The sequence below is a fragment of the Oncorhynchus tshawytscha genome, unplaced genomic scaffold (genome assembly GCF_018296145.1).
Source record: "Oncorhynchus tshawytscha isolate Ot180627B unplaced genomic scaffold, Otsh_v2.0 Un_contig_11489_pilon_pilon, whole genome shotgun sequence".
In the NCBI taxonomy this organism is placed as follows: Eukaryota; Metazoa; Chordata; class Actinopteri; order Salmoniformes; family Salmonidae; genus Oncorhynchus; species Oncorhynchus tshawytscha.
The window spans coordinates 1-52,657 of NW_024608190.1; the positions used below are offsets into that span (position 1 = coordinate 1).

A 52,657-nucleotide genomic window follows, 5' to 3' on the forward strand; every position below is an offset into this window, starting at 1 on the left:
CGTCATCTACCATTTCTTTTAGACTAACATTTAGTTTTCAACAACAGAGATTTGTATAAACCTTTGTCTGTCTGTCTCTCTGACATTTGCTAAATGTTTTCAATATTCAAATTTGATCTCCAGCTGTCCCATAGTAATAAACGAGTCAGGACGAGACAAACAGGGAGGCAGGCAGCATTTCTCAGCCAGTTGAAATCATGAATCAGCTGGGATCATTTTTACATACATATATACACTGCTCAAAAAAATAAAGGGAACACTAAAATAACACATCCTAGATCTGAATGAATGAAATATTCTTATTAAATACTTTTTCCCCTTTACATAGTTGAATGTGCTGACAACAAAAATCACACAAAAATTATCAATGGAAATCAAATTTATCTGGTCTGGATTTGGAGTCACACTCAAAATTAAAGTGGAAAACCACACTACAGGCTGATCCAACTTTGATGTAATGTCCTTAAAACAAGTCAAAATGGGGCTCAGTAGTGTGTGTGTGGCCTCCACGTGTCTCTATGACCTCCCTACAACGCCTGGGCATGCTCCTGATGAGGTGGCGGATGGTCTCCTGAGGGATCTCCTCCCAGACCTGGACTAAAGCATCCGCTAACTCCTGAACAGTCTGTGGTGCAATGTGGCATTGGTGGATGGAGCGAGACATGATGTCCCAGATGTGCTCAATTGGATTCAGGTTTTGGGAACGGGCGGGCCAGTCCATAGCATCAATGCCTTCCTCTTGCAGGAACTGCTGACACACTCCAGCCACATGAGGTCTAGCATCGTCTTGCATTAGGAGGAACCCAGGGCCAACCGCACCAGCATATGGTCCCACAAGGGGTCTGAGGATCTCATCTCGGTACCTAATGGAAGTCAGGCTACCTCTGACGAGCACATGGAGGGCTGTGCAGCCCCCCAAAGAAATGCCATTCCACACCATGACTGACCCACCGCCAAACCGGTCATGCTGGAGGATGTTGCAGGCAGCACAATGTTCTCCACGGCGTCTCCAGACTCTGTCACATGTGCTCAGTGTGAACCTGCTTTCATCTGTGAAGAGCACAGGGCGCCAGTGGCGAATTTGCCAATCTTGGTGTTCTCTGGCAAATGAAAAGCGTCCTGCACTGTGTTGGGCTGTAAGCACAACCCCCACCTGTGGACGTCGGGCCCTCATGGAGTCTGTTTCTGACCGTTTGAGCAGACACATGCACATTTGTGGCCTGCTGGAGGTCATTATGCAGGGCTCTGGCAGTGCTCCTCCTCGCACAAAGGCGGAGGTAGCGGTCCTGCTGCTGGGTTGTTGCCCTCCTACGGCCTCCTCCACATCTCCTGATGTACTGGCCTGTCTCCTGGTAGCGCCTCCATGCTCTGGACACTACGCTGACAGGCACATCAAACCTTCTTGCCACAGCTCGCATTGATGTGCCATCCTGGATGAGCTGCACTACCTGAGCCACTTGTGTGGGTTGTAGACTCCGTCTCATGCTACCACTAGAGTGAAAGCACCGCCAGCATTCAAAAGTGACCAAAACATCAGCCAGGAAGCATAGGAACTGAGAAGTGGTCTGTGGTCCCCACCTGCAGAACCACTCCTTTATTGGGGGTTTCTTGCTAATTGCCTATAATTTCCAACTGTTGTCTATTCCATTTGCACAACAGCATGTGAAATGTATTGTCAATCAGTGTTGCTTCCTAAGTGGACAGTTTGATTTCACAGAAGTGTGATTGACTTGGAGTTACATTGTGTTGTTTAAGTGTTCCCTTTATTTGAGCAGTGTATATACACGCATACAAAGAAGTGTCAATTGAAAAAATGTCAAACGAAACAAAGAGCAGCTAGTTTCCAGTCTTTCCAGCTTCAGTTTGATGTGATTGTGTTGTTGCCTAGTTCCTATGAACAACAGTGTCCTGACAAGAGAACACATTTTCTATGCCAGGTGAAATCACGCCTCATTAGCACATTGGTTGTATCCAAATAAATGTCACTAGAAAACAGCTTAAACAAATGCAAATGCAGCTCCTTTGCTGTTTGACCTGATTGTAAGTTATCCGTAGTTGGCTAGCTAGCAAGCAAGGGATAAGAACTTTGCCAGCCAGTATGGCAATAGAACATTTAGAATGAACAAACCATAACAATGGATGCCAGCTGAATCGTGATTTCGACTGGCTGAGAAAAGCTGCCTCCTGTCTCGCCCCGACTCCTTCATTACTATGGGACAGCTGGATATTACATTGTTTCAATATTCAAAATGTTGCAAATGTCGGAGACACAGACAGCAAGGTTTATACAAATACCCACTGTTGTAAACTAAATGTTAGCCTAAAAGAAACGCGAGATAATGTCTACATACTTTTTATAGTGGAGGTCAAGTTTATAAATTGCCTGGCTGGGCTGATGAAACAGTGGATTGTGTAGTCAGAAAGAACAGATTCAATTTAAAAAGTCATAGATTTAGCCGGTGGTAACTTATGGAATACACACCAGGTGGAATGCAGTTTTAACCAACCAGCATTCAGGATTAGACCCACCCTTTGTATAATTCAAGATGGATGTTGATGAAACACCCCTTTAAACTGTCTATTTTAACTTCTATGGTAACGACATTTGATTTGGATATTAATGAGTGCACAGTGACAAATTCCAAAAATCCCAATCAAACACAAATGTAGGGCCTTGATGTAAAATACCTGGCATAACAAGGGTGAAACAACTGGAGCAGTAAGCGACCATCAATGGAGTGATTCAGTACGAAAAGCCTTCATTTCCATAACCCCAACAAGCAACTCGCTAAAACAATGGAGAAGTTCCAAATGGCATCCTATTCCCTTTATAGTGCACTACTTTTGACCAGGGCCCATCATAGTGCACTATATAGGGAATAGGGTGCCATTTGGGACAGACATTGGCGGGTCCCACTGGTAGATGTCTCCAACATTCACTATATAAGAGAACAAAACCGTTTCCCAATTCAAGCCTGTAAGTGGTTACTGATGAAACACTCAAACCAAGGCTTGTCACAGCCTACTTACAGCTTTCTCTGATCTACGTTCTAATCTTCACAAGAAACATCATGACAAAATCACAAGGACTTTGACTTGCACACAGTAACAGAGGTAACAGAATAAAGGAAAGCCCAAAATAGGGCATTGGGCACCACGAGCCAACAGAACAGCTTCAATGCACCAAGGCAAAGATTCTACAAGTGTCTGGAACTCTATTCGAGGGATGTGACACCCTTCTTCCATGAGAAATTCCATCATTTGGTGTATTGATGATGGTGGTGGAAAACACAGTCTCAGGCGCCGCTCCAGAATCTTCCATAAGTGTTGAAATTGGGTTGAGATCTGGTGACTGAGACACACCCTTTAAACCCCTATGATCCTTTGAGACACAATATTAGGTCAGGTGTTCCTAAGGTGTGGTATACTCAGGTGTATTATACAACAATCTGACATGTAAACAAACCCCATGTAGCCACAATGCAAACAACAGCGGCCCATTATAACACCTTGTAAATAATATGTTTTTGAGAGACATTTGAATGGAACAATAACACTACAGGATGAACTTTCCCCTAGGTACAGATCTATGATAGGCTTCTCCGCCTCCAATCCTAACTGTAACCATTAGTGGGGAAAATGCTAAACTGTCCCAAGATCAGTGTCTAAGGGCAACTTCACCTGACCTGGAAGGCTGGAGAGGGTAGGGAACCCACATCAAAACCAGTCTGTCTGCCCTGACCTGGAAGGCTGGAGAGGGTAGGGAACCCACATCAAAACCAGTCTGTCTGCCCTGACCTGGAAGGCTGGAGAGGGTAGGGAACCCACATCAAAACCAGTCTGTCTGCCCTGACCTGGAAGGCAAACCCACATCAAAACCAGTCTGTCTGCCCTGACCTGGAAGGCTGGAGAGGGTAGGGAACCCACATCAAAACCAGTCTGTCTGCCCTGACCTGGAAGGCTGGAGAGGGTAGGGAACCCACATCAAAACCAGTCTGTCTGCCCTGACCTGGAAGGCTGGAGAGGGTAGGGAACCCACATCAAAACCAGTCTGTCTGCCCTGACCTGGAAGGCTGGAGAGGGTAGGGAACCCACATCAAAACCAGTCTGTCTGCCCTGACCTGGAAGGCTGGAGAGGGTAGGGAACCCACATCAAAACCAGTCTGTCTGCCCTGACCTGGAAGGCTGGAGAGGGTAGGGAACCCACATCAAAACCAGTCTGTCTGCCCTGACCTGGAAGGCTGGAGAGGGTAGGGAACCCACATCAAAACCAGTCTGTCTGCCCTGACCTGGAAGGCTGGAGAGGGTAGGGAACCCACATCAAAACCAGTCTGTCTGCCCTGACCTGGAAGGCTGGAGAGGGTAGGGAACCCACATCAAAACCAGTCTGTCTGCCCTGACCTGGAAGGCTGGAGAGGGTAGGGAACCCACATCAAAAGGTTTCCACTTCATCAGCTACTAACCAGGATGTTAACAACAACGTTGATCACTCTTTTTTTTACATAGTTTCAAAGTCTTGGTGGAGAAGATGGGTTTTTCCCCCACTCCTCCTGGATAAAGGTTGTGCCCCAAAAAGCATCCTATGAGCCCTGGTCAGAAGTAGTTCCCTATAAAGGGAAAATAGTACAAACTGGCCTAACCAACCCCACTGTCCAGACAGAGGAGAGTCCAAACTGGCCTAACCAACCCCACTGTCCGGACAGAGGAGAGTCCAAACTGGCCTAACCAACCCCACTGTCCGGACAGAGGAGAGTCCAAACTGGCCTAACCAACCCCACTGTCCGGACAGAGGAGAGTCCAAACTGGCCTAACCAACCCCACTGTCCGGACAGAGGAGAGTCCAAACTGGCCAGAGGAGAGTCCAAACTGGCCTAACCAACCCCACTGTCCGGACAGAGGAGAGTCCAAACTGGCCTAACCAACCCCACTGTCCGGACAGAGGAGAGTCCAAACTGGCCTAACCAACCCCACTGTCCGGACAGAGGAGAGTCCAAACTGGCCTAACCAACCCCACTGTCCGGACAGAGGAGAGTCCAAACTGGCCTAACCAACCCCACTGTCCGGACAGAGGAGAGTCCAAACTGGCCTAACCAACCACACTGTCCGGACAGAGGAGAGTCCAAAACTGGCCTAACCAACCCCACTGTCCAGAGGAGAGTCCAAACTGGCCTAACCAACCCCACTGTCCAGAGGAGAGTCCAAACCGGCCGAACCAACCCCACTGTCCAGAGGAGAGTCCAAACCGGCCGAACCAACCCCACTGTCCAGAGGAGAGTCCAAACTGGCCTAATCAAACACGCTGTGGCTGGGCTGTCCAGATGGACGGACACACACAGCAGAAAAGACATTTCCACAACAGACACATTGTTGTCCCTCTTCACACCTTAGTTACTCAGACATCATCATGAATGGAGCATTGTTTCAAACATAGATTCATGTTTAACCAATCAGTGTAAAAAATTTAAAAAAGGTGGACATACCTGACAGAAGAATGGAAGTATTAAAGTAGGAAGTGAACCTCTGACACTCACCTGTGAATTGTGCTCCAATGCAGCGCAGCGACTGAAAGCCCTACTCCCAGTACACACCAGTCATCTGGTGCCCTGCCTGCCTGTGGCAACACAGAAGAACCTGAAAAGGAACACAGGGAGACAACACCTTGTTATTACCCAATGCCCAATAATACGGGATTGCTAGCTAACCTGAAATGCTTGCTTTCCAACTTAAATACCTTCAGAGTGACTCATCTGAAATAGCTGCGTCGACCTTTAAAGGACAATAGTCCAACCATTTTAGTCTTGCTGTAGACAACATGCTGTAATGTTCAACAGTTTCCATTTGGTCAGATCACTGCCACTCCAGAGGGATTTCATTCCTCACTCTTAGTGTGTGCTTTCTGATTGGACAAAGAACGTCATGTGGTCATACCGGTCTGGGGAGAGACTGAAAAGCATTAATCGCATTATGTTGATTACCCTAGAGGTCAAGAGTGCAAGTAGTCAACTCCAGAGCTGCCAAGTCCCTGGTATCATTGTGTGGCCTATATTTGTCAGGTTGGTTTTCATCACCACAGGGATCAGTAGCATTGAAAGCGTTCAACATTGAAACCGTCCAGATTCTCTACCCAGGCCTTCTCCCTGAGGTGTGTGTACTTAACTCACTCCACCTGGTGGGTTCCCACATGAAAGAAATACTATAGTGTATACTATGGTAGGAATACTGTAGTATTCACTGTAGTGTTGCAAAAATCCTACTAGGCTTGGGCGATATACCGGGGTATTCCGAAATATCGACAGTATGATTTTCAATACTGTTTAAAAAATGACTTATTTTGGGGTTGGGGGCACCCCCGCACGCTGGACATACATTCACCCCGACATACATTCATTCCCCCCCCGCACGCTGGACATAAATTCATCGCTGGACATACTCACCCCCGACTGCACGCTGGACATACATTCACTCCCCCGCACGCTGGACATACATTGCACATACACGTTGGACTGTTATACCACTGCTTATAACTAACTACAAGAAATCTGTGTCAAATAAATCCCTGTTTACTATAGTAAACAGTACAGAATCAATATGATGGTATGAAAATCAGGGTATCGCCCAACATTAATATATACTGTAGTGTTTACAGTTTACTATAGTATAAATACTATAGTATATTTTTATATAGAGAAAAAGTAATTACTGTAGTGTTTTTGCAGCCTGTAGTATTTTTTTAAATTATAGAAACAGTAATTACTGTAGTGTTTTTTCCAGACTGTAGAATACTGTAGTATTTTCTGAAGTGTTTTTGGGGACATTACTGTATGTAGTATTTACTGAAGTGTTTTTGTTTATCTTTGAGACAGAAGTGGGGAGCTTTCTCCTTGAGGAAAAATACTGGAGAAAGACTAAAAGAGCAGATAACCTGTAGATAGTAGGACTGGGTTCTGAACGGGGACTTCAGAGCTTCTGCTCTTTTCTATAACCATAGGGAACACATTGTATGGTTTGTACTTGTCATGTAGGTTTCTGACTTACGGGTGGCACAAATTGTAATATGGGGGAGGGGGAATGGGCAGGGAATATGCAAATTAAATACTGTAGTATTTACTAGTGTTTTTTTGTGTGGATAATACCTTAATATTTATTATAGCATTGTACACTATACTACACAATGCTATACTAAGTACTACACATGATCGAAGGAATTGTACTACTACAGTATGTAGTATACTAAGGTTTACTACAGAATTCTATAGTAAGTATTATAGTATTACATAGTAAACTGTAGTATTTTTTTATGTGGGTTTAAATTAAAGCACTGGATGGGTTTAAGCATGAATTTGAGAGGGGATTTTTTCAACCATATTCCTTAAAGCTAGAATCCTTAGTTGCTACATTAATTTGTTGACTTCTAAATGAATTCTATATACACATTGATTCTTGAAGAATATAGGCTAACTTATGTCTCATGAGCTTAGTTCAACTGTTGTACCCCATCAGAACACAAAATATAAACTCCAATGTTTGTAAACAATGGAAATGGAAACAAACACTGTATAGCCTCAAAACATGGTAATACCTATAATGTTGATATCATGGATGGTCAGTCTTTGCATCCATAGCTCTGTCTATGCATTTGAGAGTGGTTACATTTATCCCTTCCCTCAGCTTCTGAACAAACCCGAGGCGGGTGGGCACTTCATTATTGTTTCAACTGAGGACTCCAGGTTCACACCAGTCCATTCCTTTTCACTGTATGTGAGGGGAAGTGAATGAGTGCAGTACACACTGACTACACACTTCAGAGGGAATCAGAATTCACACCCTGGTTGTCTCCCAAATAACACCCTTTGCCATTTGGGAGACAACCAGGGTGTGATACACACTGCTGCTCTCGCCAGTAGCATTCCCACAGAGGCTGAAATTCTCTGGATTCTCCAACACCTCAATTAAACCCTGAAGCCAGCCAGCGTCCCAGCCAGGGACCAGGGGGAAAGGGCCAGACCAGCGTCCCAGCCAGGGACCAGGGGGAAAGGACCAGACCAGCGTCCCAGCCAGGGACCAGGGGAAAGGACCAGACCAGCATCCCAGCCAGGGACCAGGGGAAAGGACCAGACCAGGGACTCAACTAAGGAAAGGGACCAAGCTAAGTACCCGGGTGAAGGGACCCAGCCAGGGACCATGGGGAAGGCAGTTAAGAACAAACTCTTATTTTCAATGACGGCCTAGGAACAGTGGTTAACTGCCTGTTCAGGGGCAGAACGACAGATTTGTACCTTGTCAGCTCGGGGATATGAACTTCCGGTTACTAGTCCAACGCTCTAACCACTAGGCTACCCTGCCGCCCCATATAGTAAGCAGCAGGCTACAGGGATGAATGGGGTTCACTGTCAGACCAGAGAGCCTTATTCAGGAGAGTGTCAGTGTAATGTTACAGACCATTTCAATAGAAAAGTATGCTTTCCTATCTGAAGGATCGTACTACTGTACTCCATTGAATAAGCCACCCGTCTGTCCCCTGGACCGCCCCCTCAGCTTTACAGACACCATTTCATAAGGCTTTTTAAAGATGAAAGATGTTTATAGCTCAACCTCAGACGCAAACAAGGATTTGAACACTACCACAGGAATGAAGAACAAAAAAACACTAATTACAGGAAGAAGTCCAAATTCGGCATGACCATTTCTGGTCTGTGTTTTACTGTTGATCCAAAACAGATCACGTCTCCCAAATAAAGGCATTAAAAAGAAAAAGACATCTGTCCCACCTGGAACCCTTTCCCTGTACAGTGACGCCACGTTTGACCAGGCCACCTAGTGTACTATGTAGTGAATTGGGTATCATTTGGGACACCACGAGGTATCCAAAGTTGTTAGATGGGACGATCTGTTTTATCATTCATTGCGGCAATGGAAACGTCCAAGTCATGGTGAAATTGATGGGCTCTTTGTGTGAGCAAGCCGGCACTGACAGAATAATGTATAGGGTAACTAACTACACATAGCCAACTAAAAAAGGCCGATCCATGCAAAGCAAGACATTCGACTACTCTCTCCATTGTTGACACTGAAAGTGTTCTTTCTCAATGTGTCTAAAATGTCTGACTCTTACAGCTCAACACGTGGAACCTTACAGAAAGCCAACACATATCTCACAAACACACGAGTTACTACACTCCAAATAACACCATTTGGGACTCACCCCTCGTTAGAGTAAGGCACACACACCTCTCGTTAGAGTAAGGCACACACACCTCGTTAGAGTAAGGCACACACACCTCGTTAGAGTTAAGGCACACACACTATCAGCTAGCTTCCTGTGCGGGGTGCGGAACACGTGCAGACATTTTTGGTTTCCCGTTCCGCGGAGACCGAGCAGATGAGAGGTCGCATGGGACACATTCCTAGTGGTTTGTTAACTTTATTAGTAAACTGTCCCGTTAGGTATCAAGCAAATACAACCACTTTTATGGTCAATTAAACATTTGGCACAATTCCACGTCATAACTTGTGGCAAAACAATCTAACTGGATATCTGGCTTAGCTAGTCAACTAGTTAAAACCTAGTCTAGAAATATGCTCTTTGTTAGGTTAGCAATGGTAGCTAGCGTGTTATTATTAGCTTGCTAGCAATCAACTGAGTCCCAGCCTGACTGGATCCAGCTAGTGTAAGCTAGCTAGCGAGTGTTGCCACACTGGTGAGTGGATTGCTAACCTGACTTGCGTTTCGCTATTTTAACCCTTTTTCGTGGCACTTAAGCCCCTCATGCGGTTTCGAAGAAGATGGTCATAAAAAAAAATGTATGACTTTACCTGACGTTCTCCGTGTCCTTCCGTCAGACTTTCAAGCCTCCATAGATCTCCTGTACCCCAGACGAGGCTACTTTTCCTTGCGCGCAACAGTCGACTCCTGTCCTGGAGACATGCCGCCGAATGACGCTTGATCTCGAAGTCCACTTTAGAGACGAGGAGCTAGTTCATGTAGTTCCCACCCACTCGTTTAACGTACTACAGATATCGGTGTGAGAACTTCAGACTTGCTCTTTTCTGTTCATATAGTTTTAAATTGGAGTAATTACTTCATAAATTATAGATTCTGCATTTGACATCGACTATGATCATCTGGGTCTCCTGCGCTCCACAAACCGTTTTAACCCACACATAACATCTCAAATGGCACCCTATATAGTAAAGCCCACTATGGGTCCTGGTCAAAAGTAGAGCACTATATAGGGAATAGGGTGCCATTTGGAACGTAAAGGCCCTATGTTAGTTACACAACATGACTAGCCACTGTTACACATTCATACTCCTTGTGAAATAAATAAGCATTAAAACACCAGAGACAGCAGTAGCCTATTTATTCAGTACAGCCAAAGACATTACATATGACCTGACATGATTATCTGGCCGTCAACATAAAGAATCCTACTGTATGTCTACATCTCAAATTGGCACCCTATTCCATACATAGTGCACTACTGAGCCCTGGTCAAAAGTAGTCCACAATATAGAGAACAGGGTGCCAATTTGGGACATAACCTTGTGTTACATTTGAGCATTCTAGAACAATGAACCCATTAGTATGCAGGGACTGTTCTATCTTCTAAAACAGGACTTAGTCCCAAGTGGTACCCTACCAGGCGATAAATAGTGCACTACAGAGGGTGCCATTTAGGACAGAGATTAGGTAACTGGGTTCATGCACCAGATCTCATTATCTCATGTCCCTTTGGAGGTAACCAGGCCAGTGTCCCAAATCATACCCTATTCCATAGTGAACTACTTTCGACCAGGGATCCATAGGGATCCCAGGCCACTTAATGATTCTACACCTTAAATCTGTTTTCACGTTAGGCAAGGTGCTGTTATATAGAACGATAGTCCACACAGACCAGTGAAAGATTGTTACACATTGAAATAATGGACAGAATTAATCGATTGTTATTCTCACCTCTCACTCCAGACAGCTGTTTGAAGGCTACAGTCCAAGCTGGAGTATAATGGTGTCAGAGTACTAAGGCCAGTCCAGAAGATGGCAGTATATCTTAGTAAAACCTGTGGGAACAAAGAGAACCCTGTGCAGCAGTGGTTCTAGGTGTAGGTCCTGGTCCTGGTTGTGGCAGGAACAACTAGTATCCAATAAGTGTAAAAAAAAATAAAAAAAACACTAGAAATGTTTTTCTTTAAGAAAGACCACTTTGCTTACTTTCTGATTCTGGAGTCCTAGGATTTTCTTGTTTATATACTTAAAACAGAGTCACATTCTAAAACATTGATCCAAGGTACTTTATATGATGTTTTTGATCCAACCAGTAAATGTTTATTTTGGTTTACAGTACACAGTGTGATGCACAAAAGGAGAAAGTAACATATGTACAGGACACTTCTACTATGACAGACAGACAGGGAGGTGGTTGCATGCAGGCTGCAGATATCCATTAAAGTCCAGGTCGAGTCGGTGACAAACAGTGTGGTGTTGTTGTGGTGCTGTGACAAAACAGGCAGTGTGGTGTTGTTGTGGTGCTGTGACAAACAGGCAGTGTGGTGTTGTTGTGGTGCTGTGACAAACAGTGTGGTAGTGTGGTGTTGTTGTGGTGCTGTGACAAAACAGGCAGTGTGGTGTTGTGTGGTGCTGTGACAAACAGGCAGTGTGGTGTTGTTGTGGTGCTGTGTGACCAAACAGGCAGTGTGGTGTTGTTGTGGTGCTGTGACAAACAGGCAGTGTGGTGTTGTTGAAAGGGACTGGTATGGAAGTCCGTAATACACTGGCTTCACCACCACAACGGTAGATCCTCATATCTGTCAGGAGAAACAAGCAAAGTGTTCATTTACGTTGGTCCATTATTATATTGGTCCATTGACTAATAAGTAATTGACTATTGCTGTGTCTGTTACTCTCAAATGCACAATATACTATAGCCTATAGGTTATAGTGGACCAATAAACAATGAGGAACAGCATCTCTGACAGTATGAAACAAGAATGGATTAGATCTAGGCTACTAATCCCCACCCCCAAAAAGATGATGTCTAAAGCTGATCATTCTGAGGACAGGTATATCGGTATCCTCTGTATGTTTTTACACCCACCTTCCATAGCTTGCTAGTGGGACGCTCTCTGTGCTCTCCCTCTGTAGCAGGTCAGAGAACACCATATCAGGGCTGGATCTTTTCCCATACCTGAGAGAGAGGCAAAGAGTACAAATAAACAGGAAAACATTTAGAAAGTTAAACCTTATATGAAATACAGATATTTTGTGAAAGGCAACAAAACAGAAGCATCAGAACCACTTTGGAAATGTGTTTTTCAAGTGTTATCTTCTGGGATCAAATGCACATCTTGTTTCATGTATTCATTTCATTGTTTACTCCAAATAATAATCTTCATCATGTGCTGTACCTCCTCCTCACCAGATGAAGAACTCACCGCTGTCGAGTGATTTGGTTGATGTAGTGTCTGAGTGCAGAGAAGTACTTGGCGAAGTCCTCCACAGGCGCATCTTCTGCGGGAATGACGGGTTTGGATGGATACGCGGCCATCAGATTGGACATGCATATCAGCAAGTACACGGCCAGCATACCCAGAGACATCGCTGCGTTAGGGCGCATCTAAACCACACAAAAGCGCAGAGAAACAAACTAGAAAACAAATGCACTGTGACTACGCTCCTGTCCTTTGTTCATATTGTAGCCAATAAAATGCAATTATTTTTGATTTGCTACCGTGCGTAATAACTTATAAATGAACCATAAAGCCAACGACACCTTGTTATCCAAAATAATATTCCATCATCTTTAATAACCAACTGAAAAAATATTTAACCAACTGATATTTTGAATGTGCAGAAAACAAGGTTTTCCATGAGGACAAATATTTTCTTTAGTAATTCAATCAAGAGCAACTTTACAAACATCCTGGAAGTCTATAAAAAGGCAAATAGTCAGCGACAGAAAAATGCTTTTTACTCACTTTATTTTGTGAAGACTGGAGATGGTTTCGTTGAATGACTGTTCTGTGCTCGCAACTGTGTTTGACAGCAAGCATCCTGTGAGTTTTATATCTGTGGCAGGGAGCGCATTTTGGAGGTGAGGGGAGGGGAGGGTGCCCAAAAGAACACATAAGTAATGTTCACCTCAGACTGCAAGGGAAAGAGTTCAGGGATGGGTAATATAGCACTTTGACAAACGTTAAACCAGGATATAGATATATATATATATGCCTACTTAACTAGTCATCAGTGTTTGACATGAACAATACTGATTACATGTTGAGATTTAAAGTAAGGAAATGCGTCATTGTCATCTACACCTTTTATTTGGGTGTGTAATCAAATGTATGGACGGACATTGAATGTCGCACACGGAATAAATCATTTATCAACTGTAGGTCGAGTATGATCCTCTTTGAATAGACAAACTTGTTAAGAGCATTACATCGATAGGAAACTAAATATTTGTAATGAGTCACTAAACTTTGCTCAACCATGCTATCGACCTCTGACAACTGCAGTTTATGTTATGATAAGCAATGCCAGTGCAAGTCCATGTCTGAATAATGAGCTTCCATTGAAAGGCTCTCTGGAATATGGATGGACCCAGATTCAAGTCTGAATTCAGATAGCATGTACTGAATACTTCAGAAAGGTCTGAATTCAGATAGCATGTACTGAATACTTCAGAAAGGTCTGAATTCAGATAGCATGTACTGAATACTTCAGAAAGGTCTGAATTCAGATAGCATGTACTGAATACTTCAGAAAGGTCTGAATTCAGATAGCATGTACTGAATACTTCAGAAAGGTCTGAATTCAGATAGCATGTACTGAATACTTCAGAAAGGTCTGAATTCAGATAGCATGTACTGAATATTTCAGAAAGGTCTGAATTCAGATAGCATGTACTGAATACTTCAGAAGGTCTGAATTCAGATAGCATGTACTGAATACTTCAGAAAGGTCTGAATTCAGATAGCATGTACTGAATACTTCAGAAAGGTCTGAATTCAGATAGGTCTGAATTCAGATAGCATGTACTGAATACTTCAGAAAGTCTGCACTTTCTACATTTTGTGTATAGCCCGAAATTAAAATGGATTACATTTAGATTGTGTCGCTGATCCACACACACAATAGCCCATGATGTTAAAGTGGAATTATGTTTTTAGAAAAGTTAATTAAAAATGGAAAGCTGAAATGTATGTACATGCCTTTTATAATAATCTAAGTAATAATTGTTGGCTCCAGTCTATTCAGTGAATCAATCCTTTAGAGACTTATCTTATGGTCATCAATATACGGCAAAAACCTCAGAAGAAACCAATTACATTTCCTGAGCTAGAACATTCTCCCATCTTTTCACTCACATGATTGACTTCCCTGCATCTAGTCAGACAGGAGAGGAGTTTAGCTGCTTTGCCCTTGTGGCCTTCAGCAATTAAGAAGAGTTTAGCTGCTTTGCTCTTGTAGTCTTCAGTAATTATAATTCACCGTAAATATTGATGGACGTGTCGGAGGGAGGATCAACTCCAAGGTAGCGTCCCAAATAGCACACTATTCCCATTGTAGTGTACTATGTAGGGAATAGGGTGCCATTGTAGATCTTTGTGAGCTATACTCGGCCTTGTCTCAGGATGGTAAGTTGGTGGTTGAAGATATCCCTCTAGTGGTGTGGGGGATGTGCTTTGGGAAAGTGGGTGGGGTTATATCCTTCCTGTTTGGCCTTGTCCGGGGTATCATCGGATGGGGCCACAGTGTCTCCTGACCCCTCCTGTCTCAGCCTCCAGTATTTATACTGCAGTAGTTTATGTGTCGGGGGGTAGGGTCAGTTTGTTATATCTGGAGTACTTCTCCTGTCCTATTCGGTGTCCTGTGTGAATTTAAGTATGCTCTCTCTAATTCTCTCTTTCTTTCTCTCTCTCGGAGGACCTGAGCCCTAGGACCATGCCTCAGGACTACCTGGCATGATGACTCCTTGCTGTTCCCAGTCCACCTGGCCGTGCTGCTGCTCCAGTTTCAACTGTTCTGCCTGCGGCTATGGAATCCTCACCTGTTCACCGGACGTGCTACCGGTCCCAGAACTGCTGTTTTCAACTCTCTAGAGACAGCAGGAGTGGTAGAGATACTCTTAATGATCGGCTATGAAAAGCCAACTGACATTTACTCCTGAGGTGCTGACTTGCTGCACCCTCGACAACTACTGTGATTATTATTATTTGACCATGCTGGTCATTTATGAACATTTGAACACCGTGGCCATGTTCTGTTATAATCTCCACCCGGCACAGCCAGAAGAGGACTGGCCACCCCTCATAGCCTGGTTCCTCTCTAGGTTTCTTCCTAGGTTTTGGCCTTTCTAGGGAGTTTTTCCTAGCCACCGTGCTTCTACACCTGCATTGCTTGCTGTTTGGTGTTTTAGGCTGGGTTTCTGTACAGCACTTTGAGATATCAGCTGATGTACAAAGGGCTATATAAATACATTTGATTTGATTGTAGTGCACTATGTAAGGAATACGGTGCCATTTTGGATGCATGCCAAGCAGCTAGAGAAAGCAGCAAAGCAGGTTCATTACTTCCAGTGATCCCATCAGTTCATACCATAACATTATTTAGAGAATTTGCATAGTAAAAAAAATCACTTAAGTTTGATGAGGCAAGTCAGTCTACAGCTATACCCCAGACTGTATGATATTTTACTATCACTGACACCAATCTGGATAGCAGAGTATTACTAACCGGAGTGGTAACCTAAAGCATCAGGAGGACATGAGTGAGTGAGGTCACAGTGATCACAGATACGATCACAGCATGCTTTTCATCCAGTCCCTTGGTCACCTAAATTGATCTGTCCATAAGAGAGATTGCTGTACAACTGCCAGAGTCCAGGCAGGGACAATGGCTTGAAGAGGATTTATAGTTTTAACGTTTCATTTAAAAAGAGTGCCCACTTTGAGATAACTGCTTGCCTGACAAGCTCTTCAATGGGTTTTCCACAAGAAAACTGCTGATGCTCATCTTCAAATCTGATGGTTGATTTGTTCATTTTGCATTCAAATGTGTTTATGAAAAATATGTCCCAGTGGTTCTGGTGTATGAGAATTTATTTCTGTTAGTTTAAAACACTAAAGGGGACGAGAAGTGTATTTTAAAACAGACAAGTCCTAACAGTAAAAAGTGGTGTTTACCTGAACTGTCTGTTCATCTTCCTCCATCAGCCCTTCCTATTACAAAGTGAAGTTTATTAGAACGGGGCATCTTTCAGGGGGATAGTGCCTCTTCCAAACACTGAATCACAACAACGTCCTGAGACTCCTACATACACCAACAGGGCAGCAGGTAGCCTAGCGGTTAAGAGCATTGGGCCAGTAACCCGAAAGATCACTGGATTTCGAATCTCTCAGCAGACTAGGTGAAGAATCTGTCGATGTACCCTTGAGCAAGGAACTTAATCCTAATTGCTCTGGATAAGAGCATCTGCTAAACTAACAGCCATTACTTGGGACAAGTTCAAAGTTGACCATATGTAAAATAGCGAATTCTACCACATAAGATTCAAACAGCCACCCATTAGGCAAAAGGGAATCAAATTATAGTTAGGTAAGGTTTTGTAAAGAACCACTCCCAATGGACAGCCATTATTTCTCAGGAATAATTTATCAATTTCAAGGCAAGTCTCCTCAAAAGGATAGACCACCACCAGTCCTGAAGGAAAAGAAGACCTCTGGATAAATCTCTCACAAGCCCTAATGCAGACAGGTCATTCTCCAACCAGTGACACCACTCTTACAGATCCTCCCCAAATTGATGAGCCATTAACTGTCATGGAAAACCCTCCCAGACAGGCAGAAGATGGGCAGCAGTAGTCCTCTCTCATGGAAGCCTGATGTTCCACATCAGAACAACAAGGAAGTAACCATTCCCAGACAGGCAGAAGATGGGCAGCAGTAGTTCTCTCTCATGGAAGCCTGATGTTCCACATCAGAACAACAAAGATTAAGGAAGTCATCCCCAGATAAGGACAAGCCCATATACACATCTGGCTCCATATGGAATGAGGCATTGAAGCAAAACATCTTTAGTATTTTTACTCCAGCAGTTTGGATATGAAATTAAATGATGAGGATATGAAATTAAATGAGGATATGAAATTAAATTATGAGGATATGAAATTAAATGAGGATATGAAATTAAATGATGAGAATATGAAATTAAATGAGGATATGAAATTAAATGATGAGGATATGAAATTAAATGAGGATATGAAATTAAATGATGAGGATATGAAATTAAATGATGAGGATATGAAATTAAATGAGGATATGAAATTAAATGATGAGGATATGAAATTAAATTATGAGGATATGAAATTAAATGAGGATATGAAATTAAATGATGAGAATATGAAATTAAATGAGGATATGAAATTAAATGATGAGGATATGAAATTAAATGAGGATATGAAATTAAATGATGAGGATATGAAATTAAATGATGAGGATATGAAATTAAATGATGAGAATGAGGCAAAAATACAATATGAACATTGTGTTTTGACAGATGGAAAATAGACAACAAAAAAAGCTCCACTTCTAATGAATCTCTCCAAATCAAAGGACATTTAGAGAGTGCAAAACCATCAACCCGCAGTTCTGGAAAATAGGGGCACGTAGGGGGGCACAAAAATCTGACCATAGTTTTCAACCAGTGAAGGGTGAGAAAACATGTAATGATAACAATTTTCTCGGGGGAGCGTTTTCCAAGGGATTTTCAGAGATTTTACAGTAGATTGATGCTGACAACATCCCGATCAGGCAAGTCAGGAGACAGTCAGCAACAGAGCACAGAACTAGTGTTAAAGAGTACACAGCAGCAAAAACTCTAACTAACGTCTTAGAACCGAAAGCATTGTGCTGGTGGTGGTTCCCTTTGAGTTCTAAATGAGACCAGGTCCATACAGACCAGGTCCATACAGATCAGGTCCATACAGATCAGGTCCATCTCAGAATGTGTATTTTATTTACTCTAGAAAGTGACAACTGCAAGACAGGGTACTCCAACATCACCTAGTTACTGAACAGAACATTTAAAAAGGAAAATAATATACAGTTAAACAACATGATACTGTGCTTTTAAATCAGCAGACTGACAAATATATTGTGCTTTTATATTGGGAGATCAACAAAACATTGTAGTATTGAAGTAGTCTGGATACTGGTCTGTTTAGCCATTATTCCACTTCTTGACATAGTAAACTATATTTGGCATGTCACGGAGTGGAATGTTAGCTAAACAGACTAATATTAAAGTAAAACTGTCGACCAAACTATCCCAGTATGTACCAGTTGCCTGGTTACTGGTCAGACAGGAAGTAGTCATCAACCAGGGTCTCAGCAGCAGTCAGTCTTCCAACACACACCAGCAGCTTAGACAGCAGGGCTTGGAGTTTGTCCTCCTGGACAAGAGGACACACAACATCCTTTAAGCACTTTGTGACTGTCTTTCAATGGAAAACGAGTTAAAAATGACATGTATTATTCTCCTAATTAAAACTGACCTGCACTTTGGGAGCAAAACTAAAATGCATTCTAAATGAATTGAAACATGAAAAGGCCATCAGGGTTACTGACCAGTTTCACTCCGCTGATATCCAGGGCCAGTCTGCTTCCACTATCCAGATCCCCGTTGAACCCTGGGGCATGCAGCTGCAAACAGAGTTGTTGAAGCCCAAAAATACATGGTATGGACCCAACTGCTTACTGAGAGCTTCTTTTCAACAAGTCTATTGTTCACATCTCCTCGAGTCTCTCCAGATGAATATTCAATGCTATCATTAACTTCTGCTAATGATTTCTCCTGCATGACATGTCAGAGATTCCCTAAAACCCCTTAGAATACATATCAATTCCTGCTGTATTCCACTCTGTCCCAAAGCTGCTTGACCACGAGCTATAGAGCCATCCATCTTGTGTTATACAGAGACCTGGGCTGATCTACAGAGAGGGCAACATGAAGGTGTTTTACCCAGAACAGCAGGCAGCCGTAGGAGTACATGTCACAGGCTGGAGTAGGTGGTGTGCCTTGTGTCTGACGGAGCTCCGGGGCCACCAGGCTGATAGAGCCGGCCACCATCCCACTGTCCACTGCCCTCTGTACCTGGAACCAACATGGTACGTACAACCATGAAACAACCATACGTGGCGCTCATTCAGACAGGTGTAAAAGAAACCAAGGTACATGAGATAATGTATTTAAAATGGAAGGGGAAAACAGTTGTTTTTGTTTGATGAGAGAGATGTGGTAAATTAGGGTTGTGCTGTCCATTCATGTTTTCTGTATGTTATTTTTTAGACCAATGATCAGGCCACACCCGGCCATGATTACAGACACCTGTGTGTGTCCTTTGACACTATAGAAACTAGTCACCCCACAGTGTTTGTCATTATACCCTGATGAAGACAGCTTGTCTGTTGAAACGTTGGTTATTAGGTTATTACATCTGAGTTCCTAGTGTGCAGTTCTCCTTTACTTTGAAGTAATAGCCAGCACCTCTCCTAAACAGGTGTTCTACTCCGCTAGCCAGCACCTCTCCTAAACAGGTGTTCTACTCCGCTAGCCAGCACCTCTCCTAAACAGGTGTTCTACTCCGCTAGCCAGCACCTCTCCTAAACAGGGGTTCTACTCCGCTAGCCAGCACCTCTCCTAAACAGGTGTTCTACTCCGCTAGCCAGCACCTCTCCTAAACAGGTGTTCTACTCCGCTAGCCAGCACCTCTCCTAAACAGGTGTTCTACTCCTCTAGCCAGCACCTCTCCTAAACAGGTGTTCTACTCCGCTAGCCAGCACCTCACCTAAACAGGTGTTCTACTCCTCTAGCCAGCACCTCTCCTAAACAGGTGTTCTACTCCGCTAGCCAGCACCTCACCTAAACAGGTGTTCTACTCCTCTAGCCAGCACCTCTCCTAAACAGGTGTTCTACTCCTCTAGTCAGCACCTCTCCTAAACAGGTGTTCTACTCCTCTAGCCAGCACCTCTCCTAAACAGGTGTTCTACTCCTCTAGCCAGCACCTCTCCTAAACAGGTGTTCTACTCCGCTAGCCAGCACCTCTCCTAAACAGGTGTTCTACTCCGCTAGCCAGCACCTCTCCTAAACAGGTGTTCTACTCCGCTAGCCAGCACCTCTCCTAAACAGGTGTTCTACTCCTCTAGCCAGCACCTCTCCTAAACAGGTGTTCTACTCCTCTAGCCAGCACCTCTCCTAAACAGGTGTTCTACTCCGCTAGCCAGCACCTCACCTAAACAGGTGTTCTACTCCTCTAGCCAGCACCTCTCCTAAACAGGTGTTCTACTCCTCTAGTCAGCACCTCTCCTAAACAGGTGTTCTACTCCGCTAGCCAGCACCTCTCCTAAACAGGTGTTCTACTCCGCTAGCCAGCACCTCTCCTAAACAGGTGTTCTACTCCGCTAGCCAGCACCTCTCCTAAACAGGTGTTCTACTCCGCTAGCCAGCACCTCTCCTAAACAGGTGTTTCTCCTCCGCTAGCCAGCACCTCTCCTAAACAGGTGTTCTACTCCTCCGCTAGCCAGCACCTCTCCTAAACAGGTGTTCTACTCCTCCGCTAGCCAGCACCTCTCCTAAACAGGTGTTCTACTCCTCCGCTAGCCAGCACCTCTCCTAAACAGGTGTTCTACTCCTCCGCTAGCCAGCACCTCTCCTAAACAGGTGTTCTACTCCTCCGCTAGCCAGCACCTCTCCTAAACAGGTGTTCTACTCCTCCGCTAGCCAGCACCTCTCCTAAACAGGTGTTCTACTCCTCCGCTAGCCAGCACCTCGCCTAAACAGGTGTTCTACTCCGCTAGCCAGCACCTCTCCTAAACAGGTGTTCTACTCCTCCGCTAGCCAGCACCTCGCCTAAACAGGTGTTCTACTCTGCTAGCCAGCACCTCTCCTAAACAGGTGTTCTACTCCTCCGCTAGCCAGCACCTCGCCTAAACAGGTGTTCTACTCCGCTAGCCAGCACCTCTCCTAAACAGGTGTTCTACTCCTCCGCTAGCCAGCACCTCTCCTAAACAGGTGTTCTACTCCGCTAGCCAGCACCTCTCCTAAACAGGTGTTCTACTCCTCTAGCCAGCACCTCTCCTAAACAGGTGTTCTACTCCTCTAGCCAGCACCTCTCCTAAACAGGTGTTCTACTCCGCTAGCCAGCACCTCTCCTAAACAGGTGTTCTACTCCTCTAGCCAGCACCTCTCCTAAACAGGTGTTCTACTCCTCCGCTAGCCAGCACCTCGCCTAAACAGGTGTTCTACTCCTCCGCTAGCCAGCACCTCTCCTAAACAGGTGTTCTACTCCTCCGCTAGCCAGCACCTCTCCTAAACAGGTGTTCTACTCCGCTAGCCAGCACCTCTCCTAAACAGGTGTTCTACTCCGCTAGCCAGCACCTCTCCTAAACAGGTGTTCTACTCCGCTAGCCAGCACCTCTCCTAAACAGGCGTGCGTTTCTTTAGCCTCCAAGTTAGGATTGAGGAAAGGCTACTCACAGGAGTCTTTATGAAGTCGTAGTCTCCCACCATGCCTTGGTGTCGGTGGAGGACGAAGACGTTGTTGGGGTTGAGGGAGGCATGGGTGACGCCTGCAGCGTGGAGGGCCTGGAGGCCCCTGGCCACGCCTCTCATCACCTTCACAGTCTCCTGATCGGAGAGACAGGACAGTAGGTCAATGTGTTATACTACCAGTCTGATGGGAGAGACAGGATAGTAGGTCAATGTGTTATACTACCAGTCTCCTGATGGGAGAGACAGGACAGTAGGTCAATGTGTTATACTACCAGTCTGATGGGAGAGACAGGACAGTAGGTCAATGTGTTACACTACCAGTCTGATGGGAGAGACAGGACAGTAGGTCACACTACCAGTCTCCTGATGGGAGAGACAGGACAGTAGGTCAATGTGTTATACTACCAGTCTGATGGGAGAGACAGGACAGTAGGTCAATGTGTTATACTACCAGTCTCCTTATGGGAGAGACAGGACAGTAGGTCAATGTGTTATACTACCAGTCTCCTGATGGGAGAGACAGGACAGTAGGTCAATGTGTTATACTACCAGTCTCCTGATGGGAGAGACAGGATAGTAGGTCAATGTGTTATACTACCAGTCTCCTGATGGGAGAGACAGGACAGTAGGTCAATGTGTTATACTACCAGTCTCCTGATGGGAGAGACAGGACAGTAGGTCAATGTGTTATACTACCAGTCTCCTGATGGGAGAGACAGGACAGTAGGTCACACTACCAGTCTCCTGATGGGAGAGACAGGACAGTAGGTCACACTACCAGTCTCCTGATGGGAGAGACAGGACAGTAGGTCACACTACCAGTCTCCTGATGGGAGAGACAGGACAGTAGGTCAATGTGTTATACTACCAGTCCCCTGATGGGAGAGACAGGACAGTAGGTCAATGTGTCACACTACCAGTCTCCTGATGGGAGAGACAGGACAGTAGGTCAATGTGTCACACTACCAGTCCCCTGATGGGAGAGACAGGACAGTAGGTCAATGTGTCACACTACCAGTCTCCTGATGGGAGAGACAGGACAGTAGGTCAATGTGTTATACTACCAGTCTGATGGGAGAGACAGGACAGTAGGTCAATGTGTTATACTACCAGTCTGATGGGAGAGACAGGACAGTAGGTCACACTACCAGTCTCCTGATGGGAGAGACAGGACAGTAGGTCAATGTGTTACACTACCAGTCTGATGGGAGAGACAGGACAGTAGGTCACACTACCAGTCTCCTGATGGGAGAGACAGGACAGTAGGTCAATGTGTTATACTACCAGTCTGATGGGAGAGACAGGACAGTAGGTCAATGTGTTATACTACCAGTCTCCTGATGGGAGAGACAGGACAGTAGGTCAATGTGTTATACTACCAGTCTCTGATGGGAGAGACAGGACAGTAGGTCAATGTGTTATACTACCAGTCTCCTGATGGGAGAGACAGGACAGTAGGTCAATGTGTTATACTACCAGTCTCCTGATGGGAGAGACAGGACAGTAGGTCAATGTGTTATACTACCAGTCTCCTGATGGGAGAGACAGGACAGTAGGTCACACTACCAGTCTCCTGATGGGAGAGACAGGACAGTAGGTCACACTACCAGTCTCCTGATGGGAGAGACAGGACAGTAGGTCACACTACCAGTCTCCTGATGGGAGAGACAGGACAGTAGGTCAATGTGTTATACTACCAGTCCCTGATGGGAGAGACAGGACAGTAGGTCAATGTGTCACACTACCAGTCTCCTGATGGGAGAGACAGGACAGTAGGTCAATGTGTCACACTACCAGTCCCCTGATGGGAGAGACAGGACAGTAGGTCAATGTGTTACACTACCAGTCTCTGATGGGAGAGACAGGACAGTAGGTCAATGTGTTATACTACCAGTCTGATGGGAGAGACAGGACAGTAGGTCAATGTGTTATACTACCAGTCTCCTGATGGGAGAGACAGGACAGTAGGTCAATGTGTTATACTACCAGTCTCCTGATGGGAGAGACAGGACAGTAGGTCAATGTGTTATACTACCAGTCTGATGGGAGAGACAGGACAGTAGGTCAATGTGTTATACTACCAGTCTGATGGGAGAGACAGGACAGTAGGTCAATGTGTTATACTACCAGTCTCCTGATGGGAGAGACAGGACAGTAGGTCAATGTGTTATACTACCAGTCCCCTGATGGGAGAGACAGGACAGTAGGTCAATGTGTTATACTACCAGTCTCCTGATGGGAGAGACAGGACAGTAGGTCAATGTGTTACACTACCAGTCTCCTGATGGGAGAGACAGGACAGTAGGTCAATGTGTTACACTACCAGTCTCCTGATGGGAGAGACAGGACAGTAGGTCAATGTGTTACACTACCAGTCTCCTGATGGGAGAGACAGGACAGTAGGTCAATGTGTTACACTACCAGTCTCCTGATGGGAGAGACAGGACAGTAGGTCAATGTGTTACACTACCAGTCTCCTGATGGGAGAGACAGGACAGTAGGTCAATGTGTCACACTACCAGTCTCCTGATGGGAGAGACAGGACAGTAGGTCAATGTGTTATACTACCAGTCCCCTGATGGGAGAGACAGGACAGTAGGTCAATGTGTTACGCTACCAGTCCCCTGATGGAAGAGACAGGACAGTAGGTCAATGTGTTACACTACCAGTCTGATGGGAGAGACAGGACAGTAGGTCAATGTGTCACACTACCAGTCTGATGGGAGAGACAGGACAGTAGGTCAATGTGTTACACTACCAGTCTGATGGGAGAGACAGGACAGTAGGTCAATGTGTCACACTACCAGTCTGATGGGAGAGACAGGACAGTAGGTCAATGTGTTATACTACCAGTCTCCTGATGGGAGAGACAGGACAGTAGTCCAATGTGTTACACTACCAGTCTGATGGGAGAGACAGGACAGTAGGTCAATGTGTTATACTACCAGTCTCCTGATGGGAGAGACAGGACAGTAGGTCAATGTGTTATACTACCAGTCTCCTGATGGGAGAGACAGGACAGTAGGTCAATGTGTTACACTACCAGTCTGATGGGAGAGACAGGACAGTAGGTCAATGTGTTATACTACCAGTCTCCTGATGGGAGAGACAGGACAGTAGGTCAATGTGTTATACTACCAGTCTGATGGGAGAGACAGGACAGTAGGTCAATGTGTTACACTACCAGTCTGATGGGAGAGACAGGACAGTAGGTCAATGTGTTACACTACCAGTCTGATGGGAGAGACAGGACAGTAGGTCAATGTGTCACACTACCAGTCTGATGGGAGAGACAGGACAGTAGGTCAATGTGTTATACTACCAGTCCCCTGATGGGAGAGACAGGACAGTAGGTCAATGTGTTACACTACCAGTCTCCTGATGGGGAGACAGGACAGTAGGTCAATGTGTTATACTACCAGTCTCCTGATGGGAGAGACAGGACAGTAGGTCAATGTGTTATACTACCAGTCTCCTGATGGGAGAGACAGGACAGTAGGTCAATGTGTTATACTACCAGTCTCCTGATGGGAGAGACAGGACAGTAGGTCAATGTGTTATACTACCAGTCTCCTGATGGGAGAGACAGGACAGTAGGTCAATGTGTTATACTACCAGTCTGATGGGAGAGACAGGACAGTAGGTCAATGTGTTACACTACCAGTCTGATGGGAGAGACAGGACAGTAGGTCAATGTGTTACACTACCAGTCTGATGGGAGAGACAGGACAGTAGGTCAATGTGTCACACTACCAGTCTGATGGGAGAGACAGGACAGTAGGTCAATGTGTCACACTACCAGTCTGATGGGAGAGACAGGACAGTAGGTCAATGTGTTATACTACCAGTCCCCTGATGGGAGAGACAGGACAGTAGGTCAATGTGTTACACTACCAGTCTCCTGATGGGGGAGACAGGACAGTAGGTCAATGTGTTATACTACCAGTCTCCTGATGGGAGAGACAGGACAGTAGGTCAATGTGTTATACTACCAGTCTCCTGATGGGAGAGACAGGACAGTAGGTCAATGTGTTATACTACCAGTCTCCTGATGGGAGAGACAGGACAGTAGGTCAATGTGTTATACTACCAGTCTCCTGATGGGAGAGACAGGACAGTAGGTCAATGTGTTACACTACCAGTCTCCTGATGGGAGAGACAGGACAGTAGGTCAATGTGTTATACTACCAGTCTGATGGGAGAGACAGGACAGTAGGTCAATGTGTTATACTACCAGTCTGATGGGAGAGACAGGACAGTAGGTCACACTACCAGTCTCCTGATGGGAGAGACAGGACAGTAGGTCACACTACCAGTCTCCTGATGGGAGAGACAGGACAGTAGGTCACACTACCAGTCTCCTGATGGGAGAGACAGGACAGTAGGTCAATGTGTTATACTACCAGTCCCTGATGGGAGAGACAGGACAGTAGGTCAATGTGTCACTACTACAGTCTCCTGATGGGAGAGACAGGACAGTAGGTCAATGTGTCACACTACCAGTCCCTGATGGGAGAGACAGGACAGTAGGTCAATGTGTCACACTACCAGTCTCCTGATGGGAGAGACAGGACAGTAGGTCAATGTGTTATACTACCAGTCTGATGGGAGAGACAGGACAGTAGGTCAATGTGTTATACTACCAGTCTCCTGATGGGAGAGACAGGACAGTAGGTCAATGTGTTATACTACCAGTCTGATGGGAGAGACAGGACAGTAGGTCAATGTGTTATACTACCAGTCTCCTGATGGGAGAGACAGGACAGTAGGTCAATGTGTTATACTACCAGTCTCCTGATGGGAGAGACAGGACAGTAGGTCAATGTGTTACACTACCAGTCTGATGGGAGAGACAGGACAGTAGGTCAATGTGTTATACTACCAGTCTCCTGATGGGAGAGACAGGACAGTAGGTCAATGTGTTATACTACCAGTCTGATGGGAGAGACAGGACAGTAGGTCAATGTGTTATACTACCAGTCTGATGGGAGAGACAGGACAGTAGGTCAATGTGTTACACTACCAGTCTGATGGGAGAGACAGGACAGTAGGTCAATGTGTCACACTACCAGTCTGATGGGAGAGACAGGACAGTAGGTCAATGTGTTATACTACCAGTCCCTGATGGGAGAGACAGGACAGTAGGTCAATGTGTTATACTACCAGTCTCCTTATGGGAGAGACAGGATAGTAGGTCAATGTGTTATACTACCAGTCTCCTGATGGGAGAGACAGGACAGTAGGTCAATGTGTTATACTACCAGTCTCCTGATGGGAGAGACAGGACAGTAGGTCAATGTGTTATACTACCAGTCTCCTGATGGGAGAGACAGGACAGTAGGTCAATGTGTTATACTACCAGTCTCCTGATGGGAGAGACAGGATAGTAGGTCAATGTGTTATACTACCAGTCTGATGGGAGAGACAGGACAGTAGGTCAATGTGTTACACTACCAGTCTGATGGGAGAGACAGGACAGTAGGTCAATGTGTTACACTACCAGTCTGATGGGAGAGACAGGACAGTAGGTCAATGTGTCACACTACCAGTCTGATGGGAGAGACAGGACAGTAGGTCAATGTGTCACACTACCAGTCTGATGGGAGAGACAGGACAGTAGGTCAATGTGTTATACTACCAGTCCCTGATGGGAGAGACAGGACAGTAGGTCAATGTGTTACACTACCAGTCTCCTGATGGGGAGACAGGACAGTAGGTCAATGTGTTATACTACCAGTCTCCTGATGGGAGAGACAGGACAGTAGGTCAATGTGTTATACTACCAGTCTCCTGATGGGAGAGACAGGACAGTAGGTCAATGTGTTATACTACCAGTCTCCTGATGGGAGAGACAGGACAGTAGGTCAATGTGTTATACTACCAGTCTCCTGATGGGAGAGACAGGACAGTAGGTCAATGTGTTACACTACCAGTCTCCTGATGGGAGAGACAGGACAGTAGGTCAATGTGTTATACTACCAGTCTGATGGGAGAGACAGGACAGTAGGTCAATGTGTTATACTACCAGTCTGATGGGAGAGACAGGACAGTAGGTCACACTACCAGTCTCCTGATGGGAGAGACAGGACAGTAGGTCACACTACCAGTCTCCTGATGGGAGAGACAGGACAGTAGGTCACACTACCAGTCTCCTGATGGGAGAGACAGGACAGTAGGTCAATGTGTTATACTACCAGTCCCCTGATGGGAGAGACAGGACAGTAGGTCAATGTGTTACACTACCAGTCTCCTGATGGGAGAGACAGGACAGTAGGTCAATGTGTCACACTACCAGTCCCTGATGGGAGAGACAGGACAGTAGGTCAATGTGTCACACTACCAGTCTCCTGATGGGAGAGACAGGACAGTAGGTCAATGTGTTATACTACCAGTCTGATGGGAGAGACAGGACAGTAGGTCAATGTGTTATACTACCAGTCTGATGGGAGAGACAGGACAGTAGGTCAATGTGTTATACTACCAGTCTGATGGGAGAGACAGGACAGTAGGTCAATGTGTTATACTACCAGTCTGATGGGAGAGACAGGACAGTAGGTCAATGTGTTACACTACCAGTCTCCTGATGGGGAGACAGGACAGTAGGTCAATGTGTTACACTACCAGTCCCTGATGGGAGAGACAGGACAGTAGGTCAATGTGTTACACTACCAGTCTCCTGATGGGAGAGACAGGACAGTAGGTCAATGTGTTATACTACCAGTCTGATGGGAGAGACAGGACAGTAGGTCAATGTGTTATACTACCAGTCTGATGGGAGAGACAGGACAGTAGGTCAATGTGTTATACTACCAGTCTGATGGGAGAGACAGGACAGTAGGTCAATGTGTTATACTACCAGTCCCTGATGGGAGAGACAGGACAGTAGGTCAATGTGTTACACTACCAGTCTCCTGATGGGGAGACAGGACAGTAGGTCAATGTGTTATACTACCAGTCTCCTGATGGGAGAGACAGGACAGTAGGTCAATGTGTTATACTACCAGTCTCCTGATGGGAGAGACAGGACAGTAGGTCAATGTGTTATACTACCAGTCTCCTGATGGGAGAGACAGGACAGTAGGTCAATGTGTTATACTACCAGTCTCCTGATGGGAGAGACAGGACAGTAGGTCAATGTGTTACACTACCAGTCTCCTGATGGGAGAGACAGGACAGTAGGTCAATGTGTTATACTACCAGTCTGATGGGAGAGACAGGACAGTAGGTCAATGTGTTATACTACCAGTCTGATGGGAGAGACAGGACAGTAGGTAGGTCACACTACCAGTCTCCTGATGGGAGAGACAGGACAGTAGGTCACACTACCAGTCTCCTGATGGGAGAGACAGGACAGTAGGTCACACTACCAGTCTCCTGATGGGAGAGACAGGACAGTAGGTCAATGTGTTATACTACCAGTCCCTGATGGGAGAGACAGGACAGTAGGTCAATGTGTCACACTACCAGTCTCCTGATGGGAGAGACAGGACAGTAGGTCAATGTGTCACACTACCAGTCCCCTGATGGGAGAGACAGGACAGTAGGTCAATGTGTCACACTACCAGTCTCCTGATGGGAGAGACAGGACAGTAGGTCAATGTGTTATACTACCAGTCTGATGGGAGAGACAGGACAGTAGGTCAATGTGTTATACTACCAGTCTGATGGGAGAGACAGGACAGTAGGTCAATGTGTTATACTACCAGTCTCCTGATGGGAGAGACAGGACAGTAGGTCAATGTGTTATACTACCAGTCTGATGGGAGAGACAGGACAGTAGGTCAATGTGTTATACTACCAGTCTCCTGATGGGAGAGACAGGACAGTAGGTCAATGTGTTATACTACCAGTCTCCTGATGGGAGAGACAGGACAGTAGGTCAATGTGTTATACTACCAGTCTGATGGGAGAGACAGGACAGTAGGTCAATGTGTTATACTACCAGTCTGATGGGAGAGACAGGACAGTAGGTCAATGTGTTATACTACCAGTCTCCTGATGGGAGAGACAGGACAGTAGGTCAATGTGTTACACTACCAGTCTGATGGGAGAGACAGGACAGTAGGTCAATGTGTTATACTACCAGTCTCTGATGGGAGAGACAGGACAGTAGGTCAATGTGTTATACTACCAGTCTGATGGGAGAGACAGGACAGTAGGTCAATGTGTTACACTACCAGTCTGATGGGAGAGACAGGACAGTAGGTCAATGTGTTACACTACCAGTCTGATGGGAGAGACAGGACAGTAGGTCAATGTGTCACACTACCAGTCTGATGGGAGAGACAGGACAGTAGGTCAATGTGTTATACTACCAGTCCCCTGATGGGAGAGACAGGACAGTAGGTCAATGTGTTACACTACCAGTCTCCTGATGGGGAGACAGGACAGTAGGTCAATGTGTTATACTACCAGTCTCCTGATGGGAGAGACAGGACAGTAGGTCAATGTGTTATACTACCAGTCTCCTGATGGGAGAGACAGGACAGTAGGTCAATGTGTTATACTACCAGTCTCCTGATGGGAGAGACAGGACAGTAGGTCAATGTGTTATACTACCAGTCTCCTGATGGGAGAGACAGGACAGTAGGTCAATGTGTTATACTACCAGTCTGATGGGAGAGACAGGACAGTAGGTCAATGTGTTACACTACCAGTCTGATGGGAGAGACAGGACAGTAGGTCAATGTGTTACACTACCAGTCTGATGGGAGAGACAGGACAGTAGGTCAATGTGTCACACTACCAGTCTGATGGGAGAGACAGGACAGTAGGTCAATGTGTCACACTACCAGTCTGATGGGAGAGACAGGACAGTAGGTCAATGTGTTATACTACCAGTCCCCTGATGGGAGAGACAGGACAGTAGGTCAATGTGTTACACTACCAGTCTCCTGATGGGGAGACAGGACAGTAGGTCAATGTGTTATACTACCAGTCTCCTGATGGGAGAGACAGGACAGTAGGTCAATGTGTTATACTACCAGTCTCCTGATGGGAGAGACAGGACAGTAGGTCAATGTGTTATACTACCAGTCTCCTGATGGGAGAGACAGGACAGTAGGTCAATGTGTTATACTACCAGTCTCCTGATGGGAGAGACAGGACAGTAGGTCAATGTGTTACACTACCAGTCTCCTGATGGGAGAGACAGGACAGTAGGTCAATGTGTTATACTACCAGTCTGATGGGAGAGACAGGACAGTAGGTCAATGTGTTATACTACCAGTCTGATGGGAGAGACAGGACAGTAGGTCACACTACCAGTCTCCTGATGGGAGAGACAGGACAGTAGGTCACACTACCAGTCTCCTGATGGGAGAGACAGGACAGTAGGTCACACTACCAGTCTCCTGATGGGAGAGACAGGACAGTAGGTCAATGTGTTATACTACCAGTCCCCTGATGGGAGAGACAGGACAGTAGGTCAATGTGTCACACTACCAGTCTCCTGATGGGAGAGACAGGACAGTAGGTCAATGTGTCACACTACCAGTCCCCTGATGGGAGAGACAGGACAGTAGGTCAATGTGTCACACTACCAGTCTCCTGATGGGAGAGACAGGACAGTAGGTCAATGTGTTATACTACCAGTCTGATGGGAGAGACAGGACAGTAGGTCAATGTGTTATACTACCAGTCTGATGGGAGAGACAGGACAGTAGGTCAATGTGTTATACTACCAGTCTGATGGGAGAGACAGGACAGTAGGTCAATGTGTTATACTACCAGTCTGATGGGAGAGACAGGACAGTAGGTCAATGTGTTACACTACCAGTCTCCTGATGGGGAGACAGGACAGTAGGTCAATGTGTCACACTACCAGTCCCTGATGGGAGAGACAGGACAGTAGGTCAATGTGTCACACTACCAGTCTCCTGATGGGAGAGACAGGACAGTAGGTCAATGTGTTATACTACCAGTCTGATGGGAGAGACAGGACAGTAGGTCAATGTGTTATACTACCAGTCTGATGGGAGAGACAGGACAGTAGGTCAATGTGTTATACTACCAGTCTGATGGGAGAGACAGGACAGTAGGTCAATGTGTTATACTACCAGTCCCCTGATGGGAGAGACAGGACAGTAGGTCAATGTGTTACACTACCAGTCTCCTGATGGGGAGACAGGACAGTAGGTCAATGTGTTATACTACCAGTCTCCTGATGGGAGAGACAGGACAGTAGGTCAATGTGTTATACTACCAGTCTCCTGATGGGAGAGACAGGACAGTAGGTCAATGTGTTATACTACCAGTCTCCTGATGGGAGAGACAGGACAGTAGGTCAATGTGTTATACTACCAGTCTCCTGATGGGAGAGACAGAACAGTAGGTCAATGTGTTACACTACCAGTCTCCTGATGGGAGAGACAGGACAGTAGGTCAATGTGTTATACTACCAGTCTGATGGGAGAGACAGGACAGTAGGTCAATGTGTTATACTACCAGTCTGATGGGAGAGACAGGACAGTAGGTCACACTACCAGTCTCCTGATGGGAGAGACAGGACAGTAGGTCACACTACCAGTCTCCTGATGGGAGAGACAGGACAGTAGGTCACACTACCAGTCTCCTGATGGGAGAGACAGGACAGTAGGTCAATGTGTTATACTACCAGTCCCCTGATGGGAGAGACAGGACAGTAGGTCAATGTGTCACACTACCAGTCTCCTGATGGGAGAGACAGGACAGTAGGTCAATGTGTCACACTACCAGTCCCCTGATGGGAGAGACAGGACAGTAGGTCAATGTGTCACACTACCAGTCTCCTGATGGGAGAGACAGGACAGTAGGTCAATGTGTTATACTACCAGTCTGATGGGAGAGACAGGACAGTAGGTCAATGTGTTATACTACCAGTCTGATGGGAGAGACAGGACAGTAGGTCAATGTGTTATACTACCAGTCTCCTGATGGGAGAGACAGGACAGTAGGTCAATGTGTTATACTACCAGTCTGATGGGAGAGACAGGACAGTAGGTCAATGTGTTATACTACCAGTCTCCTGATGGGAGAGACAGGACAGTAGGTCAATGTGTTATACTACCAGTCTCCTGATGGGAGAGACAGGACAGTAGGTCAATGTGTTATACTACCAGTCTGATGGGAGAGACAGGACAGTAGGTCAATGTGTTATACTACCAGTCTGATGGGAGAGACAGGACAGTAGGTCAATGTGTTATACTACCAGTCTCCTGATGGGAGAGACAGGACAGTAGGTCAATGTGTTATACTACCAGTCTCCTGATGGGAGAGACAGGACAGTAGGTCAATGTGTTATACTACCAGTCTCCTGATGGGAGAGACAGGACAGTAGGTCAATGTGTTATACTACCAGTCTCCTGATGGGAGAGACAGGACAGTAGGTCAATGTGTTACACTACCAGTCTCCTGATGGGGAGACAGGACAGTAGGTCAATGTGTTATACTACCAGTCTGATGGGAGAGACAGGACAGTAGGTCAATGTGTTATACTACCAGTCTCCTGATGGGAGAGACAGGACAGTAGGTCAATGTGTTATACTACCAGTCTCCTTATGGGAGAGACAGGACAGTAGGTCAATGTGTTACACTACCAGTCTCCTGATGGGAGAGACAGGACAGTAGGTCACACTACCAGTCTCCTGATGGGAGAGACAGGACAGTAGGTCAATGTGTTACACTACCAGTCTCCTGATGGGAGAGACAGGACAGTAGGTCACACTACCAGTCTCCTGATGGGAGAGACAGGACAGTAGGTCAATGTGTTACACTACCAGTCTCCTGATGGGAGAGACAGGACAGTAGGTCAATGTGTTACACTACCAGTCTCCTGATGGGAGAGACAGGACAGTAGGTCAATGTGTTATACTACCAGTCTGATGGGAGAGACAGGACAGTAGGTCAATGTGTTATACTACCAGTCTCCTGATGGGAGAGACAGGACAGTAGGTCAATGTGTTATACTACCAGTCTCCTGATGGGAGAGACAGGACAGTAGGTCAATGTGTTACACTACCAGTCTGATGGGAGAGACAGGACAGTAGGTCAATGTGTTACACTACCAGTCTGATGGGAGAGACAGGACAGTAGGTCAATGTGTTATACTACCAGTCTGATGGGAGAGACAGGACAGTAGGTCAATGTGTTACACTACCAGTCCCCTGATGGGAGAGACAGGACAGTAGGTCAATGTGTTACACTACCAGTCTGATGGGAGAGACAGGACAGTAGGTCAATGTGTTATACTACCAGTCTCCTGATGGGAGAGACAGGACAGTAGGTCAATGTGTTACACTACCAGTCTCCTGATGGGAGAGACAGGACAGTAGGTCAATGTGTTACACTACCAGTCTCCTGATGGGAGAGACAGGACAGTAGGTCAATGTGTTACACTACCAGTCTCCTGATGGGAGAGACAGGACAGTAGGTCAATGTGTTACACTACCAGTCTCCTGATGGGAGAGACAGGACAGTAGGTCAATGTGTTACACTACCAGTCTCCTGATGGGAGAGACAGGACAGTAGGTCAATGTGTCACACTACCAGTCTCCTGATGGGAGAGACAGGACAGTAGGTCAATGTGTTATACTACCAGTCCCCTGATGGGAGAGACAGGACAGTAGGTCAATGTGTTATGCTACCAGTCCCCTGATGGAAGAGACAGGACAGTAGGTCAATGTGTTACACTACCAGTCTGATGGGAGAGACAGGACAGTAGGTCAATGTGTCACACTACCAGTCTGATGGGAGAGACAGGACAGTAGGTCAATGTGTTACACTACCAGTCTGATGGGAGAGACAGGACAGTAGGTCAATGTGTCACACTACCAGTCTGATGGGAGAGACAGGACAGTAGGTCAATGTGTTATACTACCAGTCTCCTGATGGGAGAGACAGGACAGTAGTCCAATGTGTTACACTACCAGTCTGATGGGAGAGACAGGACAGTAGGTCAATGTGTTATACTACCAGTCTCCTGATGGGAGAGACAGGACAGTAGGTCAATGTGTTATACTACCAGTCTGATGGGAGAGACAGGACAGTAGGTCAATGTGTTACACTACCAGTCTGATGGGAGAGACAGGACAGTAGGTCAATGTGTTACACTACCAGTCTGATGGGAGAGACAGGACAGTAGGTCAATGTGTCACACTACCAGTCTGATGGGAGAGACAGGACAGTAGGTCAATGTGTTATACTACCAGTCTGATGGAAGAGATGGGACAGTAGGTCAATGTGTTACACTACCAGTCTCCTGATGGGAGAGACGGGACAGTAGGTCAATGTGTTACACTACCAGTCTCCTGATGGGAGAGACAGGACAGTAGGTCAATGTGTTACACTACCAGTCTCCTGATGGGAGAGACAGGACAGTAGGTCAATGTGTTATACTACCAGTCTCCTGATGGGAGAGACAGGACAGTAGGTCAATGTGTTATACTACCAGTCTCCTGATGGGGGAGACAGGACAGTAGGTCAATGTGTTATACTACCAGTCTCCTGATGGGAGAGACAGGACAGTAGGTCAATGTGTTACACTACCAGTCTCCTGATGGGGGAGACAGGACAGTAGGTCAATGTGTTACACTACCAGTCTCCTGATGGGAGAGACAGGACAGTAGGTCAATGTGTTATACTACCAGTCTCCTGATGGGAGAGACAGGACAGTAGGTCAATGTGTTATACTACCAGTCTGATGGGAGAGACAGGACAGTAGGTCAATGTGTTACACTACCAGTCTCCTGATGGGAGAGACAGGACAGTAGGTCAATGTGTTATACTACCAGTCTCCTGATGGGAGAGACAGGACAGTAGGTCAATGTGTCACACTACCAGTCCCCTGATGGGAGAGACAGGACAGTAGGTCAATGTGTTATACTACTACAAAACAAGGGCATGTGAATAAGGTTTAAAACTGCCCGATTTTCCAGAAAACTCTGTTGGAAGAAAGGGACTCCTCCAACTGAGATTTCTGGAAACCTGGGAATTTTGGGAGAGTTTTGTAACTTTTAACGTGAAATATGAGGAAGGTAGTCGAGAGAACTCACTGAGGCAGTTAGGGGTTTGGCAGTCTGAACATTCCAGAGACTTCCATTGGGGAAGTATGGCACCATCACATAGGCAAGAGGGTCTGACTGAAAGAGAAGGGTTCATAGTGACATCATGACAAATGGAGAACACGACCTCTCTAACATGTTCTGCCTGGTCAATCAGACATCTGAAGTGGTTGTACAACATTCCCTACGATGTAGCCTCCACAGACTTCAGGGCTTTCATACTTCCCCGGTTAGGGAGCAGAGCTGTTGTGAAGGAAGTGTGTGTTTATACAGGACGTAATGCCCCCACCTACTGTCAACCAATCATGTCAAGAGCTAAACAGAGCCCTCTGCATTGTTACAAAATTTGGGAGGCTCACGGCGATGCGGTACAGAGCTTGACTTGGCCTCTGCACGCCTCAGGAGGCTCCGCAATTGCATCACACCCTCCATACGAAGCCTCCGACCGCATTTTCAGATCATGCATAAATTGTCTTTAAGTCTAAGTCAAGTTCCTCAGATCATGTGGCTTGTAAGACAGGAAGACATATGAAGCTTAGTGACTGGGTCGAGACAGGGAAGCTGAGTGAGCAGTACCTTGCCAAAGAACAGTGCCAGAAGAGGGAGTATTCCAGTGTCAGTCTGACTCTCCCGCTGAGTCCTGGTTCTGTGAAACTGGGTGGTTCTCTCCAACACTCTGGCCTCTGCCTCCTCATTCACAGTGTAACCCTGACAGGGAAACCAGACACAAACCACCAATAAGGATAACAGCTAAACCTCTGTCAAAAGACCAGGGTCTTTCAGTTGGCACTAAACGAGATCAACACATCTTTAAACAGCTACAGTAATACCTGAACATGTTCAAAAATCAAAAATCATTCTGCTTCAAAATGTTTGCTCACATTTGGGCCTGACAGCCTTACAGGTTAAAAACATTATGTAAATGTGGAACTAACTCTCATATGGCACCCTATTCAATATATAGTGCACTACTTTTAACCAGAGCGCTATGGGCCCCTAGTCAAAAGTAGTGCACTATATAGAGAATAGGGTGCTATTTGGGACGTAGCCCTAAAAAGTTGTGTGAAAAAGGGGTTACCTTGAGTATGACCCTCTGTCCCTGGAACTCAGTACAGACCAGAGGCCTGCGTCCACTCAGCTCCTTCATGGGCTCAGCGTCAAACATGTCCCTGTCCAGACTCTTCACCACCAGACCTCCAGAGCTCTGCACACACACACACGGCTGTGGTCATCATACTCACATCTGTGAAATACGTAGGTGCTGCTAATAATACATACATGATGAGAACATGGTAATTAGGAACACAGTGAAATAACACTGGACACATTCACAGATCTCCACTAGGGGACAGAACTGCAGCACAATGTGACCATGTCCTGGTTTCCATATGGTCTTGTACAGAGGTATAGTTGGATCAGTCAGGACTCAGGTTGTGTCTCACCATGTGGCTGTGGATGTCTGCCTCAGGGTAGAGCAGGGGGAGCTCAGGACAGCAGCCTTCAGCCAGAGCACTGAGCTTCATCTACAACACAAACATGACACAGCTATTAGGGAGGGGTGTGATGAGTGGAACTTACACATTGTGGAAGTGTTCCTGGACTTAGTTGGAACACAGAATTACAATGACAGAACATATGACAGAACACATGACAGAATTAGAATGACAGAACACATGACAGAACTAGAATGACAGAACTAGAATGACAGAACACATGACAGAACTAGAATGACAGAACACATGACAGAATTAGAATGACAGAACATATAAATGACAGAATTAGAATGACAGAACATATAAATGACAGAATTAGAATGACAGAACACATGACAGAACTAGAATGACAGAATTAGAATGACAGAACATATAAATGACAGAATTAGAATGACAGAACATATAAATGACAGAATTAGAATGACAGAACATATAAATGACAGAATTAGAATGACAGAACATATGACAGAATTAGAATGACAGAACATATGACAGAATTAGAATGACAGAACATATGACAGAATTAGAATGACAGAACATATAAATGACAGAATTAGAATGACAGAAAGATGTTGGAACATGTAACGTACATATTCTTTTCTTTCTTGACCGATTTCATGGAAAAGAGTGTTTCTGGTCTCAGCAATCTCTTCCTTCTTCTTCAGAATCTCCGTTAGGTCAAAATCTTCAGCCTGACAGGAGAAACCATGAATAAACCTCCCTTTGCTATATTACCACTCTAATCACTACTGCATTCACAGGAAATCATTCTGCCATTATAACTATACAAATTGAGCACATGAGCTGGGAATCCTATGCAGACAAGCCAGCTGTTCTGGGACTGTGTTCCAAACTGCATCCTATAGGCTTGGCCGGTATACCGTATACCAGGGTATTTGGAAATGGCCAAAGATTGGTTTTTCAATACCGTTTATAAAATATTTTTTGGGGGTAAGTTTTTCAATACAGAACTATTCTCCATGTCTCCACTTTCATCATCTACAGCATGTTCAGCCATAGTATTAGTGCAGAGCAGACTGGTCAGTCTGTGTTTTGTACATATTTTAGTGATATGATGGTGTTATTCATCATCTACAGCATGTTCAGCCATAGTATTAGTGCAGAGCAGGCTGGTCAGTCTGTGTTTTGTACATATTTTAGTGATATGATGATGTTATTCATCATCTAGAGCATGTTCAGCCATAGTATTAGTGCAGAGCAGGCTGGTCAGTCTGTGTTTTGTACATATTTTAGTGATATGATGATGTTATTCATCATCTACAGCATGTTCAGCCATAGTATTAGTGCAGAGCAGACTGGTCAGTCTGTGTTTTGTACATATTTTAGTGATATGATGGTGTTATTCATCATCTACAACATGTTCAGCCATAGTATTAGTGCAGAGCAGGCTGGTCAGTCTGTGTTTTGTACATATTTTAGTGATATGATGATGTTATTCATCATCTACAGCATGTTCAGCTATAGTATTAGTGCAGAGCAGGCTGGTCAGTCTGTGTTTTTGTACATATTTTAGTGATATGATGATGTTATTCATCATCTACAACATGTTCAGCCATAGTATTAGTGCAGAGCAGACTGGTCAGTCTGTGTTTTGTACATATTTTAGTGATATGGTGTTATTCATCATCTACAACATGTTCAGCCATAGTATTAGTGCAGAGCAGGCTGGTCAGTCTGTGTTTTGTACATATTTTAGTGATATGATGATGTTATTCATCATCTACAACATGTTCAGCCATAGTATTAGTGCAGAGCAGGCTGGTCAGTCTGTGTTTTGTACATATTTTAGTGATATGATGATGTTATTCATCATCTACAACATGTTCAGCCATAGTATTAGTGCAGAGCAGACTGGTCAGTCTGTGTTTTGTACATATTTTAGTGATATGATGGTGTTATTCATCATCTACAACATGTTCAGCCATAGGCTGGTCAGTCTGTGTTTTGTACATATTTTAGTGATATGATGATGTTATTCATCATCTACAGCATGTTCAGCCATAGTATTAGTGCAGAGCAGGCTGGTCAGTCTGTGTTTTTGTACATATTTTAGTGATATGATGATGTTATTCATCATCTACAACATGTTCAGCCATAGTATTAGTGCAGAGCAGGCTGGTCAGTCTGTGTTTTGTACATATTTTAGTGATATGATGATGTTATTCATCATCTAGAGCATGTTCAGCCATAGTATTAGTGCAGAGCAGGCTGGTCAGTCTGTGTTTTGTACATATTTTAGTGATATGATGATGTTATTCATCATCTACAGCATGTTCAGCCATAGTATTAGTGCAGAGCAGACTGGTCAGTCTGTGTTTTGTACATATTTTAGTGATATGATGATGTCATTACTGGAAGTTGAAGTGTTTCAATACATCTTTATATTTGTAGCTACTTAAGTCAATACCTGCAGTCAACTTGTGCAATACGTTAGGAGATAAAGCAGATGGCATTGATCATTTCACCTGTCACATTATGAAGCTCACCGTAGTTCCCCAGAACCGTTGAGACAGTCACGTGTTTGTTTGTAAATGGCACAACAGGAGAAAGCGGGAGCTGGTGAGTCCAGCTGTGTGTTGACAGGGGTCACGTTTTATACTGAAAGGCTTTGTTTGTTTTGCTTCCATAGTGATCAGGGGCATGAAACTAGTTTTCCTTCACAGAATACATTAGTACAGCACCTTCATCAGACACTACATTAGTACAGCACCTTCATCAGACACTACATTAGTACAGCACCTTCATCAGACACTACATTAGTACAATACCTTCATCAGACACTACATTAGTACACTACATTGGTACAATACCTTCATCAGACACTACATTAGTACAATACCTTCATCAGACACTACATTGGTACAACACCTTCATCAGACACTACATTAGTACAACACCTTCATCAGACAATCGCGTAATTTACAACAGAAGTGTAACACTATGTGGCTGGCAGACACACAAGTAAATGATCTTTCAATGAAAAAGCTAGGTCTTCTTTGTTGTTGCAAAAAACAATGCATGGCCACATCATATTTCTAATGTTTATCATAGAAAGAATGTAGCAAGCTAGATTTCCTCATGTTTTGTTTAAAGTTCATCTGGCATTTTACTGGTGAAAAAATGGCTGGCTACACTGAGAAAAGTACCAGAGAAAAGTAGCTCCACATCAGTCAGAGCGCTGTCTGCTGATAGAATGATGGAGAACAGTAGCTCCACATCAGTCAGAGCGCTGTCTGCTGATAGAATGATGGAGAACAGTAGCTACACATCAGTCAGAGTGCTGTCTGCTGATAGAATGATGGAGAACAGTAGCTACACATCAGTCAGAGTGCTGTCTGCTGATAGAATGATGGAGAACAGTAGCTCCACATCAGTCAGAGCGCTGTCTGCTGATAGAATGATGGAGAACAGTAGCTACACATCAGTCAGAGTGCTGTCTGCTGATAGAATGATGGAGAACAGTAGCTACACATCAGTCAGAGTGCTGTCTGCTGATAGAATGATGGAGATGTAGACATCAGTCAGAGTGCTGTCTGCTGATAGAATGATGGAGAACATCAGTCAGAGTGCTGTCTGCTGATAGAATGATGGAGAACAGTAGCTCCACATCAGTCAGAGTGCTGTCTGCTGATAGAATGATGGAGAACAGTAGCTACACATCAGTCAGAGTGCTGTCTGCTGATAGAATGATGGAGAACAGTAGCTCCACATCAGTCAGAGAGCTGTCTGCTGATAGAATGGAGAATAGTAGCTACACATCAGTCAGAGTGCTGTCTGCTGATAGAATGATGGAGAACAGTAGCTACACATCAGTCAGAGTGCTGTCTGCTGATAGAATGGAGAATAGTAGCTCCACATCAGTCAGAGCGCTGTCTACTGATAGAATGGAGAATAGTAGCTCCACATCAGTCAGAGAGCTGTCTGCTGATAGAATGGAGAATAGTAGCTCCACATCAGTCAGAGAGCTGTCTGCTGATAGAATGATGGAGAACAGTAGCTACACATCAGTCAGAGTGCTGTCTGCTGATAGAATGGAGAATAGTAGCTCCACATCAGTCAGAGAGCTGTCTGCTGATAGAATGGAGAATAGTAGCTCCACATCAGTCAGAGAGCTGTCTGCTGATAGATGATGGAGAATAGTAGCTCCACATCAGTCAGAGAGCTGTCTGCTGATAGAATGGAGAATAGTAGCTCCACATCAGTCAGAGAGCTGTCTGCTGATAGAATGGAGAATAGTAGCTCCACATCAGTCTCAGAGAGCTGTCTGCTGATAGAATGGAGAACAGTAGCTGTCTGCTGATAGAATGATGGAGAACAGTAGCTCCACATCAGTCAGAGTGCTGTCTGCTGATAGAATGGAGAATAGTAGCTCCACATCAGTCCGAGAGCTGTCTGCTGATAGAATGCCCGTTCCTGAATTCTCATCCAAGTGGAGAAGAGCAACTGAAGAACGAAATTAGTTTGATGCCGAACAGAAATTACAATAAGAAGCATTTTATATCTGCATTTACAAGACGCAGCAAGATATTTCTTATGAGATTTATATTTCTTTCCCTGTGTGAAAAGGATAGAATTCTGCATTAGAGTGACCCTTAAATTGAACTAGCTAGTTATCTAAGTAAATGGCTGAATTAATAAGGAAATGGGAAACATATTGCATTAATAAGGAAACATAGTGATAGCTTTCTGCCCTGTTTGACAAGTCAAAGCCCTTTGTATGAATGATCTGTACAACTGCCACTGCAGCTTGATTTATGAGCCATGGTCAAAAAGTAGTGCACTAAATAGACTTCCTCGTCTCTCACCTCCTCCAGACTGGCCTCCTCCACCTGTCTCCACCTCAGCTGAGCCCTCAGGCTGCGGATACGTTTCTTCACAGAGAACAGAGAGTCTGGAGTCGGGCTAGCATTCTGCCACTGTAGCATCTCACCCTTAAACTGAATAGAACACAAACGGAATGCAACACAAACGGAATAGAACACAAACAGAATGCAACACAAACGGAATAGAACACGAACAGAATGCAACACAAACGGAATAGAACACGAACAGAATGCAACACAAACGGAATAGAACACAAACGGAATAGAACACAAACGGAATAGAACACAAACGGAATAGAACACAAACGGAATAGAACACAAACGGAATAGAACACAAACGGAATAAAACACAAACGGAATAGAACACAAACGGAATAGAACACAAACTGAATAGAACACAAACGGAATAGAACAAACTGAATAGAACACAAACTGAATAGAACACAAACTGAATAGAACACAAACTGAATAGAACACAAACTGAATAGAACACAAACTGAATAGAACACAAACTGAATAGAACACAAACTGAATAGAACACAAACTGAATAGAACACAAACTGAATAGAACACAAACTGAATAGAACACAAACGGAATAAAACACAAACGGAATAAAACACAAACGGAATAGAACATCCTTGATAAAGGAGAAAACATCAGTTTGAGAGATAAGAGCACATCTCCAGACTGCTAGTGTTCTGACACAGCAGAAAGAGCAGCTATATGGTTAAAGACAAACAGTAAGATCTACTCAGATCTACTCAGATTAGGGTCGCAGCATTAAGGGAAACTTTGAGGTTTTCCAGAAATCTTGGTTGGATGATTCCGGATTTCCTGCATATTCCCTCACAATTCTGGGAATCTTCCAACCTCGATTTCTGGAAAATCTGGTAAGTAAACACTTTAACATCGAAAACAACTCTCTCACCTTGGTGTTGAGCAGATATTTCTCCATAATGTCCCTCAGCAGACTCTGCTCACTCTGAATGTGCTGCATGACTTTGTGGAAAGCATTGGACACTGCCTTGGTCTCATGGTTGTTCTGCTCCTGTTGAGTAAACAAACAAGTCAACAACAAACAAACAGTAAAAAAAAACCACGACGATGAGGTAATGCCGTGTTCAAAATAACAGAGAAATCTCAGACTTCAGTGTGTTTAAGACCACTGGGAACTCGGGGGGGAGGGGGGCGAGCTAGTAGTTTTGAACGGTCATCCAACTCAGAATTCCAAGTCAGGAAACTCTGCCATCTTTCTAAAGCTCCAACTTTCCGACCTGAAGATCACTAACGTCATGTTTCCCAGTTGTCTTCAAAGCACCATAAGACTCACTGACATGTAGCTGGACAGGTGAAATACGGGCCCTGGTCAAAAGTAGTGAACTATATAAAAAGGGAATAGGGTGCCATTTGGAATGCAACCAAACTCACCCCGACTGACAGGGGAGAGTCCAGCTCCTTGGCCACGTTGTTCTCTGCCTGCTTCAGCAGCTCATTCACTCCGTCCACGATGTCATTCACTCCCACCACTGTGTTAGCTGACAGGCAGAAAAACTGAAGGGACATTGGAGGATTAGGATTTCCCAGACAAGCCCAATGCTTAACTAAAAAAACCTTTTGAACATAAACATGTTTCTTAGTCCACGAGGCTTAATCTGTGTCTGGGAAACAGGCCCAAACTGTATAGTTCCATACCCATGAAGACCGCTGGAGAAGAATTACATGTCAAATCATTTTCCGTGGGCATATCTTCAATCACTTTAGTAAAAAGAACAGTTGTTTCCCCTTCCCACCCTTCACAGTACACACAAAAGCTTGGGAGAAATAAACCCAGACTCTCTTTTTTAAGTTTCTTCATCCTCATTTCACCCAAACCAAAGCGGTACCGGGTCATTCTGTACCTTGCCAACGTTCTCCGACCAGGTACACAGGGCCTGGAGGGCCTTGTCCGTCCCGTCTCTGACAGAGCTGGTGAGCTGAGTCCTCTGAGTCCTCCACTGGCTGTACTGCTCAAAGGCCTGCTCTCCAACATCCCCCTCCATAGAGGCTGGACCAAACACTGCAGTCAGGGAGGAGCTCACCTCCTGTAACACGGACACAAGGGAACAACAGCTTGATCATAGCACGCGTACCAAATAATACCTTATATAGTGCACTATGTAGGGAATAGGGTGCGATTTGTGCCACATCCTTATATGTTGATGCATCAGAGCATGTTCAGCTGATAGCCTTGATAGAACCCCAATCCTGTGGAATGTGGAATGTTGAATGAAAAAAAAATATTCAGATGACAGAATCCTAGTTTTCATTTTCAGTACCTCCAGTTTGTCCATGCGTTGTCTGACTGGCAAACACTCAGCCTCCTGAAGGAAGGACTCTACAGTGGCAGTCAGAACACCTCGCACCTTATTCCGGTTGTCTATCAGATCCCCAAGCTGCTCCTTCTGCAAAATGGACGCCAAAACATGGTCATTTCACTGATGAGAAACTGTTTTCTGATCTGATGAGAAACGTGTCTTTGTGTCCCAAATGGCAACCTATTCCCGATTTAGTGCACTACTTTCAACCAGACCACTATGGGCCCTGGTCTAACGTAGTGCACTAAATAGGGAATAGGGTGCCATTTTGGATGTAACCATTAACAGTAGGATGCAGACTGACCATCTGACAGGCCTTGAGTTTCTCCTGAGCCAGACTGTAATCTCTCCATGCCGACTCCAGCTTCTCCATGGCAACCGGGGCAGAGATGCTGTTGTTTATGACAATGTTGATAGACTCCGTAAGGCTGTCGCTATCCGTGTTACCTGGGTTTCTCTCTCTGTCCAGTAGAAATAAAACCACGATAATGCAAATCAATAGAAAGAGTAACTCAATGTGAAATGTTGAATTGTAAAAATATATAAATAAATTTAATAAAACATTGTTACTTAATATTCGTTATTCTATAATAAAATAATTCCAATTCGAGAGGTGTGTGTGTGTGTGGGGGGGGGCAGATAATGGTACCTCGTTACCATATAGTGCACTACTTTCGACCAGAGTGCACTATATAGGGCGTCATTTGCAACCCAGACCATCACAGTACCTTAATCCTCTCAGAGAATCGACTCTCTCAGCCAGTCGACAGAACCGTTCAGCCACCGCTGAGTCCAGGAGCTTATCCACCTGCTTCTCCTTCTTCTTTAACTGTCCCCTCATAGCCTAAACACAGGGAGAAGCATTCAAAACACCAAAGACAGAGACACAGTAGCGCAAATCAAATCGTATGTCACATGCTTTGGAAACAACAGCTGTAGATTGACAGTAAAATGCTTACTTTTCCAACAATAGTGTTATTTATTTATTTTATCTTTAAAAAAAGTAAATGGTGACAGGAGGAATACATCCACAAGACACCTGCTATATTGTTTATGCCGCCAATGAGGACATTATTTTTTTTATTTTACCTTTATTTAACCAGGCAAGTCAGTTAAGAACAAATTCTTATTTTCAATGACGGCCTAGGAACAGTGGGTTAACTGCCTGTTCAAGGGCAGAACGACAGATTTGTACCTTGTCAGGGTTTGAACTTGCAACCTTCCGGTTACTAGTCCAACCCTCTAACCACTAGGCTACCCTGCCGCACCAATTAGCCACATTATCTACCTTCACGTTCCTTCAGTCTTTCATAACATTCATTCTAACTATAACCCAGGGCCCTGCTTCCCGATAGCGTTGGAATTTAGGTTTACAAGTGTTTTAACGATGCATCTTTCCTGCAACAGCCGAAGATGTAACATGCGTTTCCCAAAACAGCACGCAGAGAGAACGTTCGCTAAGTGCGTTGGGCAACGTGTTGATACTGAAAGAAAAGGCAGCGCTGCTCTCGGCCCACTGGGCAAAATCTGGTTGAATCAACATTGTTTCCATGCCATTTCAACCCCAAAAATCTATGTAATGAAGTTAAATCAACGTGGGAAACTGATTGAATTTGCAAAAGTCATCAATGTAAGGGCATTTAGTGGTTTTTTCACCCAACTTTTATGAACCTAAATCCAATGACATTGTGACATTTGTCGTGGATTTCACGTTGAATTCACGGTTAGTTGACAACTCAACCAAATGCAAATCAAACTAGACTTTTAACTGACGTCTCTGCCCAGTTGGTGATCAGCTTTTCTCCATTCAAATCTAACCTTAACATTAGAATTATTCTACAATACTGACGACAGATCAGCTCCTAGAGATATTATCAGCTAATGGCTGCAAGTATTGGAGGCGGCTTATTCCATAATGCGCTCATTCATTGGCGCACGTTGTTACACATGAAATATATCATTCATTGGCGCACGTTGTTACACATGAAATATATCATTCATTGGCGCACGTTGTTACACATTAAATATATCATTCATTGGCGCACGTTGTTACACATTAAATATATTGAGGCAAAAATGACAGACCGTGTAGCCTACAAACAGAACATTACATATCAATATGATATCAACTTAATGCATTTTTAAAAGTAATACAGTCATCTAGGCTCTCATTTTAAGCATATTTTTATATTTTTCAATTGTAAAGACTGAGGCAGATGAAACCAAAGTGAGTTTTCAAGTGCAACTTTACGAACGATGGTTTGAGGAAACAGCTGGGAGATTTAGTAATGTTCCTAGGAAGGTTCTATTGATGAACTTAGCATTAAGATGCTTTTGGGAAACCAGACCCAGGTCTATCCCCTTAAAACCTCATACCTGCACTACCATGTCCCTTCCACACTTAGGACCCTGCCAAAAAAATAAATAACATTGTTGAGGACAAAGCCAAACATTTGCATTATACACTGAACAAAAATATAAACGCAACATGTAGTGTTGGTCCCATGTTTCATGAGTTGAAATAAAATATACAATTTCTGCACAAAAAGCTTATTTTTCTCAGATTTTGGGCACAAATGTGTTTACATCGCTGTTAGTGAGCATTTCTACTTTGCCAAAATAATCCATCCACCTGACAGGTGTGGCATATCAAGAGTATTAAACAGCATGATCATTGTACAGGTGCACCTTGTGCTCGGGACAATAAAAAGCCACTCTAAAATGTGCAGTTTTGTCACACAACACAATGCCACCGATGTCTCAAGTTCTGGGGGAGCATGCAATTGGCATGCTGGCTGCAGGAATGTCCACCAAAGCTTTTGCCAGAGAATTTAATGTTAATTCCTCTACCATAAGCCGCCTGCAACATAGTTTTTGAGAATTTGCAGTACGTCCAACCGGCCTCAAAACCACAAACCTTGTGTAACCACGCCAGCCCAGGACCTCCACATCCAACTTCTTAATTTGATGAAACTGTGGGTTTGCACAACCAAAGAATTTCTCAGGGAAGCTCATCTGCGTGCTCGTCGTCCTCACCAGAGACTTGACCTGACCAGTTTGGTGTCGTAACCGACTTCAGTGGGTAAATACTCACCTTCGATGGCAACTGGCATGCTGGAGAAATGTGCTCTTCACGAATGAATGTCCCAGTACTTCCATTGCCTCATGTTTGCCAGACATGTCACCCATTGAGCATGTGTGGGATGCTCTGGGTCGACGTGTACGACAGCGTGTTCCAGTTCCCTCCAATATCCAGCAACTCCGCACAGCCATTAATGAGTGAGACAACATTCCACAGGCCAATCAACAGCCTGATCAACTCTATGCGAAGGAGATGTGTCACTCTGCATGAGGCAAATGGTGGTCACTCCAGATACTGACTGGTTCACTGATCCATCACGCCCCTACCTTCTTTTTTTTTACCAACAGATGCATATCTGTATTTCCAGTCATGTGAAATCCATAGATTAGGTGTGGTGAGGGTTGAATGTGCTGTGGTGAGGGTTGAATGTGCTGTGGTGAGGGTTGAATGTGCTGTGGTGAGGGTTGAATGTGCTGTGGTGAGGGCTGAATGTGCTGTGGTGAGGGCTGAATGTGCTGTGGTGAGGGTTGAATGTGCTGTGGTGAGGGTTGAATGTGCTGTGGTGAGGGTTGAATGTGCTGTGGTGAGGATTGAATGTAGACTCGTTAATGTGATGTGGTCAGGGTTGAATGTGCTGTGGTGAGGGTTAAATGGTTAATGTGCTGAGGATTGAATGTTGACTCGTTAATGTGCTGTGTTAAGAATTGAATGTTGACTCGTTAATGTGCTGTGTTAAGAATTGAATGTTGACTTGTTAATGTGCTGTGTTAAGAATTGAATGTTGACTCGTTAATGTGCTGTGTTAAGAATTGAATGTTGACTCGTTAATGCTATGTGTTCATGAGCAGGTGCTCAGGGACAATTGACTAGTAGAAATCTGCTCCATACGACACCAGTCTCACCTGCACTTCCTGTTTGGCAACTTGCAGGTGTTTCTCCAGCTGCTCTGAATGGTTCTGGAGTGTGTTCCTCTCCACCTTCCATCTCTCTGCCTCTTTGGCATAATTAGCAGTCTCCTCTTTCAACTTCTGAAATTACAACACAAGACGATACTCATACATAACTAATGTCCTGGAAAGCTTGCCGTGTGAGTGTGTCAGTGTGTCTCTCCACTCTGTTTGTTCAACCTGGAGCTCTGAGAGGCTGTCTCTCAGCTGGTCCTCCCTGCGCTGGGTCTCTCGTTCTGCCTTCAGCTTCTGGTTCTCCTCCACCAGCTCCTGGTCCATCTTCTTCTTCACTAGGTTGGCAGCATGCTGGGCTGTGGCCTTGCTCTTCTCCCTGAGCAGGAGTTAAAACACACAGGCTGCTCAACCCTATTCTCTAAAAGACTACTTTGACACTATGGGCCCTGGTAAAAAGTAGTGCTCCGTTTAGGGAATAGGATGTAGGAAATGGGGGCATTTTGGACCACATTTCCTATATATGGGCTCAGGTCAAAGGTTTTACAGGGAATAGGGTGCATTTGGAATGCAGACAGTCATAGGATAAACAACCACCCAGTTAGTAATCACCACTACAAACCACCCAGTTAGTAATCCCTACTACAAACCACCCAGTTAGTAATCCCTACTACAAACCACCCAGTTAGTAATCCCTACTACAAACCACCCAGTTAGTAATCCCTACAAACCACCCAGTTAGTAATCCCTACTACAAACCACCCAGTTAGTAATCCCTACTACAAACCACCCAGTTAGTAATCCCTACTACAAACCACCCAGTTAGTAATACAAACCCTATCCCTACAAACCACCCAGTTAGTAATCCCTACCACAAACCACAAACCAGTTAGTAATCCCTACTACAAACCACCCAGTTAGTAATCCCTACTACAAACCACCCAGTTAGTAATCCCTACTACAAACCACCCAGTTAGTAATCCCTACTACAAACCACCCAGTTAGTAATCCCTACTACAAACCACCCAGTTAGTAATCCCTACTACAAACCACCCAGTTAGTAATCCCTACTACAAACCACCCAGTTAGTAATCCCTACTACAAACCACCCAGTCCCTACTACAAACCACCCAGTTAGTAATCCCTACTACAAACCACCCACAAACCACCCAGTTAGTAATCCCTACTACAAACCACCCAGTTAGTAATCCCTACTACAAACCACCCAGTTAGTAATCAACTACAAACCACCCAGTTAGTAATACTACAAACCACCCAGTTAGTAATCCCTACAAACCACCCAAACCAAACCCAGTTAGTAATCCACTACTACAAACCACCCAGTTAGTAATCCCTACTACAAACCAAGTTAGTAATCCCTACTACAAACCACCCAGTTAGTAATCCCTACTACAAACCACCCAGTTAGTAATCCCTACTACAAACCACCCAGTTAGTAATCCCTACTACAAACCACCCAGTTAGTAATCCCCACTACAAACCACCCAGTTAGTAATCACCACTACAAACCACCCAGTTAGTAATCACCACTACAAACCACCCAGTTAGTAATCACTACTACAAACCACCCAGTTAGTAATCACCACTACAAACCACCCAGTTAGTAATCACCTCTACAAACCACCCCAATCATCCTGAGCTTGTTGCAACCCCTACATCTCTAAACAGTCTTTATATAAACATGCTGCAAAAGTAACAAGGTGGCTATGTTACGGTATTCATGGTTCTCCTCACACACACTCAGTTCACACACCATGTTGATTCTATTGTATTGGCTGGCTCTCTCTCACACACACCATGTTGATTCTATTGTATTGGCTGGCTCTCACACACACACCATGTTGATTCTACTGTATTGGCTGGCTCTCACACACACACACACACACACACACACACACACACACACACACACACACACACACACACACAATGTTGATTCTACTGTATTGGCTGGCTCTCTCTCACACACACCATGTTGATTCTATTGTATTGGCTGTCTCTCTCACACACACACACCATGTCGATTCTACTGTATAGGCTCTCACACACACGTTGATTCTATTGTATTGGCTGGCTCTCTCACACACACCATGTTGATTCTATTGTATTGGCTGGCTCACACAAACACACATTGATTCTATTGTACTGGCTGGCTCATAGCTCCATTAATAGTTTAAACTATTAACAGACTAAACAGAAGAGTCAATCTCCACTCCAGCAGCTTATCATGTTAAATCCCCAAAGCTACTTCCAGCCACCAAACAAGTCAAACATGATTTGTCACATGCGCTGAATAACAAGTGTTGACCTTACTGTGAAATGCTTACTTACAAGCCCTTAACTAACAGTGTAGTTCAAGAAGAGTTAAGAAAATATTTACCAAATCAACTAAAGTAAAAATAGAAATAATAAAAAGTAACACAATAACTAGGCTATATGCATGGGGTACCGGTACCGAGTTAGTGTGCAGGGGTTCAGGTTATTTGAGGTAATTTGTACATGTAGGTAGGGGTGAAGTGACTATGCATAGATAATAAACAGAGAGTAGCAGCAGTGTACATGTAGGTAGGGGTGAAGTGACTATGCATAGATAATAAACAGTGAGTACATGTAGGTAGGGGTGAAGTGACTATGCATAGATAATAAACAGTGAGTACATGTAGGTAGGGGTGAAGTGACTATGCATAGATAATAAACAGTGAGTAGCAGCAGTGTACATGTAGGTAGGGGTGAAGTGACTATGCATAGATAATAAACAGTGAGTACATGTAGGTAGGGGTGAAGTGACTATGCATAGATAATAAACAGAGAGTACATGTAGGTAGGGGTGAAGTGACTATGCATAGATAATAAACAGAGTACACGTAGGTAGGGGTGAAGTGACTATGCATAGATAATAAACAGTGAGTACATGTAGGTAGGGGTGAAGTGACTATGCATAGATAATAAACAGTGAGTACATGTAGGTAGGGGTGAAGTGACTATGCATAGATAATAAACAGTGAGTACATGTAGGTAGGGGTGAAGTGACTATGCATAGATAATAAACAGGAAGTAGCAGCAGTGTACAAACAAATGGATCAATGTAAATAGTCTGGTGGCCATTTGACTAATTGTTCAGCAGTCTTATGCTTGGGGGTAGAATCTATTAAGGAGCCTTTTGGTCCCCGACTTGGTGCTCCGGTACCGCTTGCCGTGCAGTAGAAGAGAAAACAGTATGACTTGGGTGACTGGAGTCTCTGACAATTGTATGTGCTTTCCTCTGATACCGCCTGGTATAGAGGTCCTGGATGGCAGGACGCTTGCCCCCAGTGATGTACTGGGCCCTAAACACTACCCTCTGTAGCGCCTTACGGTCGGATGCCGAGCAGTTGCCATACCAGGCGGTAATGCAACCGGTCAGGATGCTCTCGATGGTGCAGCTGTAGAACTTTGAGGATCTGGGGACCCATGCCAAATCTTTTCAGTCTCCTGAGGGGAAAAAAGTAATGTCATGCCCTCTTCACAACGGTCTTGGTGTGTTTGGACCATAATTGTTCTTTTGTGATGTGGACACCAAGGAACTTGAAACTCTCGACCCGCTCCACTACAGCCCCATTGATGTTAATGCCTTTTCCCGTAGTCCATGATCAGCTCCTTTGTCTTGCTCACACTGAGGGAGAGGTTGTTGTCCTGGCACCACATTGCCAGGTCTCTGAGCTGATCATTCAGGTGAGAAAAAACATCACCCAGATAGGCCAGTCGTGTGAGAATCTCGTCATCATTCAAACGGTCAGACAAATGAAAACTATGGTCAGTAAAGAAAACTTTAAGCTCGTCTCTAAATATATATATATTTTTTAAAGTCAATATTTTGTCCCTTGATAACCAGCGCACTTCTGTTGTTGTAAAAGCGTTACATGGTCACTGTCCAGATCATTGCATAGTGCAGAAAATACACAAGAGTTCAGGGGCCTTGCTTTAAAATGTATCCATTTTCATTGTAGTGTCCAAAACGTCTTTCAAGCTGTCAGGCATTCCCTTGGCAGCAAGAGCCTCTCGGTGGATGCTGCAGTGTACCAATGTAGCGTCGGGAGCAGCTGCTTGCACGCACGTTACCACTCCACTATGTCTCCCTGTTATGGCTTTTGCACCATCAGTACAGATACCAACACATCTTGACCACCAAAGTCCATTTGATGTCACAAAGCTGTGCAGTACTTTAAAAATATCCTCTCCTGTTGTCCTGGTTTCCAGAAGAGGATGTCTTCCTTAATTGACCCCCGATAAACGTAACAGACATATACCAGGAGCTGTGCCAGGCCCGCCACGTCTGTTGACTCATCCAGCTGTAACAGACATATACCAGGAGCTGTGCCAGGCCCGCCACGTCTGTTG

At 44.8% G+C, this 52,657-nt stretch overlaps 2 protein-coding genes across 3 annotated transcripts; both read right to left on the reverse strand.

Moving 5' to 3' along the window:
- Positions 1-11,681: 11,681 nt before the first annotated feature.
- LOC121843323 (pro-neuropeptide Y-like) lies at positions 11,682-13,056 on the reverse strand. The gene is made up of 4 exons (XM_042312927.1): positions 12,973-13,056; positions 12,430-12,611; positions 12,093-12,182; positions 11,682-11,802 (listed from the first exon to the last, which is right to left on the reverse strand). The coding sequence occupies exons 1-4, from the start codon at positions 13,045-13,047 to the stop codon at positions 11,775-11,777; spliced, it is 375 nt and encodes a 124-aa protein (XP_042168861.1). The 5' UTR covers positions 13,048-13,056; the 3' UTR covers positions 11,682-11,774.
- A 4,934-nt stretch (positions 13,057-17,990) lies between these two features.
- LOC112238287 (serine/threonine-protein kinase 31-like) lies at positions 17,991-48,654 on the reverse strand. Of its 2 annotated transcripts, XM_042312925.1 has the most exons (19): positions 48,488-48,654; positions 48,263-48,388; positions 46,655-46,687; positions 45,007-45,122; positions 44,583-44,739; positions 44,240-44,365; positions 43,823-44,005; positions 43,353-43,475; positions 42,853-42,972; positions 41,906-42,037; positions 37,670-37,771; positions 37,029-37,109; positions 36,665-36,790; positions 36,163-36,294; positions 35,578-35,664; positions 21,533-21,682; positions 19,019-19,150; positions 18,625-18,699; positions 17,991-18,449 (listed from the first exon to the last, which is right to left on the reverse strand). In XM_042312925.1, the coding sequence occupies exons 1-19, from the start codon at positions 48,584-48,586 to the stop codon at positions 18,348-18,350; spliced, it is 2,202 nt and encodes a 733-aa protein (XP_042168859.1). In that variant the 5' UTR covers positions 48,587-48,654; the 3' UTR covers positions 17,991-18,347. The 2 variants fall into 2 exon arrangements, with proteins under 2 accessions (XP_042168859.1, XP_042168860.1); XM_042312926.1 differs by lacking the exon at positions 46,655-46,687.
- Positions 48,655-52,657: the final 4,003 nt, after the last annotated feature.

Coding starts and splice junctions, on each gene's coding strand:
- LOC121843323 (XM_042312927.1), bottom strand. CDS start 13,047: ATGCTTGCTGTCAAACACAGTTGCGAGCACAGAACAGTCATTCAACGA. Junction 12,612..12,972: donor TCCAGTCTTCACAAAATAAA/GTGAGTAAAAAG, acceptor TGTGTGGTTTAG/ATGCGCCCTAACGCAGCGAT. Junction 11,803..12,092: donor CCACTAGCAAGCTATGGAAG/GTGGGTGTAAAA, acceptor TTCTCCTGACAG/ATATGAGGATCTACCGTTGT.
- LOC112238287 (XM_042312925.1), bottom strand. CDS start 48,586: ATGGACCAGGAGCTGGTGGAGGAGAACCAGAAGCTGAAGGCAGAACGA. Junction 43,476..43,822: donor GGTCGGAGAACGTTGGCAAG/GTACAGAATGAC, acceptor ATGTCCCTTCAG/TTTTTCTGCCTGTCAGCTAA. Junction 18,450..18,624: donor ATATCAGCGGAGTGAAACTG/GTCAGTAACCCT, acceptor CCTCTTGTCCAG/GAGGACAAACTCCAAGCCCT.